General features: G+C 41.9%; 2 protein-coding genes across 2 annotated transcripts; both read left to right on the top strand.

The window, feature by feature from the left end:
* Nucleotides 1-21,149: 21,149 nt before the first annotated feature.
* LIPA (lipase A, lysosomal acid type) lies at nucleotides 21,150-58,627 on the top strand (the record flags this gene model as incomplete). Its single annotated transcript, XM_084245935.1, has 9 exons — nucleotides 21,150-21,254; nucleotides 22,622-22,739; nucleotides 41,122-41,320; nucleotides 42,410-42,519; nucleotides 44,099-44,235; nucleotides 47,829-47,975; nucleotides 56,353-56,424; nucleotides 57,478-57,549; nucleotides 58,394-58,627. 9 exons carry the CDS (start codon nucleotides 21,150-21,152, stop codon nucleotides 58,625-58,627), a joined length of 1,194 nt encoding a protein of 397 aa, XP_084102061.1.
* An 8,451-nt stretch (nucleotides 58,628-67,078) lies between these two features.
* CH25H (cholesterol 25-hydroxylase) lies at nucleotides 67,079-67,891 on the top strand (the record flags this gene model as incomplete). Its single annotated transcript, XM_084245209.1, has 1 exon — nucleotides 67,079-67,891. The coding sequence occupies one exon, from the start codon at nucleotides 67,079-67,081 to the stop codon at nucleotides 67,889-67,891; it is 813 nt and encodes a 270-aa protein (XP_084101335.1).
* Nucleotides 67,892-72,089: the final 4,198 nt, after the last annotated feature.

Below are 72,089 nucleotides of genomic sequence, written 5' to 3'. Positions count from 1 at the left end.
CTTTCTTAGTGGTAAGGGAGAAAATGCCATAATTTTCCTTTACACTAGAAGGTAAGGTAGAGTCAGCATGCCCCAGACACTGGCCTCTCAGGATGTCACAGAGGTAGCAGAACTCTGACTTTTAAGGGACTTATTTCCCACCCACTGGTGTCTTAGCAAAGTGTTCAGAATGGTTGCAACTGCCTGCTTACCATCTAAATCAGCATAACATTGACAAGACCATGGTGGGCCGGTATTGTGAAATAAAGAAATGACCAGTCCCTGTAGGAAAAATCATGACAGAGGACTGGAGAATTCTATATGCCTGAGATTGGACAGGGAAGGTGGATTTCTGGTCTTGCCAACTGGAAGCAAATTGCTTCTGTTGGTCTATTTTTTTTTTTTTTTAAACACAAGTAGATAACACAGTATTTACCAGATTCACAAATGCATACCAAGTGGCAGGACATGTGTTGATTTGTTCCAAATTTGAAAAGACATCTGGAACTGGAGTGGCCAGCTGGTGAAAATGCTAACAATCCACATTCACCAAGATCCACCAGCCTTTTGCGTGGGCATAACCGAGCAATGCCTTTGGGAGGGAGAAATTGGGGTTAAAATCACATATCCAATTAAAATCGGAACAGAATTCAAACCTTTCTGTCTGACTTCAAAATCTAAGCCCACATTCCCACACCATTAGACCTCTGTGGCTCTGTAATCACATCAAGTTGCCCCCACAAGTTTGAATCTGCAGATTGGATACCAGACGTAGTCTCACCTTTTGGTAAAGAATACATTTTAAAATTCAACCAAACATTAGACAGATGGCAAAGTAGGTACCAAAATAAGATCCAGTCCTTCTGCAATATTTGAACGCTTTCTGGTGGAAATCCAAATAGTGACTTGCTTTCTAGATGGCGGTTTGCTTAGGTACCAATATTCTAACCGCCGCGGGGGGAGCGAGCCCCAGGAGCGCAGGAGGACGGAGGAGCCCAGGGCGCCTCACCACCTCTTGATGTCTTCAGGCCACGATTTCCAGCCTCAGCTGGGAAGCAGCAAGAGTTTGAAGGAGCTGGGAAGCATTGAAGCCGCAGGGGAGGCTTTGCAAATGCGTTGTCTGTTTTGTCTCCTTCCTCTTCTAACAGAGTCCCTTCTTCGTAGGATATTCTTAGTCAAAATTGTTAGTTCGGATCCGATTACAATCGTGTTGTCTCTTATTCTGTATTTCCTTCTAGTCTTTTCCCACGTTTTTTCCCTCTCTTGGGTTTTGACAATATAGGTGTACGCATCACGTTGTTGGGGACTGCTGTGGGGAGGGCTTTGGACACAGGGGCTGGTTGAAGGATATGTCATTTTAAGATGGGATTCTACAACCCAGAGAATCAGATCTGTATTGTAAGGTGATTTAGTCCCAGTTGAATAAGGTAGAACTGAAAGATGCAAGAAGTCCATAGATAATCAAGGCAAATATGGTAAAAGAAATCAATAGAAAATTACTAGACCAAAACACGGAGAAAAAAATTAAATATTGGGGAGGGGGAAAGCATGACAAGAAAGAATCTGTTAAGGAGGTCATTACATGTTTAACTGGAGACCAAGAAGTAGAAGAGATCAGAGGAAGGTTGAAGCAATATTTGAAGATAATGGATGATTCCAAAACCAATAAAAGACATCAAGCCACAGACTGGAGAAACTCTATAAGCCATAAGCTGAATAAATATACAGACTAACTATTAGGTTTACCATCGGATGATTTTTCCTCCCCATGCACCATTTGATCTATATTTATCTGTCATAACATCTCTTATAATTTTATCTAAGGGCCAGACTTATAAAGTCCTCTGCTATAAGGACTAGAAATAGAAACTGCAGGGTTTATCTAGTTTTACCAGGCTCTTGCTTTCCCCTTCATTGCATTTTAAGAAATTCCTATGAATCCCTTTGACCTCATTGTACACACAGAAAAGGTGTGACCAGAATTTATTTGAAATCCAAGTATATTAATCTCAGGGGAATTACTCAATTGACCAAACATTACTGTACGTTCTATGGGTCAGGCTTTGAATAGTGGGACACAGACACATATGCTGTGCTGTGTAAGTACCCAATTTAACAAAATTTATTTGGGCACTGAATCCTGTGTCCTACTTTTTGACCATAAGCAGTTGGCTATCTCAGTGGAAGATCACTTCTTGAATTGGCAAATTTGCTTTGGCAAACATTTCTTTATTACAGTTACAGTCCCTTCCTAGACTTACCTAGATACATAGACAATGTTTTTTATGAGTTTCATAATGTTTAATACGACCCTAAACTTTCAATAGATATTGACTTGCAGGACACTTTTTTTTTAATGTAAAAGAAAAATAATTCAAGTTAAAGTCCTCAAGAGCAAAAGTATTCTTTCTCTAGCTCTTGCTTCATGTAGTTTAAGGCTACGTACATCCTATTATAAAATGTTTTTTTTTTCCACAAAAGGATGTGTTTACTAATTTCATATTTTGTTAGAAGTTATCAAACTAAATTTATGCTTCTCAAGCAACTTTTGTTTGGTCATAATTTTCTGTGCATTTTTATTTATTGCCTTTGCATGGTAGACTCAGCAGGGCTAGAGGACAAGAATAACTTCTACCATGGTACATAGGAAGAATCTTAGAGATCTAGTTGTTTTTCTGACCATAAAACCAACTGAAGAGCCAAGAAGGTTAAACTTAAATCTCTAGTTATTTATTTTTTTTAAAAGATTTATTTATTTATGCATACAAGAGCTGGGGTACATGCCAGAGGTTGGGGAGAGGGGTTTGAGAGGATTCACCAGAGACAGAATGGGAAACAGAACAGGTAGATTGACTGAAGTACACTGCTGAGGGGAGCAGTGGGCAAGTCAGGAGAGGTCTGCTGCCATGTGGGTTGCTCCCTGGCCAGCTGGGGATCGAACTTGTGCTACAGAGGCTGCCGACAACTTCATAGGTTGTGTCTTAACCCCTTGCACCACCAGGGAGGCCCTAATATCTGTAGTTATTTGGTAGCAATTCACCAAAGGATCTTTGGTACAGTTGCCCACAAAATGGAACATTTTATAAGTAGAGCTCAGTATGAGTAACACAACCTCCTACTGTTTTTATGGATTTTCTTTAGTTTAAAGTTGTTAGACTATTTTGGCACATCTCAAATCAAAGTCATCCTTCCTGGATATAAAAAACTTAATAAGCTTTTGTCATGGCTTAAGAGTTTAAAAGAAAAGAGCCAGGCCTATGATAAGTGATGGACAGGTGGGAGAAATGGAGAAAAAGGATGAGGAAGTGGAAATATCAGGCAGAATCTTTCCTAAACCAATGCTCCTTAAGCAACTCATAGGAAAAAGTGACCATGTCAATGAATTTAAGGAAGAAAGGTCACAGCTGGGCTCAATTTCAGTCCTCACACTGTTGCTAGAAGGGAGGACTCAATTCTGAACTTTCTACTCAGGTTCAGCTTCTTCTCCTTCATCAGTGATTTTCTCCACCTTTGGTTCCAGTAGATAAGTGTAATTGCATCTTGCTCTTCTATGTGTCTGCTCCCTGACCACCTACTAGGGAAATGCTCTTTTATATTTGACTACACAACCACATTGCCCGCCAGAGAAGGGCATATTAGTTGTTCCTTCCTTAAACTGTGTGAGGGAGGACCCCTGAAACAATTTTCAAGCTACAAGGTCACAGTTCTTTGAAGGCAGAAAATCAAAATAAGGTCACCAGCCCACAAGTGAGATTAACTGAGATTGGTCCCAGCCAGCAGGGGGCCCAGACTAGGACATCTCACATTCATGAATCACAGCCGGATCACAGACCTTTCTCGTCGCATGGGATAGTTCTCTGAGGGAGACTCAAAGGTGGTGGAAGACGGGCCTCCTCTGGTGGCGCAGTGGTTGAGTGCTGAGCTGCAAAGCTGCCCGCAGCCTCTGCAGCGCCAGTTTGATCCCTGGCCACCCGGCGAGGGTCCCACATGGCGTGCAGACCTCTCCTGCCACCCGCTGCTCCCCTCAGCAGTGTACTTCGGTCCTTCTGCCTGCTCTGCTCCCTGCTCTGGCTCTGGTGAATTCTCTCACCCTCCCGCACTTCTGACTGTACCCAGTGCTTGTAGAAATAGATAAATCTTAAAAAAAAAAAAAAAAAAAAAAAGGTGGTGGAAGACAATTAGGAGGAAGAGAAGGAAAAGTACAATCCAAATTGGTGCAGATACCCTGAGCTCTATCTCACAGGGATGAGGATTTCCAGGAAGAAAAGGGGGGGTGGGGAGAAATCCATGAAGACTGGCTGGAATCTCTTGTGGCCTCTTCCCTTTATTGTGCCTCAGCTGCCAACGGTCACTCAGTCACTTGTTAGTATCTTTTAATGTGACTTCAATAGCTGCAACTATTCTTCTTGGCCTGGTCAGCTTATACTGCCCATAAGTGAGAGTTAAAGAAGAAAGGACCCTGGACAAGGGTTCCTTAGGCTTTCTGTTAATATGAGCAGAATTGGGAATTGTGAATGCAGTTGGCTGCAATAATATGACTATCTTTAATGTATAAATGACAACCTGAATTGGGATCTTGTAAAACATGCTTCTCAAATGTCCTCATAAGAGTCACCTGAGACTCTCATTCACATAAAAATTGTGATTCAGTCTGGGGTGAGGCCTGAACATCTGCACTTCTTGCACGCTCCCTGGTGATGCCAAGAGTGCTCCATGGACAATGTCAAGATTATAAAAGCTGGGATGGTCTGATAATACCAGCAACATGGAGAAACGAAACTCTCAAAGTGCACTTGGAAAAGCTGAGATTGCACTGCCCTTTGCTCATGGCAGGGTCATTTGGAACCTGAGACGACGGGGACATAGACACCAGGAAAGAGAGTCTCCCACCGGCGCTGAATGGAGAAGAAAGGGGCAAAGAGAAGAGCTTGTGAACAGACTTCTGCGCTGGACTGAGATCTCTGGTGACCTGAGATCTCAAACCTGAAACCCTGTGCTGTGGAATGACTGCTTCCTCTCCCACAGGAGGGCTTGCGTGGGCCAGGTAGTGTGTCCTGAAGTTTCGTTTGGGAAAACTCCATCCGATGATGTGTAAGAAATGAGAGGAAGCAACTGCCTCCTTGCCCATGGAGATGCCAAGGGTATGTGAATCCTCAGCACCAGTTACATAAAACAAAAACAGCCTTTCCTTTGACCACATCTGATTCTAGTTGGAGAAGCCAGAGGCAGGATTGGGGCTTGGTGTGTAGGGAAAGAACAGAACCCCTCATCTTCCTTTCAGAGACTGGACTCCCTCTCAAGGCAGGTCTGAGATGGAGAAGCGGAACAAGCTTGAGTTGAGAATTGAAATTGGAATTGGACTGGTCAGGGCAAGGGATGAGCCCAAGGGATTTTAAGGGATTGGGAGGGATTTTAAAAAGTAGCGAATTGGAGCACAGAAACAGGAGAGAAAGAATGTTGTTTCCCATTGTACCCCAATAAATTCTGCCGATTCAGTGTGAACTAGCATGGGATGCACAGGTTTGAACAAGGAAGAATGAGAATAGATGGGAAAGGTAATAATGGGTGGGAAAAGTTTAGGTCTTGTCTGCTTTGAACTGAAGAAAAACATCAAGTGATTTTTCTCTCTCTGGTGGTCGAGAGCCAGCTTTCTCCCTGCCCTCATAGAACTAAGGGATTGCCTTTTCTTTCTGATAACTTAGGCTGATGTTTACACAGGAAAGGGAAAGTGTTGCAGGAGATTGTTGGATGGTAAGGAGAAATTCTAGGAAGTTGTCTAAATAAATGAGGAACAATCAGTAGGTACAAGCATAAAGATATAGAGCATCTCTGTAGCCCTTGCTGCACCTGCTAGTTAGTTCCATCTGTCATTGATTTCTTAATTATGTCTAAATCTGTGTCTTCTACAAACATGTAAATAAATTCTTCAGTACCTGGAAAAGCTAATCTTATTGAGAATAACTGGACTGGTCCGGGACTCTATAATTGGTTGGAATGTAGAACTAACATTGGCTTCCATAGTCCCAAGGTTTAAGGGGTAACCAGGCATCTGTGGGAAGCTCCAGCTCTGCTTGCTAATGAACCTATTGTGGACTTTGCCCAGGTCTTGGGTGGGTCCCTTCCCCTCTTTTATTCCTGAGGGCCCTAGGGATTTGGCCTAGACTCCTTTCCTGTACATGAATGGTACAGACAAAAAGCATAACTGCCCACTCTCTAATAACTCCCCCTGAAGGGTGTGTGTGTGTTTAAATCACTGATCACTTTTTGAATGATAATAAGTTGCAGAACTCCAACGGAAATTTGTGAATTATACTTCAACCAGGGAATAGAGAGAAGGCACTCTAGACAACTCATTTCAAGACATAAGCACAATTGAATTATTTTTCTCCCCAAATTATGTTTATTGAGGTAAAGTAGCTTTACATCTTTGTATCTGCTCTGGAAGTTATAGGTTCAAATCTCTATCAATGTATACTTTCATACCCTGCAATTATTTTAAAATAACATTGTAGTGTATTATAGGACAACCACAAATTCTTCAATAATAACCACACTAAAATAAGAACACAAGACATCCAGGAGGGGAGGGAGAGGGGCAGGGAGGAAATAACCCAGAAGGACAAAGATAAATACTGGATGGTGCCACTTATATGTGGAATATAGAGAAACCAAGCAGAGTCAAACAAAGGTAAATATTCAAACCAGTCCTTGAAAGCTGACTACAGATCTGAGGCCTGGGGGGTGGGGGGAGAGGAGGGAAGAGAGCACAATAGACTATGGTGGAGGATTATGGGTGCTTTGGTAGTGGGAGAGCTACAGTGAACATGCCTGAAGGGGGCATCCAGTAGTATCAAAAAATTAACAGGGAAGTGAAACAACGGTACTTCATTATAAACTAAAAGGTAAAATATAAAGAACACATGCATATTTAAATCAGTGAAAACCAAAGTTCTCAGAAGACTTATAGGATTCATGGCCATATAGGATACACTCCCCCCATCCCAGCCCAATCCTTGTCCCACCCGTTGGCTCCACGGCAGTGGCACACACCAGGGATGGGCTGGGACTGTGGACTTGCTGGGTTCCCACCTCCATCTCTACATGTCTGATTTGATCATTCCCTTCTATGTGATAAAGTGAAAAATGGTGTGATGACAGACTGTTAAGAGAGAGGGGAAAAGTGAAACAGAAATCATGACTTTAAAATATCCTACTCATAAAACTTATAAACTGCCAGACCACACCCTGATGCTCCTAAAGCTCAGATTCCCACATCAGAGATTGTCTCTTAAACAATTTTATTGAGTGATAATTAATATACTACACTTCACCCATTTCATGTGCCAATTTTGGTGGTTTTTAGCATATTCACTAAATAGTTTAGTGTACACCAACCCTGCTTTGCAATTTATTTAATTCCAGAACATTTACATGATCTCCAAGAGAAACCCTGTACCCATTTATACACACTGTTTACTTCTCCTGCCCATACTCTCTGCTAATCACTAGCCTACTTCCTGTTTCTCTGAATCGGCCTATTCTGGACATTTTATATAAATTATACATAATATATATAATCACAAATGACTTCTTTCTCTTTGCATGGCATTTTCAAGGTTCATCTATACTGTAGAATGGGTCGGTATGCGATTCCTTCTCATTGCCAAACAGCTATCTATTCATTAATGTGCACCTCATCCTTTCGGTCAATGATAAATATACGACAGTGACCACAGTAGGCGGTACCATATGGTCCAGGTGTGGGCTAGGCTATCTTATCTGGCTTTGTGTAAGGACACTCTTATATGTTTACACAAAGATCAAATCCCCTAATGATCTATTTCTCAGAATGTATCCCTGTCATTAAGTGACTCACGACTGCATGTGGATTTATTACATCTTATTTATCCATTCATCAGTCCATGGACATTAGGTTGTTTCTATTTTTTTATTTTTTTGTTACTGTGACTAAGGTCACTATGAAGGTGCATGAACAATTTTTTGTGTGAACATCAGTTTCCATTTCTCTTGGGTATGTAGCTAGGAGTGGAATTACTAGCTCATATAGTAACTCTTTGTTTAGTCTTTTGGGGAATTGCCAGGATGTTTTTTTTTTATTTTATTTTTTAATAGAGGCATGTTTTATTTATTTATTTGTTTGTTTGTTTTGTTTATACATGCACTGGGTACAGTCAGAAGTGCGGGAGGGTGAGAGAATTCACCAGAGCCAGAGTGGGGAGCAGAGCAGGCAGAAGGACCGATGTACACTGCTGAGGGGAGCAGCGGGAGGCAGGAGAGGTCTGCGCGCCATGTGGGACCCTCCTCAGGTGGCCGGGGAGCAGCCGGGGATCGAACCAGTGCCGCAGAGGCCGCGGGCAGCTTCGCAACCCAGCGCTCAACCGCTGCGCCACCGGGGAGGCCCTGCCAGGGTGTTTTCTAATGCAACATTTCTTTCTTTTTCCTCTTCCTCCTCTTCTTCCCCTTCCTTCTCTTTTTTTTCTTCTTGGAAGCGAGCTTTTGTTTTATATCATTTATTTATTTAGGAAGTACAAAATTCTTTTTAAAATGTTATATTACCATTTGTAAAAAAAAAGCAATCTGAAATAACTTTCATCATCCCATCATGAAATGACAGTATGAGTGTTCCAGAATACTTGTGTGTTTGAATTACCATATGCAAAGTATTTAGTTCTTCTTAATGCAACTTTTCTTAAAGTGAGATTACTTCATCATAATTAGAAGTAAACAGCGGTAGCTTTTACTGTGCAATTACAGACCATTATGTAATTTAGAAAACAGATAATAACGGTTAACAAATGAGTAATTAGTATTTGCCATTGCTTAAATACTTTCCACAGATAATTAAATATAATACATGAGAATAAATAACTCATTTAATATACTTAAGAGTCCTATTAGATGAGTGTTTGAATAATACTCATTTTACAGATGAGGAAACTGAGTCAAGAAAAGACGGCAGCCTTATTTCAAGGCTGCTGAAACATCTGAAAAGTGAACAACAATCGCTAAAAGACACAGTGAAAGTTATAGAAGGACCTGCATGGTAACTACCTGTGTACCATCCATCTTAAGGCCTAAAAAAATCAGTTACTGGAAAACACTGCTTTTGGATAACCTCTGGATTAGTCATCATGCCCAGCTACTCACAATCACATGGGTGCTAAAAGCTTTTACTTATTCATTTCTGTGACCTCTGTGTTGGTCTTTAGTAAGTGTCCATAGATATTGCTAGTGGGAATCAAAGGCAATAATGGGCAAGCAATAATGGCTTCTTATAGTTATTCCTAGAAATTCTTGTGTTGGGATGTGCCACTAGGGGGCACCATTTGCCTTTTGTGATGGAACTATCAATTAGCTGGGAAGGCCAGAATAGGAAAGGGAAGACTCAGCCCTTGTTGACCTTCTCTGTGTCAAAGCCTGGATTCCTGAACTCCATTGATTCTACCTGAGCATCCACAAGTCTGTTTCACCTGGCACTTTCAGCTGCATGCCGACATGTTAGCAGAGCCTCCAATGGAAGCCGAATCAAGATATATTTAAATTACCTTCTTTTGGGAGGTAAGGCAGTCACCAGCATTTACGAGTACACAGAGATAGATAGTGCCAGAATCTCGGCATTGAAGTGTGTGTGGGGTTATGGGGAGGGAAGGGTGGGATAGGAAAAACACGGCCAAAGGCCTGTGAGACACTGAGGCTCTTAGAATCTGAACGAGACAAGCTTTCTCTGGAGAGGTCCAAAGGTAGAACTATCAAGTTTCCTTGGGGGGAATTTCTGCCACCTACTGGCAATAAAGGGTAAGACAACATTTAATAGTCAAAGACTCAGTTGAGCGTCTTTCTCCGCACCTACCTAGCTTCTTGTCTCTAGATCGGGAAACCTAGGCTTTCCCGGCGGACAGTTCCCCAACTCCCTGCCTCCTGCACCACATTTTTAAAAAAGATTTATTTACGCATACAAGAACTGGGGTACAGGCCAGAGGTGTGTGTGTGTGTGGGGGGGCAGTGAGAGGATTCACCAGAGATAGTGAAAAACAGACTGATGGATTGACTGAAATACACTGCTGAGGGGAACAGTGGGCAAGTCAGGAGATGTCTGCTGCGCCATGTGGGTCACCTCCCTGGCCTTGAACTTGCGCTGCAGTGGCTGCAGATAGCTTCATAATGCTTTGGTTTACCCCTTGCGCCACTGGGGAGACTCCCCTCCTGCACCATATTTTAAAGGCAGGGCAGGTGTAGTTCATTTCTGAATTCCCAATTCCCAGGAGAATTCCTGGCACTCAAAAAAGAAGAGATGGGTGGAAGTAGGTTACAATTCTCATACTGTGAATAAAGACTGGGTCTTAGGTATCAGGCTATTTCAGTTTGAATGCTATCTTCATGAATTTAGTTACCATCTCTTCCTCTTCAGAAGTGGAATATGAAACTGTTGAGTGATTTATGATTCAACACAACAGTGATTGTAAACTGGGATTGTATTATGCATGATCAATGATAGGCCATTAGTATTCTTTAAATAGGTTTACTAAGGAATAATTAAAAAAATTTCTTTTAGGATTTATTTAATTATGCATACAAGAACTGGGGTACAGGCCAGAGGTACAGTGGGGTGAGAGGATTCACCAGAGACAGAGTGGGGAACAGATCAGGTGGATTGACGGAAATAAACTGCTGAGGGGAGCAGCAGGTGAGTCAGGAGAGGTCTGCTGCACCATGTGGGTCACCTCTCTGGCCGGGGATTGAACTCATGTTGCAGTGGCTGAGGATAGCTTCATAGTGCTGCATCTTAATCCCTTGCACCACCAGGGAGGCCCTAATTTTACATTTTGATAAGCTGTGACATATGAACATACCTATGAAATCATCACCACAATCAAGATAATAAATCCACCCCCTCCAAAATTTTCCTTATGCCTCTTTGGAATCCAACCTTTTCTCCCCTTTCTCCCCTAACCCCTCTCCCCCAAAACAACGATTTCCTTCCCAGGCAACTCTGTCAATGTAGGTTAATTTACATTTTCTAAAAGTGAAGTCATGCAGTATATGCTGTTTTTGTCTGTCTTAGGAGTCATAAATGTTGCTATGTTCATCAGTAGTTATTTTTATTGCTGAATAATACTCCACTGCATGGATATACCAAAATTTGTTTACCTTTCTTCTACTCTATTGATGGAGATATGTTTTGTTTCCAGTTCTTGCTCATTATAAATAGAATTTATAGTAGAATTTGTGGCCCATTTTGATGATATGAAGCAAGAGTCAAGGTTTATTGTTTTGTAGATGGTTATTCAACTGTTCTAGCACCATTTGTTAAAAAGAATGTTTTTCCCCCACAGAATTATCTTGCCACACTGGTGAAAATCATTTGGGGATCTAACACAGGATACATTTTTTCCTAGCTTGTAAGATTTTGTTATACTATCATTCCTTTAGATTGGGTGAATTACTCATTACTTTTCAATTTTTAAAAGCCCATGGCATATGATATCAAAATTCTAATTTTCTTACGATAAGGACCCAAAAATAAACCTAAAAAATCAGTAATTTTAGATAAAATGATCTGGATATTGGATGAATTCCCATTGTTAAACATAGTAAACCTTAATTTTTATGAGATTTGGGGAACTACTTAAATAATGATAACAGGAACATGTTCAAGGTAGAGTCACCAATTTCAGCTTTAGATTCTCCTTAGGACTAGAATTTTCATGCATGAAATAAACCTCTTGCCAGAGGCATATTTTAGGGTAATAGTTTTTCCTCCCACACAATTAAACTGGTAAGACCATTTTACCTAAAATAATTTCTTTTTACCTTAATCCATTATTTGACATGATTTTTTCAAAGTTAAAAATTACCACAAATCTCTGAGAGACTAGTTATTGCCAGAGATATCTATTTCAAGTCTTTAAAACTTCATTTTTAAGCAAATCCATGTATGTTGACATAGATCCGATCAGTTACTTTTCCTTCCTTCCTTGGATACCAAGCGCTAATTTTTAATTTAAACACTGTGGGTTCCTATGGGCTGGCTACTAGCTGGTGACTCATGGGCAACTGTGACCTATTTCCTATTTACAAATCACGGCAGAACATTCCTTGACTTCCTATGGAGTATTGTCTGTATCACAAGGCAGGCCTGGGGCACCTAGGCTGCTGTTGACCTGATTACGTGACTATCTCCATGGTGGTCTTGGATAACTCTGCCTGTGATAACATCATACTTTGCTGATGCAAATGTCTCTCGATGTATGGTCATGATGTCCCCTGCCCTGTCTCTTGTAAAACTTTGTCCCCCATTCCTGTCCCACCCTCTGGACCTTATTCCTCATATCATTGCCGCATGATCAGCTTTTACTAGCCTCTATGCTTTCAATAAATGGCACAAGAACTTCTGCTCAAGTAGCAGAGTCCTGCCTTGCAAACCTGCTCCACGACTGCTGTGTCCCTCATAGCGTTCCACCCACAAAGTGGCAAAAAAAGTTCCTGTAACAACAAAATACAGAATAAAAACATTAATACTCAACATTATAACTTTAAAGCCATGCTTCATTAAACCTTTAAATTTTGAACTGTTCTTATTTACCAAAAATTCTGGATTGTGATGTCAAACTTTGGGTTTTTTTTTTATCATATTAGAATTTATATAGGCACCATTTATAATTAGTTCTAACATAATAACTCTCCAGCGGTAGAAGCTACAAAGACAAACACAGACACAGAGATCTCTTAATTTTCATTTGAAATTTTGGTCATGTGGATTAGTTTTTAGAAACGGTTATTTTATTTTATTTATTTTTAAAAAAGATTTATTTATTTATTTACACAAGAACCAGGGTACAGGCCAGATGTGTGGGAGGGTGAGAGAATTCACCAGAGACAGAGCGGGGGAAACAGAACAGGCAGACTGACGAAATACGCTGCTGAGGGGAGCAGCGTGTGTGGCAGGAGAGGTCTGCAGAGCCATGTGGGACCCTCGCCTGTCTGCCGGGATTGAACTGGTGCTGTGAGACTGTGGACAGCTTCACAGCACAGCGCTTAACCGCCTGTGCCACCAGGGGAGGCCCTAAAAACAGTTCTTTTACTAGTATTTGTGAAGACACCAAGAACTTTCATTCATTCAATTTTTAAATAGTCCTTCTTTACTAACTGCTTCAGATAAGAAAACAGTCCTTAAATTTATATTAGGTTTGAAAAAAAGTGGGGCAGAAAATTTGTTATTAATTTCTCAAGGCCACATTTTTCTTTAAATTCTTAGAAGAGATTTTGGATGAACGGACATTTTTCAAAACAAGGATAGCATAATTCCCTAAACAACTTAGGTTTTTAAGTTAAGTTTGATACACTCCTTTAGTTAAGTTCTTTCCCGATATACTTTTATATGTCTCCAATATGAGATCGGAGTTAAAATCCTTACATGCTAGAATAAGTGTCCTATTTTAACCATTATCAAAAGCTCTAGGACTCAGGACTGGAACATTCTAAAGAAAAGCAGAGAAAAGTCAAATTGCTTCCCAAAGTCCTTGTTTCTGCCAGACCCCCCTGAGATGAAGCCTGTTTCCAAGAAAGACAAAAGAACACCTTATTCGTAGACCAGGAGGACAAGAGAGAGGATAGGTTAAGTAAGATATCTTATTTTGTATTCTGCCTTTTCATAGACCCTAATTAGATGCTTCATATATTACCAGGTTTTCCCACTCTGGCTGGGCCTTCTCAGTGAAGCTGGGGGATTTTCCCATTTGTTCCCGTCAGGTGGCTCTTTCCCTGGTCTAGAGCAGTTTCTTCACATGCAAGTTCCAGAGGTTTGGAATTTAGCTCGAAAAAGCCACATATATTTTGTTGCTGCATCAATGTTGGGCTATAGTTTTCTTTTGGGGAGATATCCTTGTTTGCTTTTGCTATCAGAGTAATGTTGGTCTCATAACATTTTTGCAAGGATTTCCTCTTCTTCATTTATTTTGAAGAGTTTTTGCAAGGATAGGTATTAGTCCATCAGTTGAGAAGGTTTGCTAGAAATCATTAGTGAAACCATCCAGTCAGGACCTTCTTTTATAAGCAGCCTTATTTGAGGGCTAATTTTGCTCCAATACTGAAGCAATATCATTAGGAATCTTCTACCTAGACTTTGTATATTACCAGGTTTTCCCACTCTGGCTGGGCATTCTCAGTGAACCTGGGGGATTTTCCCATTTGTTCCCTTCAGGTGGCTCTTTCCCTGGTCTAGAGCAATTTCTTCACATGCAAGTTCCAGTTAGTACTTAGCACAAGACTTGAGGGGAACCCTTTGTGGATCTCCAGAACTCTCTCTCTCTCTCTGCAGCTATCTCCACTCCACTACTCTGCGCTGTAAACTCTACTGCCTTAGACTTTCTGAATTCTTCTCATTTGTCTCTTCCATCCAGAGTAACTTCTGAATCTTGCCTAGGTCCCTCTCTTCCTGAACTGCAGCCCGGAGATTCTCTCCAGGCAGCTGTTTGTCCAGTTGTAGGGTTCACTTCATCTGCTTTCTTATTTTTTCAGGAATTATTCTGCTGTACTTACTATCTGTTGTCCAGTGTCTGAAACCAGTTTTATTCCAGTCTGGTTTATAAAGCTGCTCTCTCTCTCTCTCTCTCTCTCTCTGTGTGTAAATAAGTAGTGGTATGTGTTATAAAGAACATATAATAAACGAGTAGTGGTGTTAGGAAGAACAATAAAACAGTAAAGGGGTAATGGAGGGCACTGTGTCATTCGTAATCTGAAAATAACTCCGTTGAAGTGACGTCTGAACAAGGAGGATGGGAAGATGATTGAGAGCCGCATGCATACTGGAGAAAGTGCAGTGATATATACACCCATATATCCACATACCCCTATATCTCCTGTCTCCTTTAAAGCTTTCTCTTCCCTTTTATTTTTAAAGATTTATATATTTATGCATACAAAAGCTGGGGTACAGGCTAGAGGGGTGTGTGTGTGTGTGGGAGAGGATTCACCAGAGACAGAGTGGGGAACAGAACAGGCAGACTGACTGAAATACACTGCTGAGGGGAGCAGCAGGAGAGACAGGAGGGGTCTGCTGCCCCATGTGGGTTGCTCCCTGGTAGCCGGGGATTGAACTCATGCTGCAGAGGCTTCGGATTGCTTCATAGTGCAGTGCTTAACCCCCTGCACCACCAGGGAGGCCCTTTCTCTTCCCTTTCTTGAAGCCTTCTCTTTAAGGTCAAGTAATGGGTCAATCATTGTGAATTACAATGGCCCCAAGTAGGAAGGGCCAAAGCATCCCTTACCTGGTGAGGGACTTTGTTGATTGTATTTTCATTGATTCACTCATTGATAGATGACAACCTGGATTTAATTTGTTTGGGTGGCATTCTGGACCTCACTACTTTCTATGTTTGTGATTTGGGGCAATATATTTAACCTTTCTAAACCTCCATTTCCTTATCTGTAAATTGAGGCTATCGAGATTGAGATGGTTTTGAGGACTGAATGAGACATTCTAGGGAAAAGACTTAGCACATGCTAAAAGGCTGCTAAATCCAAAGTTGTTTTCTCAGTGCTGTGTTAGCACTTCCCCAGGCTGATCACTTCCTCTTTATTAAAATTGTTTTCTTTACTTGGTCAAGTACAATACTCTTAGCTCCCCTTCAATCTTCCTGCCTTCTCAGCTTTTATATCTTCTGATGTAAAAGGCCGAGGGGTCTGACTCTGCAGGTTTCAGTTCTTAGCCTCCTGTGTCCACCAGTTTCAGGCTGCATTTGACCCAAGGAAGGGGCTGGTGGAAAATTTGGAAGACAGAAGGACAGAAAACCACAACATTTCTTTTGGGCAGTGTCTCTGGCAGAGGTTGCTGCTGAGCACTACACTGAATCAGGTGACTCTGTCCAATAATACCTCAGGCCTTCCTGCTGTTGCTAATCTCAGTAGGACCTGCCTGATCCTTCTTTAGCTTCCCAGAAATAACCATTTCCTCTGTTTGGAATAAATACCTAGAGTGGGTCCTGTTTCCTGAACAGGACTTAGCTGATCAAGTTCTTTGACAGGAGTGGACACATCTTGAACAAACTTCAAGAATGGACACATCTTGAACAAACTTCCCCAGCTACTCTTCCTGCACGTTCTCCATCTGAATTCATTGCCATCCTTACATTGCATGCATCCGCTTCATACCCTTATCCAATTTCACCAGGAAATCCTTTTGGTTGGCCGTATCAACAGACCTACAGCTGCCGCGGACCAGCGCAGCGGTAGACTTGCAGGACTGTCTCAGGATTGAGAAACTGTGAGGATGCTCAAGGAATCGGCGCATAAATGACAGACAGACACATAAATGACAGACAGACACACTTCAAGAGTGAAGATCTGAATGTAATTTGCTCAAAATCATCATACACTTTTATACCTTTTTTAACAATGGATGATTTCATACAATTTAATTCTTTCTCAGCATAAAATACTTTGTAAGGCATAAGACATCTACTTCATTATTCATGTGCATGTGATCGCTGATCCATGACATGGCACAGTAAACGATCTCAAGGTACTGAATCTACACAGTCATTTTTGCTTACACCGAACAGCATTCTTTAAGCTAGCTTTTCTTGATTCGTATCCCAAAACCACAATGATCAAAAACATTGATATTTACCTACTGGCACCTTCTACTTTTAGTGATCACGAGCAATATATTCTCTACGTAAGCATTTTGATTTTTATGGTGTTGTCTCATGTGAGAAGTATTATGATTATTATAAAACTACTATTGCCACACACTATTTTCTTTATCATGCATTTCCTGAAACTGATTGTACACATATAAAGAAAAAGCAAAGTAAGTGAAAAAGTAGTATGATTATAGGCAGGTTGCTAAGTTGTTACTATTTCTGAAACAATGACTATCTGATTAAAGGTTAAACTGCTTTGAAGGTAATTCCATCAGGCTTGTTTGCAGGTGATGCTCTGAGCAGCCTTGTTTCCATCAAAGGAGGGGTTAATTACTGCGGGCTTGTTGCCTAAATTAGGCTTATAGGCATGTGTGCCTTGTTTGATCTGAACGCCAAAGTTTATCATGATGAAGCCCCTCGGGGACTGCGCCTGTCTTAGGTCGTCAGGAGTCACAGACATGAGGCTGGCCAGTGCCTTCTTTAGTCTGCCCCCGATCTTACCCGTCATTGACTGTCCAGTCCAGCGCACAGGGGAAGGGGGTCTTACTCACTCTGATGTGTCTGAGTGAAAGCCTCCCTCTTTCCAGTAAGTTCACTGGCGTTCAGCGGCAGAGGCTGCCGCATACAGCTGACTAATTTTCTCCATCTCCACTGTTCTCAGCACCCTGGTCCAGGGCATATTGCTGTCTGCAGTAGTTTTCTAAGCAGTCTTTCTGCTGCCACAGACGACCACAGTAACCAGAGTAATCTTTCTAAATTGTGAACTAGATTGTTACCTGTTTACTGAAAGCCTTCTAGTGATGTCTTTTCCACCTTGGTCACAAGAACAAAACAGTCTTTACACTTGGCTCCCCAAATACTCAGCTAGTTAAGACTTCTTGTTCTCCACTAAGCTCATCAAATTCCAGCCACATTCATCTCATTTTGCTGCCTAGACTCCAGCAGGAATATTCGTGCCTCAGGACATTTGTACTGACTATTGTCTCACCCTAGAATGCACTTTCTCCAGTATGCATGCAGCTCTCAATCATCTTCCCATCCTCCTTGTTCAGATGTCACTTCAACGGAGTTATTTTCAGATTACGAATAACACAGTGCCCTCCATTACCCCTTTACCATTATATTGTTCTTCCTAACACCACTACTTATTTATTATATGAGTGTATGTGTTCTTCATAACACATACCACTACTCATTTATTATCATGGTGTATCTTCCCATTAGAAAGAAATTCTGGGGCCTCCCTGGTGGTGCTGCCGGTTGAGCAAAGCGCTGTGAAGCTGTCTGCAGCTTCTGCAGCGCGGTCCCATCCCCAGCCGGCCAGGGAGCTATCCACATGGCGCTGCAGACCTCTCCTGCCTCACCCGCTGCTCCCCTCATTAGTATATTTCAGTCAGTCTGCCTGTTCTGTTCCCCGCCCTGTCTCTGGTGAATCCTTTCACTCTCCCGCGCCTCTGGCCTATACCCCAGCTCTTGTATAAAAATAAGTAAATCTTTAAAAAAAAAAAAAAGTAAGTCTGAGAACAGGAACTGCTGTACCTCTAGTGTCTTACTGATGCTTGTACATCACAGCACAAAATGTACAAGGTGTTTTTTGCATCAGGTACAATGTTAAGCGCATTATAAGAAGCATGACATTGTTTGCCTCAAGTGTCCAAGTACTCTGTGTGAGGAGCAGAGGGAGTCGGTGGTGCAAGAGCTACAGAGACAGAGCAGAGACAGTCGCCAAGCCACCTTGCCGGTCCCCAAACGCCCTGCCCAGCAAGCAGAGGCATCGCCGCCGCGCCTCGCCCGCCAGTCCACGGCGCATGCCCCGCTCGGCCGGGGCGGAGTCTCCAGGGCCAGCCCGGCGGCCTGAAACCCCGATTGGCGGCGCGAATAGCCGGAGCGGAGTGTGCGTGCCCGCCCTCCCGTCGGGCAGTCCGCACCCCTGCTCCCTCTCTCCCAGCGCGGGCCTGGGGGGCCAATGAGGCCCTGGACGGCGGCTGGGCACGGGCGCTGCAGGTGAGTGCGGCCCCTGCAGCTCTGCTCGGTGAGGCTGCGGCAGCTCCGCCGGCCTGCGCGGCTGCCGAGGGTCGGGCCGCGCGCGGGTGCTCGGTTCTCTGTCTTAGCGCCCCGGCGCATCTGCAGACCCGCAGCACCATCTGCGCTTGGCCCCTGGCGCGTCTTGCCTGGAGAACCAGCGAGAACTTCTGCAGGTGGTGACCGGAGGCATCTGCAGACGACCAGGGAGTCGGGGGCTCCCCGAAGTAGCCCGTACCTCCCTGGATGCCCCTGAATTCCTGGCAGAGCCCTCGGACTTGGCGACTTCCAGAATCCTGATTACCAGCTCCCCTCGGTTTTTGTCTCCTGTTTCCATTAGCTCTCAGAGGCAGCCTGCTGCATCCTTTAAACTCTTTAGCCAATGGCGCGGCCTTGAGCCAACTCTGGCATGGTCCTGGTGAAAATCCCTGAGATTCTTTTTAACCAGTTGGCACTTTGTTTCCAGTGCTTAGCCTACAAGAACGGCAGTTTCCTGGAAAACAAAAAAGGACTTTAAGGGCACTGCAAAGAACCGGTGTAGTAATTAACGTAGTATGTGGAAGCTCTGCCTGGGATGTCTGGAGTAAAGGCGGAGCTTAGATGGGAGCTGAAATTATTGTTTTTGTTAGAAAACTAAGTGACAAGTTGTTGTGGGGCTTTATTTTCTTCAGTCACTGAACTTTTGTTCCGCTCTATCCCATTGCTCAAACTCTGTATTGTGTATCTACTAGGGGTTCAAAGTTGAATAACACTTTGGTTCTTCCCTTTGGCTCGGATGAAACAAGGCAAGACAAGCACTTAACAGAACTGTTACGATGTAGAAAAAACTGAGCCAAAGTCGCTAAGAGAGCCCAGAAAAGCAGATTTAGTGTTTAACTTCTTATGGGAATCATTTGACTAGTATGTTGAGAAATTTTCTTGGTGTTGTGTTAGGAGGAACGATGAACTCTGGGACATTTTCAATTGTGTGTCTGCAGCTGTTACCCTCATGGATATTCCCCTGTGTGCAGCTGCTCCAGGCTCTCGCCTAGGCGTCTAATGAAAAGTCACATGGTTTTAAATTGAGCCTATAACCTTTTATTTTTTTCTTTTAAATCTACTTCTGACTCCCTAGCAATAATGGGCTTTGGGGATGTTTATTTATGATAAATGGTAGCCCAGGTCTGCACATAAAGAAATATAAGCACCATAAAGAAATACAAATTTGTAAGTAAAAGTAGCCAGTGCAGACTCAAGATAACATCCCTCTTGTCTAGAAGTTTAAGGTTCACCACTGCTTGGAGAGGAAGCTTCAGCACCATCAAGAATCACACCAAACAGAAGAGTCAGTTATTTTGTAGTCTCCTAGGAACCAAATTCTTGTGGAATACTCAATTTAACAACAAGCATCTTAAGAACAGCTGTATTGTATAGTTGACATAATAGAGCAGGTTTTAGTGTTTATATGGGTGTATTCAATGTAATAAACCTATTCATCACCTCCAAAATATTCCTTGTGTAAAGCACCCCTTCTGTAATGCTTAACTCCCGCCTCATTACTCTCCAGGCAGCCATTGATCTGCTTTTTGTCAATAGAGATTTGCTTGCATTTTCTAGTGCTTTATATAATGGAATCATGTCCTATTTAATCTTTTTTTTTGGTCTGGCAGCGTTCACTTAATGATAATGATTTGCAGATGCACCCATGTTGTTATGTGTTCATGTCTTTACTGCTGAGTGGTATGTTTATATAATTATATTATCTAGTCACCCTTTGGGGGCATTTGAATTTTTTATACATGTCTTTGTATGAGCATACATGATGTGTCTTTGAAAGTGTTTATATTTATTTACAAAAGTTTAGGAAGCCTGGCTGTTGTCCCAGCTTTGCCTCTAACTGTCTGGATGTCAAAGTCGCATTACTTTGACTTTAAGGTCTTTGCTACACTGTGAATTTTGTGCCATTATTTCCAGAAGCTAGATGGCCCTTGTTGATGGTTGGAAGGTCTCAGAAGGACAATGGGGTGGTCTTCTTCCCCTTTGTTTCTCTTGAAGGCTTCTTTTCATTTATTCCTTGGGTGATCATGTAATATGTGCCAGAGCAGAAGTGAACAGATGTGGAGCCAGTGAGCACCAGTACTGGCCAAACCTAAAAATGTTTAAATTGAAAATAGGAGGCAAAAGTTGGGAGGCTAACAGTGACCAGAATTCTGAAGATCTTCCTTTTTTTCTCAACTGATTTTCTGCTAAACCCTCCCTTCACTTATTCCCAGGAGCAATTTGTTTAACCTCATGGTGAGAACAGGCGAGTGGATTTTACTGGGCTCTATAGGTTCATAAATGGGGGGTGGTCAGTGAGAAGATTTCCAAAAAAGAGACTCTTTTCTTGTAGTCTTTTCTTTCATATTTGTCCATCATCTATCTTTTACTTGCCCTAAACTGGCTTCATAACTTTCTTTTTAAAAGTAAAATTTGGCCAACTAACAGTGGACTATTTTATGCAGAATGAAAATGCAGCTGTTGGGGCTCGTGGTCTGTTTGGTCCTTGGGACCCTGCCTGTCCAGGCAGCTGGAAAGACACCTGTGGATCCTGAAACATATATGAATGTGGTAAGTTTTTCAAAGCCATCTTCTTTTAAATTGCATCTGTCCCAAATGTTAACTATTTTCTTAACTCCCATTATGTGGCCACATGAAATCACAAATTAATTGCTTATATCTCATTATGCTTTCTTTTCATGTTCTCAGAATCTTAAATTCATTTTGTAAGACTTTTCCACCTGGTAATACATATTTTACAAGCCTCATTTTACTATTAATACTATTTCTTAAAAAGATAAATGATATTTATATCTCTATTGTGTTAAGTCTCCCAGAATTTGTATAAGGAAAATAAAACTTTGTAAGAATGTTACTACTGGGTACAGCTTTGTTGAACAAAGACTGTTATTAACTGTGTCCAGGGAGCATAGTTCAATACAAAAATGAAAGTATCTGAGACAATTTCTGTTAGAACAAATAAGTAAAAATAATCCCTTGAGTAATTATAACATTTTGAAGTTATTAATCTTAAGTAGATGATAAAATATGAGAACACTTCCTGTAGGCATAAATTGCTGGGAAAATATAGATTATTAAAGAAAGCAACCATAAAGCAGACAATGCAGTGCCCCAAGTACAGATTTAGGCAATTTTAGAGCCTGGGATAGATTTATAGTGAGACGTGAAATTGTGGCCTGATGCCAGGGATTTTATTGACTAATATTTCTTGCCACATAGTTTTTCTTTTATGCTCTTCCCCTTTAAATTTTTGCCTTTAAGAATGACTAAGTTCTCTCAGGTATTTATGGCAGAAGAGATAATGAACACTTATTTCCATGAAATCTGGATCACTGTGTTACCTTTATTCTACTAAACTCCTGATTAATAGTTGTCCCACAGATCTTTCCTTATGGAGAAGAGAATTTGATCATAATTCCTTTTTTTTTTTTTCCTTTTCTTGTTCTCTAACTCCATCTTGACATTCTAAGTAATTTTATTATTCTATTGATAAAATGGATTAATGCTTCTTATGTTTTGTTTCCAGGACGGGACCTCATAACAAGTGAAGTGATAGGTTATAGTATTAGCTGGTATGTTTAGGAAAAAAATAAAGAAATAAGAATGTTTATTTGTGTCTGCAGTGGACACAAAAGATGGGAACAGGTCCAAAGCTTGGTAAAACTAGACATACTTGGTGTAGAACATGATAGAATGATGAAACTGAGATCTCACCAAAACACCTCTGAGTAGAACTCATGGGTAAAAAACAAAGAAGGATTTGCTCTTGTGATGCAACATTGGCAACTAGGATAAGCAGACTGAAGTTTCAGTCACTACTGATTTCTTCAAAAATGTCTGTCATTGAAATGTCTTTTACTTGCTTGTTAGTGTGGGGGGTCTGCTTATAGAATTTCCACTGTTCTTTTTTCTCATAGAGTGAAATTATCACTTACTGGGGATTTCCTTGTGAGGACCACTTAGTTGAGACGCAAGACGGATATATTCTTACCCTTCACAGAATCCCTCATGGGAGGAAGAACCATGCTGTCAAAGGTATGGATGTTTTCTGTGGCTAGATAGGAAAGCTCCTGAAAAGTAGCTGCTTTGCTGGAATCTGTCTTTTTTTTTTTTTTTAAGATTTATTTATTTATGCATACAAGAACTGGGGTACAGGCCAGTTAGTGAGGAGGGTGAGAGGATTCACCAGAGACAGAATGGGGAACAGAACGGGCAGGCAGACTGAAATACACTGCTGAGGGGAGCAGCGGGCGAGACAGGAAAGGTCTGCTGCACCATGTGGGTGGCTCCCTGGCCGGCTCGGGATCGAACTCGTGCTGCAGAGGCTGCAGACAGCTTCATAGTGTTGTGCTTAATCCCTTGTGCCACTAGGGAGGCACTTTTTTTTTTTTTTTTTAATGGGTAACCATGTTCAGGTTTAACTTGAAAACACCAAGAAAGGATTATTTTTAGACAAAAGCGCTATCTGCCAATAGTGCTATCAAGCAATTGGCAACCACTGCAGCAGGAGTTCGATTCCCCCGGGCGGCCAGGGAGCTAACCCACATGGTACAGCAGACCTCTCCTATCTCGCTGCTCCCGTCAGCAGTGTATTTCAGTAGATCCACCTGTTCTGCTCCCCACACTCTCTGGTGAATCCTCTCCCTGCCACACCTCTGGCCAGTATCCCAGTTCTTGTATGCATAAATAAATAAAACTTAAAAAAAAAAGAGTAAGGGTTAGAATTATCTAATTTCATTTTTTGCTTAAAGGTTCAAAGGTCAAATTTGTTTAAATTTATGCTAAAAATCTGCTTTCTTTGCTAAAGGAAGTATATTATTTAATGAAATATTTTGAATCTTAGTGTATTTGAAAATTATTTAATTTTTTGAATGGGTAGTGTATTCACATAATTCTAATATAAAAGAGAATAGAAAGATATGTTGTGAAGTTCCTTCTCTCCCATCCTATTATCCACTTCCATAATCTCTTTAATTTCTTTATCTCTAGAAAATCTGTGGAAATAAATACAACCGTAGATAATTAATTTCCCCTTGCTTCCCTATTTATAACACTTTGAGCACTTCAACATTCATTTCTGTAGACAGTGTCTCCTGTATAGCTGTATCATGATTTCTTAAATAAGTGTCCTGTTAATGAGAATTTGGAGCATTTCCAGTCTTCTGCCAGGAAATATTGCTGCTATAAATAACCTTGTGTGTGTTCAAGTTTGTTTATATAAAACATTTTCTGAAATAGAATTTTGGATCAGAGGGAGGACTAGTCATTTGACAATATTGTTAAATTGTTAAGTTGCTTTCCACATGGTCTTGTTCTGGCAGTTACTCTCGTTAGGAATATATAAAAGTACTTATAGCTTTGGCTTAAAATATTATATATATTTATGTTTAAAAATTATTTTTTTTATCTTTCTCTTTCTCTGTCATAATTCAAACAAAGCTGTGGTTTCCACTGCACATTAGGGAATTTCTGGATAGGCTACTTAAAAGTGTTAAACAGATATCTGAATAAGAATCTGATCCTTACTCAATCTTCTTTCCAGATTTTGCTTATTCTATAATATTTTCTGTTTCTAGAAACTTTACTTGGGAAATTGAGATTGTGTAACTATTTCTTCTTCAGGTAGAATTTTATATGAGCAGAAGGGCCTTCCTTGACGCAGTACCTTCCCATATTATTATTTAAGGCACACTTAAAAGCCTTCTGTGTTAATGTGAACTTTGTATCAATACCTACTTTTTCTTTAATATAATCTGATTTGTCATTTTTTTCTCCCATAAATTCTAACTACAATAAAGGTCTTTAACATGCTTAAGTGGCCTTTATGTGGTCTTTAACATGCTTAAGATAGCTTATGTGGTCTTTAACATGCTTAAGATAGCCAATGTAATTTTTGAAATTTAATTTACAACTTAAGATTGTTATGATTTATAGATAAATGCTATCAAGCTTCCTTCTTGTGATCATGTTACAAAACGAGTAGTGAGTTAGAGTGAAGGGCTTCTATTTTTTCTTCTCAAAATATGCAAAACATACTTAATTCCAGAGTGATCATATGGTCTTGGTTTCCTTCCTTTTATTTTTTTTTTAACACTGTACACTGATTTCAGATCCCCTATGACAGAAACTTTGTTGGTGTTATTTCTTTGTAAAGTGTTTAGTTGATTAATACAATTAGTGATGTGAATTCTTGTTCAAAGATGCAGGGGTCCCCAGTAAAAACATACTTGAAGGGAGAATAATCCTCCTCTCACCACCTCCAGGCTTCTCTTTCCATTGAGCAAGGAAAGCAAATGGTGACTAGCAGTGAGGTGAAGTGGGAGATGGGGTGGGGGGCTGTGCTGGGGAATCAGAGCAAAGGGAGCATGGCTCTTGATTTGCTCCCAGGTGGTAGGAAGAAGTGTCGGGAGACCTTAGTTCTCGATCTGCCCCTAAGGACTTGTGTGCTTTATACCTTGTGGACTTCAGATTCTTCACCTGTGTACATAGTTGACTAACTGGGCTGAACACAAATTTCTCCTTTTTAGTCCCTATTACATTCCGGTGTTAGGTGCTATATTCTCTCTCCCTCCACTCCACCTTCCCTCACATGCTCATTCTCTCTCCCCACCCCGCCTTCCCTCCCTCTCGGCAGGGGTGTGTGGGGTGGGACAGAAGCTACCGTTGGTCTTCAGATGTGTGATCAAAACAGGGGAGAGAAGAGCACAAGGGACTATGGTGATGGTTCACGGGTGAATTGGTAGTGGGAATTTTATGGGGACTACACCCAAAAGGAGAAAGCATACAAGCATACATTGTACAATAATGAACAATGATGTAATATATATATTATGTAAAAGAATATATATGTATAAATGTATATATGTGTATATATGTATGTATGTGTGTATGTGTGTGTGTATATATATATAAATAAAAGAAGTGGGAACCAGACTGAGGGTGCTCCAAGGTAAATCTGGTTCTAGTACGACCTGAGGTCCCCACCTTCCTCCTCTTTTCTGCAGATGCCTTCCTGTTGGGCATCAGTGACTGCTGTGAGCTAAGCTCAGAGAGCCATTTCAAAGGCAATCTGTGAGAAAAGACTCAGTTATCTAAAGGGATTTGTGGTTTTCCTGAGAGCTGCATTCTCTGACCTGTGAATTTCCATGCTCCAGAGCCCAGCCTGGAGCTGAGCTTCTTCAGTGCCCTTCACTGCAGTTCAGGAGCAGTTATCAGTGGGGTTTCTTTGGTCCATAGAAGCTAAGTAGATAGAAAGACTATTAAGTAGATATAAAGAATATATAAATTCACATCTGAAAGAACATATCTTCTTCTCTCTAAGACCATTTCTCTCCTGACTTCCTCCTCTATTAATAACACCATTGTCCTCCAAATGACCAGGACTGGAAACTGCAGAATCATTCTAGACTCCCATTCTTCAGTAGCTGCCAAGTTGTCCCTGGGCTCCTGTGTTTTCTGGCTGTAGTTCTCCCTTGCTTTGCTTTGCCAGGACACCATCAGCTGAATGCCTGAAATAAACTCAGAACCCAAGAAACATGAGCCACTTCATTTAAAAAGTTTGTGTTTTTTTTTTTTTTTTTTTTTGTTGAAGTAACATTGGCTTATGACATTAGATATATAGCATTTCATTTCCATTTTTGGAGGCTTCCCATATATTGAAAAAAGAATTTCACAACAGGATATGCATATTCTGTCTGCTTGTCATTTAAGAAATTAATGCTTTGAATACACACAGTACTGCCATATCTGTACTATTTGCAAGTCATCTTAAGATCATTAGAACATTCATTTATAGGCATAAAGTGAAACTGTTGCTCTTACCTCTTTTTAGTGTGGCTCTTCTCCTCAGTTTTTGTGCTCCACTGGAGTGCTTCCACCTTTGCTTCTGGGTTCAGTGACTGTAACAAAGGATAGTAGTTAAATTGGTGTTTCTGTTGGCCATCTTGTTGGCCTCATCTCCATTGTTCATTTATCAGTAGTATACTTCCTGAGGAACGCGAATTTTAAGCTGTATGGTGAGCGACCTCCCCAGTGGCACAGCTAGTTGAGCACAGCGCTGTAAAGCTATCTGCAGCCTCTGTAGCACAGGTTCGATTCCCGGCCAGCCAGGGAGATACCCATATGGCGTGGCAGACCTCTTCTGTTTCGCCCACTGCTTCCCTCAGCAGTGTTCTTGGTCTGTCTGCCTGTTCTGCTCCCTGCCCTGTCTCTGGTGAATTCTCTCACCCTCCCTCGCCGCTAGCCTATACCCCAGTGCTTGTATAAATAAATAAAATCTTTTTTTTTTTAAAAAAAAGCTATATGGTGAGCAATTTTTAGTCCTTCTGCTTGTGTAGAGCTCACTTGGAGGCCACTGGAGTATTTTCTGATCTCAGGCTTTAGCCACAGGACACATTACCCAGCCAACTGCTTTCCTTTCTGGCACCCTCCCTGTTCTTGTCCGTTTTATGTAGTTTTTCAGGAGAAGCTTCTTATGTCACCCAGCAATTTCCAGGCACCAGTAAATGAAGATGTTCCCCTGGAACAGTGGGAAACCTGGAAATAATGTGAAGAGAGGAGCTGCTTTCCTTACACGTTTCCAACACCTGCTGACTTACTGTGAGGACTTACTTAACTTTCTTTACTGTCTTAACTTTCTTAGTTGTTGTTTCCTAGTTGTTGTTTCCTACTGTTCACCCCTATCCCATCTAGTGAACTCTGAAGTTCACCATGGATATGTGCAAAGAACGTCCTGATTCCCCAAGTTAGTGATTACAGTTTATAGGTTCTGGGGTTTGTGCTGTGTTCCTCTGTAGGACGGGTGACCTACTTGACTTTGTGATCCTCTGTCCTTGGCCAGCATTCTTATTTTACTGGGTGAGACAGCCAGGTTCAAAGAGGGAGAAAGATATGTGTTAGGTCAAAGGATAGTGGGCCAGCTAGTCTGATTCCAGATTGTGTTCTTGGAATGAGAGAATATGGCCTTATCTTACATGAGATTATGGAGAACTGTTGATTGCCAGCTGTGCTTACCCATTACCTAAGAAACAGTTATTATTTATTAACTGCACAGCCACATTATGAATGATATAATTGAAATTGTGTCTTTTATTTTAATAAGTATCAAAGAACTACTTTCTTTATACCATTTATGCTAAATGCTTTCTGGAATTGAGCTAGTGAACACAACCTCTGCAATGCTGCTCATCCTCCCCACCATCTTCATTTTTACATATATATATATATATTTAAAGATTTATTTATTTATACAAGCACTGGGGTACAGGCCAGAGGCATGGGAGGGTGAGAGAATTCACCAGCGACAGAGAAGGGAGAAGAACAGGCAGCAGGACCGAAATACACTGCTGAGAGGAGCAGCAGGCGAGACAGGAGAGGTCTGTCATGCCATGTAGGAATCTCCCCAGGCTGGGCAGGAATTGAACTGGTGCCGCGGAGGCTGAGGACAGCTTTACAGTGCTGCGCTCAACCCGCTGCGCCACTGGGGAGGCCCTTCTGTGTGTGTATATATATATATTTTTTTTTTTTTAAAGATTTATTTATTTATTTATACAAGCACTGGGTACAGTCAGAAGTGCGGGAGGGTGAGCGAATTCACCAGAGCCAGAGGCAGGTAGCAGAACAGATAGACTGATGAAATACACTGCTGAGGGGAGCAGTGGGCATGGCAGGAGAGGTCTGTGCACCATGTGGGACCCTCGCTGGCAGCCAGGGATCGAACCAGCGCTGCAGAGGCTGTGGGCAGCTTCGCAGCCCAGTGCTCAACCGCTGTGCCACCGGGGAGGCCCCCTTCTATATATTTTTTAAAAATAGTTCTTTCCGTACTTCCAGGCCCAGCATAACTGCCAGCTTCCTCTGAGCAGGAAGGAGACACACACTTAAAACTCCTAAATTCTTGCCAGCACCCCTTGTAAAGTGTTTTTCTGTTTCTGCCTTGTGGTTGATTAATTTGTGTATTTCCCCTGTTCAACCCATTCCTTATGGCCACCTGTGTGAGAGTTTCATCAGAGCAACCTTCAGAATTGAAGTTCTTAACCAAATGAAGGCAATGGACCTTCTCTCCATTAAAATAAAACTAACACCTCTCTACACACAAATTTCACATATATTTGTAGAGAGTTTATGGGCCCAGTAAAGAATCCCTTGATTTAGAAAATCATTTGCCTGTCTGGTTAAACCTCTACTAACTAGGCAGCTTGGAACATATATTTCAAGCTCTTGGCTCTTTTGTGCTCTCTTGATCCTATGTGTGCTGTTTCCCAATGCTGAGCAAACTTCTCTATCAAGTGTTGAGCTGCCCATACTTCACACTAACTCCATAAGGGAATTGAAATTCAGAAACCAGTCACTTATAGGGAAGTTGTTCTATTTTTATCTAATCAGCCTTATTTCAGAAAGTCATGGGTTGTTAGCACTGGAAGGACCTTAGGGTCCTGCCTGGTCAGGGATTTGGAGAGCTGGCATTTTTAAAATTTATTTTTTACATCATTGTTCATTTTAAAACAATATTTGCTTCCCCCCACTCCCTCAGGTCTAGTCCTCAAAGAACTCTTTCACCAGTGCACCTGTGCACCTGCTAGACAGCAGTGCACAGTCCCCTGTGCTCCTCCCTCTTTCCCTCTAATCCCTCTCCCTCCTCCTCCCCTGAAGGATGTCTCTGATTTATAATCATTTGTTTTTACCTTGTTGTGTTTTGTATTGTTATTATTTTTTTACACTGATGTCTTGTTTGGTTCCCCTGTATTCCTCCTGTAAGTGAAACCATCTGATATTTTTTTTTTTCCTTTTGATTTATTTCACTGAATACAATTCCTTCTAGCTCCATCCACATTGCTGTGAATGGCATGAGTTTATCTTTTTTTGATATCTGAATAGTATTCCATTGTGTATATATACCACATCTTCGACCTGACCATAAAATATATAGAAGAAAATATAGGTAAAACACTACAAGACATACATCTCAGTAACATCTTTCAAGACACATTCCCCAAAGCAAAGAAAGTCAAGGAAAAGATAAAAACCTGGGATTATATTAAACTGAAAAGCTTCTGTACAGCAAAAGAGACATTAACCAAAACAAAGAGACACCCCACTGATAGGGAAAAAAATTTTGCATTCCATACAACTGATAAGGGACTGATCACAAAGATAATACAAACAACTGACATGACTCAACAAAAACAAAGAGCTGGTATTTTTAACATATTTCCTGGTGGATTCCACAGTATCCTCCTTAGCTCTGGGATCTCATATTCTAGATCAACACTCATATTACTGGGTGAGACAGCCGGGTTCAAAGAGGGAAAAAGAACTGCTTTGGGTCAAGAGATAGTGGCCTGCCATTCTGACCCCAGACTCATTCCTCTTCCACTGGACTAGAGGATGCAGCCTTAGTTAGTAAGTATTGACCAAGTAGATTCCAGTCAAAATATTTTATTTTATTTGGCTAAAATAAGGGAATATATAAAAGCTTTACCAAAAATACGTAAAACAGCAACAGCAACTAAGTAGGCTCACTTCTTGCCTAACTGGGGATTAAATCCTCAAGTAAAGCACTGATAATGGAAACTTTATATGCGTTATATCTGACATTATATATGTGATGGCTGCAAGGGTGAAGTGGCGTTCTGTGATGTGAGTAGCAGCCTTTGATCTGCAGAAACAGGCTTTTGAACTGTAGCCTTGGCAGAGACTCCCATGGGGCTGCCTTTTGAACTTTTGCGTCATAGTTGAAAATTCATAACTGGGCTGAGTGAAGTCTTTGGAGGGAAAGGTCACGGGCCTGTGTTTCCCTTTGATTGTTTCAGGAAACAGCACTGGTTTTCCTTTTTTTTTTGGCGGGGGGAGAGGGGGATTATTTTTATTTTCACTTATATAGCAAAATTCTTTATGAATTGAAGTCTGAAGAATAAGTAAATCAAAGCCCTAGGATAAAATACAAGGAAGCCCTTCAGAGGCCATCTTCAGCACATCACCAGATATGAAAACATTAAGAAAATAACAGATTTACTAATATAAAGGTTCATAAAGCAGCTTATATTTATTAAAAAATTATTATTTTAAATTCTTGACAAGAATTAGCTCATTCAATCCTCACAGTCCCCCTCATAGACTAAAAATCCTAATTAATCTCATTAAGTAGCTGAGGCCAAGAAAGAAAATAAAATTAAGTTGCTGAATGACACAAGGCTCCTGTCTAGCCAAAAACTCCTGCAACATGTGGTTATCCTCGGGATTGAGCAAATCATTGACACCTTATGGAGTTCCTTGCTTGAGGACACTTTAGGTTAAGAGTTTCCTACTCCTGAGCTCACAGGCAGTGGTAGACACAACTCAAGGGCTTCCTGTGGTGGGTAAAATTAGAGTCTTTCACTTAGCAGTGAAGTGTGAACGTGTTAACAGCTCTGGCCTTGGGTTTAAGTTCTGCTGCTACCACTTGAACTGGGCGTGAGACCTTGGCAGCTTACTTCTCGAGGTTTTTTATTTCTTCATCTACAAAATGGATAGAATAATACTTGCCACTTGATAGGTTGTTGTTAGAGTTAGATGAACCTAAACTTATAAACATCTTACTCAGAGTCAATTCAGTGATAATTTCTGTATTTTATTTTTAAATATCATAGTGAATTTAATGGCAGTTTTTTATTCTGCTTCCTCTGTGTCCAGTTCTCTCCAACAAGCAATGTGCTGTAGACTAAATGTTGGTACCTCCCCTGCCCCTGTCATTCATATGTTGAAATCAAATGCCCAATGTCATGTTCTTTGGGGGGGGGGGATCTTGGGGACATGGTGGGGGTGACAGAGCCTTCACGAATGGAGTCAGTGTCCTTTTAAAGGGCCCTCAGAGTGTTCCCTCTTCCTGTCTGCCATGCAAAGACACAGTGAAATGAGGCTATCTGTGAAGCAGGAAACAGTTAGCCAGTCACTGATTCTTGATCTTGGACTTCTCAGCCTCCAGAACTGTGAGAAATACATTTCTGTTGTTTAGAAGCTACCCAGTCTATGGTGTGCTGTTACAGCAGCCCAAGAGGACGAAGGTATTAAAGAATCACATAGTCATGATTCAGAACTTCATCTGCAAGTAAAACCAAGACTTTTATTTGAGGTCTTTAGGGGATTACAATTGGGCAACACCACTGACAAGGCCATGCAAGTGTGTTATGGAAGGAAAAAGACAGAGTTTCTATAGGCAGACCTGCCTTCCTATAGAATACTACCAACACCGATTCAAAGGGATATCTACTCTCCTATGTTCATAATAGCCAGGTTATGCAAACAGCCTCAGTTCCCCCAAACAGATGAGTGGATTAAGAAGATATGGTATATATACACAATACTACTCACATCTAAAAATGATGAAATCTTGCCATTTGTGACATGGATGGAATGGGAGGAAATTATGCTAAGTAAAGTAAGTCAGAAGGAGAAAGACAAATACTGGATAGATACTCATGTGGAATGTAACGAAACAAAGCACAGGAACAGACAAAGCCCAAACGGACCATTCAACCTTGACTGCAGAGCTGAGGTTCCAAGAAAGGAAGGGTAGAGGGAAGGGAGTAAAGTGGGGAGGGGACCCAGTGGGCTCTGGTGGGGCATGATGGGTGCCTGGGTTCTGGGAATGATGTGATAGCATACACCTGAGAAGACGTGACCCTGCACCCGTAAATCACAGTATTGTGATCCAACGTTACCTCAGTAAAGGAGAATTTAATTAAAAAACAATTTTAAAATGAGGGAAAGACCTACATACAAAAGGGAGTGATAGATTGTCCTCTCTGAAGTCAAGATTCAGTAGTGTTTATCAAGCTTTTTTAAAGATTTATTTATTTATGCATACAAGAGCTGGGGAATAAGCCAGAGGTGCGGGGGTGGGCGGGTGTGAGAGGATTAACCAGAGAGAGTGGGGAGCAGAACAGGTGGATCTACTGAAACACGCTGCTGAGGGGAGCAGCAGGCAAGGCAGGAGAGGTCTGCAGTGCCATGTGGGTCAGCTCCCTGGCTGGCCGGGATCGAATTTGTGCTTGTGCTACAGTGGCTGCAGATAGCTTGATAGCTTGCTACAGTGGCTGCAGATAGCGGTTGTTTTTAATCCCTGCACCACCAGGGAGGCCTTTTTATCAGACTTTGGGTTGATGTGGAGATGACTTTCCAAAGTCTCCAATTCCAGGTGTTAGAATGCTTATGTATTGAGGGTGATTCATGCATAAATTCCAGTTACCAAGCAGTCAGACACAGTGTACACACATAAGTTCTGTACTCCAAATGGCCTCTTGCTCTATTTTGGATCTTTCCTTCATTAATTTTAATTTCATGACTTCTTAGTCACCTCCATGATGGAAGAAGATATTTATGCCAAGATTTGATTATTATGGGCAAAAGATGTGAAAGTAAGAATGTGAGAGAATCATGTCACATCACGATTCCATTTGTAAGCAGCCATTTCATTGCAAGGCAAGAATTTCTCCTCCAAACCGGCTAACTATCAGAATCATCTGGGGAATTAAGAAGACATATGCACTCTGTCTCTGGCCCTAATTTAGGGAATTGGGAAGCGCAAGGGCAGAGCTTTATTTATTTTATTTTTTTTTAAAGATTTATTTATTTATTTATAGAAGCATTGGGTACAGTCAGAGCGCGGGAGGGTGAGCGAATTCACCAGAGCCAGAGCTGGGAGCAGAACAGGCAGACTGACGATACACTGCTAAGGGGAGCAGCGGGCGGCAGGAGAGGTCTGCGCACCACGTGGGACCCTTGCTCGGTGGCCGGGGATTGAACTGGTGCTGCAGAGGCTGCGGGCAGTTTAGCAATCCAGTGCTCAACCACTGCGCCACTGGGGAGGCCCTGACGGAGCTTTATTTTTGACGTGCTCCTTCCACTCTTCTGATGCAGCCCACCAACAGCTGTGTCCACATTGGATTCACCTATAGTATAAAGGAGCGTGTCCAGCCCCTGTTCCTCCAGGTCAATCCAGAGACATGGTCAAGTGGTCATGGAAATCCCTATTTGGCATCAAATAGACCTCTGAAGGTGGTTCTAGCACCACCTGCTCAAGGTTTATTAAGAGTAGGCTTTCATTTGTCCAAACATGAAGGCCATTGAGTGAATCTTCATATCTAATTCTAGATTGAAGAGTTGGCCTCAAAAAACAGTCCAAAACACTACAAACAAATAACACTGGTATGTGACTGTGGCCATAGCACCTTATGGCCACTGGAAGGAAAAGGGTAGTGTCAACAGCATTCATCTCCAGGAACTTACACAGAAGCTGTTTACAGATGATCAACATCAAATACTTTCCAGGGCCATGGCTGCATTCTAAGAATCAAGTGGGTGGAGAGCCGATTCATAAAACCTGTAATTCCTGGTATTACCACCCACCAGCTGCTTTTCCTGGGCAAATTAATTAACCCCTTCAGTTTGTTTCTCACCTATAATTAGGGTTCTTTTATGTCCAGGATTTGCCCTAGAATTGATTTGATGGTCTGCAGAGAGCACAGCATTTGATCAGGGCATGGTGAGTGCTCAGAAGAAAAGGGAAGAGAACTGCCCACCTCTCAGAGTGCACTCTTCTCCCCCAGCTCTACAGCCCTTTGGTCATCGCACAGCATGGAGGGAGAGCTCTGTCTGGTCTTTCTCTTTCAATGAGTGCCTGTGAAACCCAGGTCTGAGTGTGGCCCCTGGTGCTCACCCCACACAAACCCCATGAATAGATGCCATAGTGAATAGAAAGAAGAAAGAAAATCATTGCAGATTCACCCTCCCAGACACTCACCCCACAGACACCATAAGCACACTCCAAGATGCAGCCTTAATAGAGCCTCTTGTGCACGCAAGTTGGGGTAAGCTCTTCGCCACATTCTTCCACTTTACAGAGAGGAGCTCTGAGGCTTAGAGGGAAGAGTTTGAGCCAGGACATGCAATTAGTATCTGGGATCAGACCCAGGGCATGTGACAACACAGTGCCCTCACCTCCCCTGTAAGCTGCCTTTCTGCTTCTTTGTGTTTCTCTGCCACCACAGCTCACCTCCAAACTGCTTCATATTGAGGCATCTTGAGTTCACAGAGCTTTGTGGTTGGCTGAATATTGGGAAATGATCTAGCTCCTGTCCAGACTGCTCACTGGACAGAAGGATCAGAAGGTCCAGAGAGGGGGAGGTGCGGCAGGCACCCGGCCGCTATGGCAAGGCTGCCCTCTGGACATGTGCTCTCATATTGAATATTGCAGGCGAAGCCAGTGTGGACGCAGCTGTTGGTGGGCTGCATCAGAAAAGTGGAGGGAGCTTGTCAAAAATAAGGCCCAGTCCTTGGGCTTCCCAATTCCCAAAATTAGGACCAGACACAGAAGTGTATGTTTTCTTAATGACCCAGGTGATTTTGATAGTTAGCTGGCTTGTGGGAGAAATGCTTGCCTTGCAATGAAATAACTGTTTACAAATGGAATACTTAATAAGCACATCTGACCCCCACCACTTTATTTTTCAATGCCTTTTTCTTTAGATAATTGGTTAAGAACAAGCACTTTTGAGTTTTGATCTGCTTCACTGAGAGGTGAATGTTTTAGGGCAGGTTACTTAAGCTCTCTCCCCAAGCTCCAGTTACCTCATTTTTATTTTATTATTTTTTGAAGATTTATTTTTATTTATTTTTGCATGCAAGAAACTGGGATATAGGCCAGAGGTGCAGGGGGTGAAAGGATTCACCAGAGACAGAGTGGGAAGTAGAACAGGCAGATCTACTGAAATATACTGCTGAGGGGAGTAGTGGGCAAGACAGATGTCTGCTGTGTCATGTGGGTTAGCTCCCTGGCCAGGGATGGAACTCAGGCCATAGTGGCTGGTGATAGCTTGATAGCGCTGAGCCTTTAACCCCTGCCCCACCCGGGAAGTCCCAGCTACCTCATTTTTAGCTGGTGGATGGTTCTAAACATGTCTCCTGTAACAGCATAGTCACGTAAAACACAATGCCTGCACATGATTGGTAGTGTTATAGCAAATACTGGTAATAACTGCGAATCATCTAGATGCCAGGATGTTGCTAGGGTGTATCTTAAGCAGTTGGGGCAAGTTCAGGAAACTCCTGAGCCTCAGCTTTTGGTAGGTAAAGACTTGAGCTGGTTGAAATAGCCCTTGGATGCGGATCTTGTGCAGAGATGAGTCTCCTTTCCTGGCTCTCAAACTTCCCTGACTTGTACAGTCCCAGTGGTCTAAATTGAGGTGTGGCTCTGACTGCATCGCTTAATAAGCAGTGGTGGGAATGCACAAGGGAGTACTTATTGCTCATTTTTTCTGGGACCTTTGCAGAAGGGGACAGGGCACTTATGGGACGTACAGCATATCTTCTAAGCTATTCTGGAAGATTTTAAGTTATTCAGTTGCCTCGTAAATCAAAAAGGACCAGCCTGCTCCTGTGGCATGGGAGAGCCAATGGGCCTGTGCTGACAGGCAGAGAGAGGCCAATCCTGGGCAAGGATCCCAGCTGAAGAATTAGCTCTGAAATGCAGAATTCTGGGTCCTACCAGAGAGTCCCAGGCAAGTCTGATGAGCAGCCAGGCTTAGAAGCCACTGGCTAGACTCTTGAACAAATACTCATACACACAAAATGTAGCAAACAGTTGCTTAAAGGGGTTTGTGGACCCCTGAAGCCCATATGTGGGATGTCAGAACTTTAACTCCCTGAGATAGATAGAAGCAAGGCTGAGGTGGGGCCTGCAGGGACCTGATCTACTCTAGAAACAGGTCATTCCCCGGCCTCTCTTCTTTAGGGGCCCCAGAACTGCGTGGTTAAAGCTGGGTCCAGGAGACACGCTGCCTGCCCCTGAGGCCTGTTTAGGACTAGTGACTCTCTGATTGTGCACCGATTCTCAGCCACACTGGGCCTTAAATCCAACCAAGTTTCATATCTAATAAGAACCAAGATGTGTCTGTGCCAACACCCCAATCTCTGTGACTTCCTCCTTGTTCTTTTGTTCTTCCTTGGACGTCAGCTGATCTCTCACAAGCATTTTAGAGCATCGTGGGGGCTGTGCAGATGTTGACCCGGTAGAGAAGGCTGGTGCCTGGGGAGTCAGGGGACACGTCCCCTGCACCCATGCTTGCTCCTCTTGTGCCACTGGGCTCAGCAGTTTCATTTTTGGAGCCTGAATAATCTCCTCGCCTCCACCCACGTCTGGGCCTAATTGCACAGTGGCACTGTGGTGGGCTGTCACAGGCCACTTCATTTTGCTGATTTGGTGCTAGCTTCTTAGTTCCCCTTAATGAAGCCCTTTGCGCTCTAGGGGCAAACTTGCTTTTAGGCTTTTCCCTGAGCCCGTTTGGGAGAAACTCACCAGAGGTAGGAAACAGCTGGGGAAGGCAGCCCTTGTCCTGTTGCATTTGTTGCTCTGGTTTGCTACTCGGGCAGAGCAGGCCTTGGGCGCTGGAGGTCAAGGACTAGATGAGAACAGCCGAGCTGGTAGGGTGGAACCTGTGACACTCCTCCCATTCTTTGTTCCTCTATCTGGGTCAGCTTCCTCCAAAACGACTCCCCACTTCTGCATTTGTTCTCCAAGAGCCTTTTGTGTGCTCGAGAATGACTTCTCTCGTTAACTTTCTTCCCCATTGGAAAAGCAGACCCTGGCATCAGACATACTTGAGTTCAAATCCCGCCTCCCCCACTTACTAGCTCTCCTTCAGTCTTGGGCAAATTACTTGACTTCTGTTAGCCACAATTCCTTGTTCTGGGAAATGGAAATAGTACCAGCTTCATAGGATATTACCTTAGAGTGTGGAAGTGCATGATAATAGCTTGCTATCAATTCAATCAGCTTCTCTCTGCCTAGTGAAAAGAAATCCAAGAGATGAATGGCAGAAAGTTTACCCACCCAGTGAGAAGCTTTTTTGGCCAGCCAACCTTTAAATCATCTATTGGTAGTAGCGTTGGAAAGAACAATAGAGTATCTTCCTTTCTTCCCCCAGCGGGAACAGGTGAAGGAAGTTGGTGGATGGATGGGTAGGCCTGTTTCCAGTGCCTTGACGCACCTGCTTTCACTGAATAACAGAGGGAAGGGACACACAGGTTAGCAGCCACTCCACAGCCCCAGCCAAAGTTTGTTAATACATTCTCTGTGGGTGACCCATTGTATCTCATAGAACCATTGGTGCTGGGAGGCCAGTGGGTTATGTCCAGCTCCTTCCTCACAGGATCCTTTAGTTATTGGAGGGAGAATGTGGCCCAGCCTGGAAGGATGTGCATCCCATGGAGTCTTTTATTTCTCCCACTGTCCCCAGTCAGTAAGTCACTGAACTTGGTTCAGTGATTCCCCAATCTGCTCGTGAGCTAGACTCTTGCAGGGAGCATGCCCTCTGGGGTTCCATACCCGAGGCCTGGGGTATGGTGTCAGTTTTCTCTGTATCAGCTTCTGTTGCTTCACCGAAACCCTTTGTGAGGCAATCTGTCTCTTACTTAAGCTCCTGCTCAGATATCTCACCCCCACGCTGAGTAACTCTCTTTCCTCTGGACTATCCTGCCCCGTGTTCTGGGCTTTTCACTCTTAGCTAGAAGGTGATCATGTGTATCTTCAACTGGAATGGAGCCTCTTGCAGGAGGGAAATAGTCTGCCCTGTGTGTCCCCCATATCTATCACCATGGATAATCCATAGTAAGCACCAGTAAAGGTTTACAGAAGATGTAATGTGTATTTGTAATCACTTCTTGATTTTTAGATTTCTATACAAATACAGCAGATTCTCAGTAAAAAATAAGTCTTCAAATGAATGAATAGGGCATAGCAGAGTGTCCCAAGGCTGCAGGAAGGGTAAACCACTTATCAGTCATTTGCCCTCCTGTCTTACCTTTACTCATCTGCTGGCATTTTGGGGTGTGCAGTACCTGTCTCAATTTTTGGCTCAGATCCTCCACATTTGAAAACAGCTAGTTTTAAAAGAACAAATCTAACATTTCCTTCCTAGCTGGCACCATCTTTTGTACCTGTTGGTTGTTGAGCAATTGTATTGAGCTTGAAGTAAGAGATGGAGGAGTCCCCTCTCTGCGCCCCACTCCCCCCAAAAAAGAAGACTTAGGAAAAAAGTGGCTTCAGTTCACTTCCTTTCTCTATTACGGGTGTCCACAGCGCCCCCACCTCCTTCATACACTAAGTGGTTTTGTTGCCATTCTGGAGTCTACACATGTGTGTGTGTAGCTGTGTTCTCTTTATCTCTGTATAGTCACTTTCATTTGGTGGGTACCCAACTTCTTCCCCAAAGTACCAAGATGGGGGGGAAACATCTTAATGTGCTGAAGGAAAATATTAGCAGCTCCTGGCACCTTCCCAGGTCATGTCAGGGCACGCTGCCTCCTGTCATCTAGTGCGGTAGCCCCGCTCTGGGGGAACCATCATTTAAAACACATCTCATCAACTACAATTCAGTGATGTATTAATGTCAGTAATTATCATTGCCACTTACTGGAGTTTATAGTTTTGAACTTTTTGTGATTTTTCTTATTTCCCTACCTGGATTAGTGTCTGCATAGGAGACATGGAGCCCTGCTCCTTATAAAATGCTCTGTCTTCCCCTGTGCCTTGTACGTAGAACTTTCACAGTAAATTTAGTCTTATTAAGGAAACACTAAAATGAACATTTGCAGCTAAAGAAATACATATAAAGCTGCCCCTATTTTGGTTTGTTTCTATCCCCCTCCTGCGAGTATAAGAGAGGCTCTAGCAGGGCAAAGCCTGCTCTGTTCTGTGATTATAAAGCGTGGGAGTAGGGACCTCCCTGGTGGCACAAGGAGTTAAGCACAGCACTATGAAGCTATGGCAGCCACTGTAGCATGAGTTCGATCCCCGGTCAGGGAGGTGACCCATGGCGCAGCAGACCTCTGCTGACTTGCCTACTGTACCTCTAAGCAGTGTACTTCAGTCTGTCTGCCTCTTCTGTTTCCTACTCTGTCTCTGGTGAATCCTTTCACCCCTGCACTTTTGGCCTGTACCCCAGTACTTGTATGCATAAATAAATAAATCTTTAAAAAAAAAAAAAGAAAAGCATGGGAGTGACTTTGAGCCTTTGCTTGTGGGTCTCGCTATTTTAACAACCTGACAGCAGCAGCGCCTTATATTGCCTAGCTCCAGGGGTTCCAATCATGTTTCCAGTGCTCCCTGGGGTCATCAAGGGAGGAACAGTCTTGTACAAAATAATTTATTATTTACCAAATCCACTGAAGGACATTAACAGAAATAAAACTTGTTCAGTTCACTTCCCATCTGACTAGTCCTGGCAAAGCTTTTTTTGATGTTTTATATTCCCACTTGCATGCTTTTCTTTTGCATGGCTGTAACAAGAGTAGTCTATGACTTTGTACTTCGCTTTTTTCTCTTCCTTCAAAGCCAGGTTATACCTCTTTGTGTGCTGCCCCCATCCTTGACATATTGATTGCTCAACTATTCCATCAAGTGATGCAAGGATTATTTGACCCCGCAATACCATGCTTATGTCCAGGGTTTCGCTATTATACAAATTGGGCAGCAGGCAAAAGAAGTGCTAATTGTTCATTAGCTCAATGCCAGGCAGCTAGTTATCTCACTTACTCCTTTTTTAACACTTATTTATGGACACGAGACAGACTGCTCAAGCCACTTAACGTGGACTACTTTTTGAACTCTTCCTGTGCACTGGACACTTTGCCAAGAACTTTTCATATAATAACCCATTGTTATTACTCCCTGTAAGGTACATATTACATACCAAGCTTCAGAGGATGCAATAAATTCTGGGAGATGTTGAAATACCTGGCCCAAGGTAGCACATTAGCACTTGGAGAAGACAGATTTGAACCCAGGTTTCTCTGCCTCTGAAACTCATGGTCTGTGTAGTGTCTGCTCCAGGAGTTTTTTCCCTTCTGCTTTTTTTCTCTTATGAAGAAAGCTTTGCCCATAGTTGGCAAGCAGTAAATGTTTAATGACCGAAGGAGTGATCTGCATGCAAGGTAACAACGTGGTTAGCAGCCTAAGGTCATAGTTCTTCAGCTCCCAACTCTGTTTTCTCTACTACCTCAGTGCCACAGGTGAGTAGGAAATAAATCTCTGCGTGTACAGAAATACGTATGTGTTTATGAATTTGTGTGATTGTATTTCTTTTGGTTTGTCTTGTTAGGATACATTGTGAGAAGTATAAATACAATTACTGAAGCAAAGTCTAGAAACATTTCATAAGTTTTTAAGAATATAGTAAGAATTTTTTTGATGGTTCAGTCAGTGTGTCTTATTACCAGTTCAGTCTTCCTGTTACCTTACCAGCTCTGTTTTAAAAAGCTCCTGCTATTTAGGAATACATTGCATCCTTAATGTTCTGATATGCTTTAGTGTCTTTTATTACATTTGTAGTAGGTTATATTTTGAAGCTAGGCGCTGCTAACTCCTAAAAATGAATGTTTTTTTCAGGTCCCAAACCAGTGGTTTTCCTGCAGCATGGCTTGCTGGCAGATTCTAGCAACTGGATCACCAACCTGCCCAACAACAGCCTGGGCTTCATTCTGGCAGATGCTGGCTTTGATGTGTGGATGGGGAACAGCAGGGGAAACACCTGGTCTCGGAAACACAAGACTCTTTCAGTTTCTCAGGAGGAGTTCTGGGCCTTCAGGTATATCAGAACGAAATATGACAGGGTCCTCTTTCCTTAGTGGCTTAATGTAGACAAATTGGGAGGCAGAAAGATGAGTAACGGGACATCTGTGAGGGGAAACTGATGACTCATGAAAGATTTGGAACCTTGTTAGGAATTTAATACAAAGCAGTTAAGGTAAAGGATAAGTAAATGATTACATTTAAGATAGGCTTGAGTAGGAATACTTAGTTATTTTGGCATTCCTGGTAGTGTGAATGCTGCTGGGTAAATTGGGTCACAATCTTGTTCCATAAACATGGACACCTTTCTGTTACAGAAATTCCAGAAATTTTCTTCCTTCTCTTAGATCTGGCTCTACCAGTTAATCACCCTGTGACATTGGACATGCTACTTAGCCCTCCATGTCTGTTTCCTTTTTTTTAAAGTGAGGAAAATAAGTACATATGTCATAGGGTGATTGAGGGGTGAGAAGAGAGGTTACAGGGAGAGAACCTGGCCCCTGGTCAGTGGTGGAAACAGTTGCTCCACTGCTTGCTGACGACACATGTGCACACGCATGGCTTCAGGGCTGGGTCTTGGCACAGGGTGCCGACATGTGCTGTGGCTCTTACAGGGTTACTTCCCGTTTGTCAAGCTGGAGCCAAACTAACGACCCGAAACACATGAGTGAGACCTTTTACCAAAAGGCACATACAAGAATATTTTTATTGTCACACTGTTTGTAGTAGCGAAAAGTTGGAAACCGCCAAATGTCCATTAGCAGTGAATGGACATCTTAAGGTGGATAAATCAACATTATAAACAGCCTAAGACTGTATGTGACAGCCTGGATGAAGCCAGGTACAGGAGAATAGTGTTTAGTCCCAGAAATAGAAAAGTTCAAAATGGGTAAAACTAATTTAAGGTGTAAAAATGAGAACAATGGTTCCCTTGGGGAGGCGTGGTGAGAAGGGAGGCCGAAGAGGCATTTGAGATCCTGTGCTCTGTGCTACCTCACCCAGTTGTGGTTGGTTTGTGATAGATCCTCGAACTGTGCATATTATATATTTGTGGGCTCTTGTGTTTGTGCACAGTGTCTCATGCATTTCTTTTTTTGGACTATAGTTTCGATGAGATGGCAGAATATGACCTATCAGCTTCAGTTAACTTTGTTCTCAATAAAACTGGTCAAAAACAGTTATTTTATGTGGGCCACTCTCAAGGCACCTCAATAGGTATGTATGCAGTAAGTACTGGAAGTTGAGAGAATGTTTTTTTGCAAGTTATTCTTTTTTTAAAGATTTATTTACTTTTATACAAGAGCTTATACAGTCCAGAGGTGCGGGAAGGTGAGAAGATTCACCAGAGACAGAGCAGAGAGCCAAATAGGCAGACCGACCGAAATACACTGCTGAGGGGAAGAGCAGGCAAGACAGGAGAGGTCTGCCACGCCATGTGGGAATCTTCCCGTCTGGCCGGAAATCGAACCTGCGCTGCAGAGGCTGTGGACAGCTTCACAGCACTGCACTCAACCCGCTGAGCCACTGGGGAGGCCCCTGTTACAAGTTCTTAAGAGTGAAAATGTTCGAATAGTTTTTGATCTTTAATGTTCCGCATTCATGAATAGGAAAAGCAATTTCAGTGATATTTCATCTTCTCTCAAAATTCTGACCTAACGTATGGCATGTGTTACCTCGACTTTGAAGGGATTAGTGTAAGCCACAGCCTAGCATATATTTTCCTCCTTAAGCAATAGGGGATAAGAAAGGGTAGAAGCCAAGAAGTTTTATAATTGCAGAGATTTAAAAAGAGAACAAGAATGTTTACTGACTTTAAAAGTCCTGTGCATTCTTAAATTTATGCTGGTTATAAAAGTCATGTGTATTCATTGTAAACAAAAATTGAAAGTTTACTAGTTTAAAAAAAATAAAATTTGCCTATGATTATAGGAAGCAGGAGTTCCTAGATTATGGGAGGGGATTTGTATTTAATGCTCCCCTTTGGTGTTTACTGTGACTAACACCTTTGTATTCATCACACATGACCTTAGAATGTATTCCTAGAAGAATTGCTACAAGTATGAATGCTTTTAAGTGTCTTGATATATGTGGTTCAGTTGCTTTACTATCAGGACCACCAAACTCCCTTGTAGCTTGAAGGTTGCAGATCAAAAAGTAACATGACTGCATTTGTCTTCCTTATTAATGGAGTTAAGCATTTTCTCTTTTATTGTTGTTTTATATCACCCCCTCTTCCATGCCTTGTCCACGTGGGCCTTGGCCTCCCAGCTTTCTAAAGTGACACTCTGGCACCAAGTTTAAGATGAGAAGTGATTTGGGAGGAAGTGATTAGATATTTTAAAGCTAGGGCAGTCTAAACATGTAAGTTTCCTTTGAGGCATCAGTGATGGATTTAAATGCTTCTGTAAATTGTTATTAGGGCTGGAGGGATGAACACTGAAGCTGGGAAGAGCTGGGTATAGAGCCATTAGAAATATAGCTTTTCCTTTGTTCAGCGTGCATTATTAAAGGCAGTGAGGATCTGCTGGTTCTAGCAAGCTGAATTTTTATCACTGTATATCTATGTTGAAATCAGAAACAAGCACTTAACAAATACTTGACTTGCTGGTTTAATAAAACTGTGCGCACACAGTCCTTCAAAGGGCTCCGGTTGGAGTATTTGGCCTCCTGGTGGTGGCCTTGCTGGCACTGCTCATAGGTGCCACTAGAGGGCGGCATGCAGGTCCACCCTTGCTTTTTCAGAGAAAGTGTTCCTGAAGATGGAATTCCAGTTATCTTCTTTTTATTCCCACAGGTTTCATAGCATTTTCACGGATACCTGAGCTGGCCAAAAAGATTAAAGTGTTTTTTGCCCTGGCCCCTGTGGCTTCAGCCAACCACACTACTGGCCTTCTAACTGTATTTGGACAAATTCCAGAATTTATCCTTAAGGTACATTGACCACCCCATCCCCTCCCCACCCCACAAATTTCCTTTTCTTTTCAGGTCTGAAGGCTTGGCCATTAGAGGGAGAATCGGTGCCTCACTTCTGTGTTTTTCTATCAGTGGGGCAGTAGGATTTCTTCTCTCCCTGAGTTTTCTTCCCCCTGTACCTCTACTTCTATATAGATCCTAGGACATCCTGGAAGGTGTATCAGTAACTTTGCACTGGAACCCCATGTTCTTTGGTTAATGTACCACCTACCGTACAATGAGAGCATTGGGAGAGTCTAGGAGAAGATAGTTTTAACCTTCCTGGGTGTTACCCTTTATTCAGTGGTGAGCTGGGGCGGGGATGGGGGGTAGCTTGTAGGCAGAAAGTAGGAGACAGGAAATGCTCTGTTCCCAATTGCCTGTGCCTGGCCATAGCCGGGATCATGGTGTGATGGAAAGACACTGTTGCTGTTATATTTATGATATGTGGCCCCTAAACACAAGCCAATCAGTGCCTGTAGCTCGGCTCTAGAGCTACGTGACATCCAAACTCTGTTTAAAAAACAGCTTTTATAAGTTCAGAGCCAACTGAGGCCCAATGGTCCATTATGCATGTGCTACATTCTGTGTATGGTACATTTGTATATATAATTCCATACAGGAACATGTATTAAAGTCAGATATAATGTAGATCACATGCCATTTAAGAGACTTTCATGGAAATAAGATTATTCTCTGATCTCAGGATCTGGTTCTCATATAAGATGGGATTCTCTGCACAGTGACCAGACACACGGATAAGATCCAACCACTCTAACCAAACTTACCAAACTTGGGTTGGGTAATAAAAGCATGGATTGTCTTAAAAAACAAGCAAGTTATGAATAAAGCACGCTTCAACTTCCAAGGTTTCTCTTTGTGCTTTCCTCAGAATTTAGCACAGTGCTCAGTTTGCCTTTTCCTAGAGACCTCGTGTATGAATACACTTGTAGATTTGGAGAGAAATGTTTTGCTTAAATGTAGAGGGTACCCAACTATATATATTTTTGCCCATTGCATTTTTCATTCTTGACAAATTATCATATTAATAGATAAACTCTATCATATCCCTTTTAACTGCTGCACACTCAATTTTTCTTTGTAAGGAACTACTCCTGTGGTTGACAGATTGTTGCTAATTTGGTGTTGCTTTTTTTGTGACCTTTTTTGGTATACCTGCCCAGTGTCCAAGTGAAATTGCCACTCCATAGGGATAATATTGCTTTAATCCTTGGAGATTGTGATTTAGTAGCTTTATATAAACATAAACCCCCCTTCTTTAGCTCCTGCTTTGGAGATGGTGTTGAGTTAATTTTTTTTTTTTTTTTGCGGAGGAGGGGGTTCTAATGGTTCTAATGTTGACTGAACAGACTATTATTTGGGGATCACTGTTCCAGACCATGGTGTTTTATTGTGTTTTATTATATCCTGGGAGTGAAAGAAGGACTACACATAAAATGTTTTGAAACAGCTGCCCTGGGAAGTATATTTTACTTCCATGAACATTAATTATCCTCTCTAATTCTCAAAATTCAAAAGTATGGGTTTTAAAGACATCAAACTTTGTTTGAGCAGGCCTATAAATGTGTAAGATGAATTTTTCTTTTTCTGTATATACTGTCCTACTCTGACACATTTTTAGTGAAATTTGCCAATTAGGAGTTTGGGTAACAGTTGTCAAGTTAAAGGTCAACCTCACAGCATTTTGATTTAAGTCAATGATGCATCATCCTGTTAGCTGGTTTTTAGTGGAAAACCTAAGAAATATATATGTATTTATTACATGTCCATTATATAAACTCAAAGCCAAGAGTTTTTTATCTGATAGCTTTTCATGTCACATGACCTGTTCTGCAGGTGGTGTTTGCTTTCTGGTTCTCCCCTGCTAATCTTAGCATAATTATTCTGGAGAGGGGCTTTCAAGGAGACTGGCTGGTATCTGTCCTAGGATATTGATTAGGATTTGACAGAGATCACAGGCTCTCTATTAGTGGACCAGGCTAGATTAGGCTGAAGGAATGTTGAATATATCTCATACAATGTTATACACTTTAAAAACTGGGATATTTAACTTTGACATCTTGAAGATTGGTAATTTAGGGTGCAGGATAGGGAGATTGAGTACCATAGGGCAGTTGCATACGTTATGCCAAACATAAGCTTTCAGTTCACCACAGTTCTCAGCTCTCCCTAGTTCTCATTTTCACTTTGCTGTCTCACTCATTTATATTCACATGCCTGCCATGTGTGTTTATGGGAAGACTCTGTTCCGTGACTCTTCCCTAGCTTCTGGTGGTTTTCTTGGCTTCCCTTTGCTTGTAGAGGCATCGCCCCAGTTTCTGCCATCTTCCTTATACGACATTCTCCATGTGTGTATGTGTGACTACTCAGACTCCCCTGTTCTATAAGCACCCCAGTCATACTGCACGAGGGCCGACCTTAATGACCTCATTTTAGCTTGATTGCTGTCTCCAGGGTCTTTACAGATGCAGAGGGCTCAGGCTTCAACTTTTCTCTTTTTGCAGGGGTGGTGGGAGAGGAGAGTGCACCGTTCAACCCATAAAACTGCTTTTGTAGTCCTTTGAATATTTCACTCTCACTTGTCCCTCTAGGCATCAGCGAAAGGGTAAATTTTAAGGGGACAGATTTGGGTGTAATGTAAGGCAGGTCTTTTGTGAGCCTGTTGCACGAGTACATAAAATCTGCCTTGAGGGGTAGAGTCATTGCCTCATTAATGCTTGTACGCAGTTTCAGTGGCTGTGCTCAGGGCTGGTGGAGGCCAAGATCTACTCACTTTTTTTTTTTTTCCCCCCAGGATCCAGATAGTAAATTTTTTACTTTGTGGGCCTCATAGTCTCTGCTGCAACTGCTCCCCTCTGTCATTGTAGCACCAGAAACAGCCAGAGACAACGTGTGTAGAATGAGCATGACTATGTTCCAGTACAATTTTGTGTATGGAAAGCAGACAGTGCAGGGACATGAAGGGGGGAGTTATTATTTCATGTTTACAGATTTCCATTTGAGCTGAAAAGTTTCTGGAGATGGATGATAGTGATGGTTGTATTTAATACCACTTAACTGAACACTTAAAATTGGTTAAAATAGTAAATTTTGTGTTATGTGTGCTCTGCCACAATAAGTATTGAAAAACCAGCAGGCAGTGAGTTGGGTTTAGGGTTAGATGTATGTGCCCTCGGCAGACGCACTGCTGCTCAATCCCACTTTCCACTTTTTTTGGGGGGCCGCTCCGGTCCTCCAGTCAGATGAAGCTCTTTGTGCATGACCCTGGGATGAGTGAGGCCTTCCCACTAAAAGTCTGCTCTAAGCTCATCTGATTTTCTGCTTCCTTTTCTTCATTTGGAGACTTTAACCTGTGTGAAGCATGCTTTTGCCTTAGTGAGCGTATTGTGTGGATTGCCTAGTTTAAACATCCACCAGTTGCCATTTCTCTACCGTAGCTGTCTCTGGGGACCCTTGGGATATGTCTCTACTGTCCTCTGCAAGGGGACCCTGGAGTCTTGTGCACCTGAATGAAATGCTGACATAGCTGCCTGTTTCTCTTTATTTTGTAGGACATACTTGGGAACAAAGAGTTTCTTCCCCAGTCTGAGTTTTTGAGGTGGCTGAGCACACACCTTTGTACTCATGTCATTTTGAAGGAGCTTTGTGGAAATATGTTTTTTCTTCTGTGTGGATTTAATGAAAGGAATTTAAATATGGTATGTATGCTATAATAACATGCACTTTAAACTTACAATGATTTAATTTTATCTGTGAATTCCTTACTTGTGTTGGAAGATGTGGGAGACCTTCGAAAGACCTCATTAGAACATTGAAAGACATTTCATTTAAGAGGTATAGGAATCAATGCCAGCAAGTGCCTGGAATAGCATCTGTGCCTGGAACATCACCTACTGCTATTGCCAGGCTGCCCATTGTCAGCCTCCTGCATTGTACTTGTGTGGAAACTATTTTATTTATTTATTTATGTATTTTGATTATTTATTTATTTTTATATTCCCCATTGAATTGCACCCCCCTTATTTTGACCCCAAACCCTCCTTTCCCTGCCTCCACCCCCATAGTGTGTCTCTGGTTTGTAGTTGTTGATTTTGATTTTTTCTTTCTTATAGTTATTCTTGGAAGACCATCCGGTATTTTTCTTTTCCTTCTGGCTTATTTCGCTGAGCATGATCCCTTCTAGCTCCATCCATGTTGCTGCAAATTGCATGTGCTTATCTTTTTTGATTCCTGAGTAATATTCCATTGCGTATATGTGCCACATCTTCTTGATCCAGTCATCTATTTTTGGGCATTTGGATTGTTTCCAAAGCTTAGCTATTGTAAACAGTGCTGCTATAAACATAGGAGTGTAGGTGCCCTTTGGAATTAATGTTTCTGTGTGATTTGGGTAAATACCTAGGAGTGGAATTGCTGGATCATATGGAAGCTCTATCTTTAGTAGGTTGAGGAATCTCCACACAGCTTTCCATAGTGGTTGGACCAGTTTGCACTCCCACCAACAGTGCAGGAGAGTTCCTTTTTCTCCACATCCTCGCCAACATTTGTTGTTGCTAGTTTTTTTAATATGTGCCATTCTCACTGGTGTAAGATGGTCTCATTGTAGTTTTGATGTGCATTTCCCTGATTACAAGTGATGTTGAACATTTTTTCATATGTCTGTTGGCCATTTGCATTTCTTCTTTGGAGAAGTTTCTTTTTAGCTCTTCTGCCCATTTTTTGACTGGGTTATTTTCTTTGTTTTTGTTGAGTCTCATCAACTCTTTGTAGATTTTTGTGATCAGTCCTTTATCACTAGTGTTGTGTGCAAAAATTTTCTACCAGTCGGTGGGATTTCTATTTGTTTTTGTTATTGTCTCTTTTGCTGTGCAGAAGCTCTTTAATTTGATGTAGTCCCAGCTGTTTATCTTTGCCTTCACTATCACTGCTTTGGGTGATGTGTCTGTAAAGATGTCTTTGATGTGCATATCACATAGTGTTTCGCCTGTATTTCCTTCTATATATTTTATGGTTTCAGCTCTTATGTCTAGTTTTTTCATCCATTTTGAGTTGGTTTGTGTGTATGGTGTGAGGTAGTAGTCAAGTTTCATTCTTTTGCATGTAGTGACCCAGTTTTTCCAGCACCATTTATTGAGCAAACTTTCTTTGCTCCAGTGCATATTCTTTGCTCCTTTGTTCTAAGATTAGGTGACGATAAATCTGTGGGTTTATTTCTGGGTTTTCTGTTCGGTTCCATTGGTTCGTGTGTCTGTTCTTGTTCCAATACCATGCAGTTTTGATTATTATGGCTTTGTAGTATAGTTTGAAATCTGGGAGAGTGATGCCTCCATTCCCTTCTTTTTTTTTCAGGATGGTTTTGGCTATTCGGTTTTTTGGTGGCTCCATATGAGTTTCATCAATATTTTTTCTATTTCCTTGAAGAATAACATTGAAATTTTAATTGCAATAGCATTGAATCTGTAGATTGCTTTTGGTAGGATGGCCATTTTGATAATGTTAATTCTTCCAATCCATGAGCAGGGGATGTCTTTCCATTTCTTTGTGTCCACTTCTATTTCTTTTAACAGTGTTTTATAGTTTTCTTTGTATAGGTCCTTTACTTCCTTTGTTAGGTTTATTCCCAAGTATTAGAATTTTTTGGTTTCAATAATAAAAGGAATGGTTTTCTTGATTTCTTCTTCAGATTTATTGTTTGTGTATAGGAAGGCTACTGATTTTTGTGTGTTGACTTTGTATCCTGCCACTTTACTAAACTGATTGATTAATTTAGTTTTTCTGTGGAGTTTTTGGGGTTCTCTATGTATATTATATCATCTGTGAATAGTGATAGTTTGACTTCTTCCTTGCCTATTTGGATTCCTTGTATGTCTTTCTCTTGTCTTATTGCTCTGGCTAGGACTTCCAGTATTATGTTGAAAAGCAGTGGTGAGAGTGGACATCCTTGTCTTGTTCCAGGTCTTAATGGGAATGCTTTCAGTTTTTTCACCATTGAGAATGATACTGGCTGTGTGCTTGTCATATATGGCCTTTATGATGTTGAGGTATGTTCCTTATATCCCAAGAATTTCAAGGGTCTTTATCATAAATGGGTGTTTTATCATAAATGGCCTTTATCATAAATGGGTTGTACTTTGTCGAATGCTTTCTCAGCATCTATGGATATTATCATAATGGTTTTTATATTTCTTTTTGTTGATGTGTTGGATTACATTGATTGATTTCCTGATGGTGAACCATCCTGTGTCCCTGGAATAAATCCTACTTGGTCGTGGTGAATTATCTTATGGATGCATTGTTGGATTCTGTTGGCAAGGATTTTGTTGAGGATTTTTGCATCAGTGTTCCTTAGGGAGATTGGCTTGTTATTTTCTTTTTTTGTGCCGTCTTTGTTGGGTTTTCGTAGTAGTGTAATGTTGGCTTCGTAGAACGTATTTGGTAGTGTTCCTTCTTTTTCAATTTTTTGAAAAAGTTTGTGTAGGATAGGCACTAATTCACTGCTGAACATTTGGTGGAATTCATTTGTGAACCCGTATGGGCCTGGGCTTTTGTTTTTGGGAAGTGCTTTGATTACTGCCTCAATTTCACTGCTTGTAATTGGTTTGTTTAGTTGTTCTATATCTTCTTTGTCCAGCTTTGGATGATTATATTATTCTAGGAATTTGTCCATCTCTTCTAGGTTGTTGAATTTGTTTGCATATAGGTGTTCATAGTAATCTCTGATTATTCCTTTGATTTCTGCTGAGTCTGTTGTGTTTTTTCCTCTTTCATTTATAATCCTATTTATATGTGTTTACTCCCATTTTTTCTTTGTGAGCCTTGCTAGAGGTTTGTCTATTTTGTTTATTTTTTTCAAAGAACCAACTTTTGGTTTCATTGATCTTTGGATTTTTTTTTTAATTTCCGATTCATTTATTTCTGCTTTGATTTTTATTATTTCCTTTCTTATACTGGCTTTAGGGGTTTTTTTGTTGTTCTTTTTCTAGCTCTTTGAGTTGTGAGATTAGGTTGTTTCTTTGAGTTCTTTCTTGTTTGTTGATGTGAGCCTGTATTGCTATTTATTTTTCTCTTATTACTGCTTTTGCTGCATCCCATACATTCTGGAAGGTGGTGTCCTCCTTGTCGTTCAACTCAAAGTATTTTTTAATTTCTTCTTTGATCTCCTCATTAGTCCAATGGTCTTCCAGTAGTGTGGATTTCAGTCTCCATGAAGTGGGAGGGTTCCTTGTTTTCTTTTCATGATTTATTTCTAGCATGATGCCTTTATGATTGGAGAAGATAGTTGGAATGATTTTGATTTTCATGTATCTGTTGATGTTTGTCTTGTGGCCCAATATGTGATCGATTCTGGAGAATGATCCATGCACACTTGAGAAAAATGTGTACTCGGATTTTTTTGGGTGCAGTGTCCTATAGATGTCTGTTAAGTCCATGAGTTCTATGTCTTTATTTAGGGCTCTAGTGCTTTTGTTTATTTTTTGTCTCGTTGATCTGTCCATTGGTGAGAGTGGGGTGTTGAAGACTCCCACTGTATATGTATTTTCTTTAATATCTGTTTTCAGAGCTGATAGTAATTGTCTAATATATTTTGGTGCCCCTTCATTTGGTGAGTATATGTTGATGAGTTTTAGATCTTCCTGGTGTATTGTCCCCTTGATCATAATGTAGTTTCCATCTATGTCTCTTTTTACCTTTTTTAATTTGAAGTCTATTTCATCTGATATAAGTATGGCTATTCCTGCCTTCCTTTTTGGTCCATTTGCTTGTAGTGTTGTTTTCCAACCTTTTACTTTCAGTCTGTGTTTGTCTTTTGTGGTTTAATGTGTTTCCTGGAGACATTAGACAGTTGGATTTTGTTTTGTTTTTTAATCCAGCCTGCTACTCTGTGTCTTTTTATTAATAAGTTTAATCCATTTACATTTAGCATTAATATTGATATGTTGGCATCTGTGTTTGCCATTTTGTTTGTCTTTTTCGTGATTTAATTCCTTGCTTTATTCTGTTCTTCTTGTTCATTCCTCTGTCAGTTTTGGCTTTAGAACTTCTTATAGAATTTTTTGGAGTGGGGGTTTAGTTGTAATGAATTTCTGGAGTTTCTCTTTGTCTGAGAAGGTCTATATTTTTTCTTCATAGAGGAAGGAGAGCTTTGCAGGATAAAATATTCTTGGTTGGCATTTGCTGTCTTGAAGTTTGCTGAATATGTTACTCCATTCTCTTCTTGCCCATAATGTTTCTTCGGAGAAGTCTGAAGTTAACCTGATTGGTTTTCCCTTATAAGTTATCTGTTTCTTCCCCCTTGCCAGTTTCATTATTTTTCCCTTGTCTTGGACTCTTGCAAGCTTTACTATTAGGTGTCTTGCTGCAGTTTTCTTTTCATTATGGTAATTGGGAGTTCTTTTCACTTCTTGTATGTCTATATTCATCTCCTTTTTCATGCTTGGGAAGTTTTCTTCAATTATCTCCTTGAATAACTTCTCAGTTCCTTTGTCTCTCTCCTTTTCTTCTGGAATGCCTATAACTCTTACATTTCCTCTCTTCATGAGTCTGATAATTGTCTAAGAGTCTCCTCATACTGCTTCATTTGCACTTCTCTCTCCTTTTTTCTTTTGGCTCTTTTTATTTCTGTATCTTTGATAGTACTGATCCGTTCTTCCATTTCATCCATTCTGTTTTCATTGCTTTCCCCAGAGTTCTTTATCTCTCCTAGTAATCTTTTTATCTCCTGCGTTTCTTTTCTTTCCTTTCTTAAGGTCTCAATTTCATTCTTCAGTTCAGTGATTATTTGTCTCAAATCATTTTTTTCTTTTCGTTTTCTTTCTAGTTTTTAATCATGATGGTTATTAATTCTCTATCTGATAGGCCAAGAAGTTCTTCCATGTCATTGTTGAGCTCTGGTGACTGTATTTCTTTTTGTGGTGTGTCCTCCTGTAGGCTTGCTTGGTTATTTATATTTTTTCTTTTCCCTGTTGTTTGCTTTCTAATTAGTTCTATGCGTTGGAACATTGTGCCATTGGTGTTGGTGGGCATCTCTTTGGAGTGCTCCTTTAGGGGTGTTGGAAACTGTTTACCAGACTGAGACCAGCACTGGTAGGCCAAAACTCCACCAGGGTGTTAATGCTGGGCACTGTCCCTTACAGTTCCCTCCCTCTGTATTTAGTCAGTTCCAACAGGGAATCAGCTAGTTGGTGATTTAGTTCTGGTCACGAGGTGGCACCAGAGACCCATACTTGCTGACCTATGCTTTTTCCCAGTGGTTCTCTGAATAACGGAGTGGGGGCAGAGGGGAGCACCTCAACACAGGGGCTCTTATTCAAGCTGGGTGCTGGGTCTGCCCTGTGTTCACCTGGTGCTGTGCCCGCAGCTGTATGGATCCCGCACCCTGAATTCTGCACTATAGGTCTCAGTTCCAGGGCTATCAGATCCAAAATGCTGGCTGTCACCCTGTGCAGTGCCCTCTGCTATGATGCGTTCCACGCCCAGGATCCTGTGCCTGGCAATCATTTCCAGAATGGGGTCTTGCTTCATAACTTATTTCCCTCCTTACCTCTGCTGGGGGGCTCACCCTCTCTCAGAGCCTGAGGGTGTTTTGGGGACCCCTGATTTCCAACTATAGGATGTTGGTGATTTTTTTCTGGTCGCTAGGTGGTGCCAGAGATCTTTCCTGGTGTCCTTCCAGAACTGTCCCGTCCCCCCCCCCCCATCGGGGGAACAGAGTGGGAGTGGCATGGAGCGCCTCAATGGCGTGGGGGTGCTGTGTCTGCCCTGTGCCCCACCGTTGTGGGGATCCCACGCCCTGAATTTCGTGCCCCGGGTATCAGTTCCAAAGCCCTCAGATCCAGGATTTGGGCTGTAGCCCAGTTCAGTGTCTGCAGAAATGGTGCCTTTTGCACCGGGCTCCTGTGTCCGGGTGCCTGGTTTCTGATTACTCAGTGAGGGACATTCACTTCAATGAGGGCTCCTGCAAGTCTCCTGGCAAGCCTAGGTCACAGGCACGGGGAACCTGGGCAGCCGTGATCTGCTTATGCTTATGGAGTGCACAGCTTTTCCACACAAGCTTACCAGCTGGCCTTGGGCTATTTTTTTTTAAAAGATTTATTTATTTATTTATTTATACAAGCACTGGGTGCAGTCAGAAGCGGGGGAGGGTGAGAGAATTTACCAGTGTCAGAGTGGGGAAAAGAACAGTCAGACTGATGAAATACACTGCTGAGGGGAGTGGCAGGCGCTGCAGGAGAGGTCTGGGCGCCATGTGGGACCCTTGCTGGTGGCCGGGGATTGAACTGGTGCTGCAGAGGCTGCTGGCAGTTTCACAGCTCAGTGCTCAACCTCTGAGCCACAGGGGGCGGGGGGGGGGGTGGGGGGGGTGGGCGGGGAGAGGCCCTGGCCTTGGGTTATTTGTAGGTCTCTTTGGAGTCGTTTTTTTTCTCTAATGGCGCCTGGAGCCATTTGCTCACCTCCAAAGCGACTCCTGCACAGTTCTCCACAGTTTCAGTTCACAGGGTGCTGTGCCTGAAATGGTTCCTTTCCACTCTCAGTCCCGCTTGATGCATAGTTTGTTCTTGTTGGTTGTTTTAGTTTTTTTTTTTTTCTCCTTTCTGTTGGTCGGAGAGTGCCGACTTTTGGGGTGGGGGAGGGTAGCAAGGTTCTGAGCTTTCCTCCCTTCTAGTCCTCTTTTATGGTAGCTTTCTTCTTCAGGCAGTTTGCCAGAGTCACCCTTTTATCTTCCATGTCCCAGTTCTCACAGGGACCTGAAGCTTTTCCTCCCTATTAACTTTTTATTAGGGGAGGTCTTACTCGCAGCATTTCCTCGCCGCCATGTTGATTTGCTCTTTTGGAAACTGTTTTATGAGGAGATCTGTCACAATTTAAATCATCGTATTTATATCTATTTAGTGGCTTGGTTTTTTTTTTTTTTTTTAAAGATTTTATTTATTTATTTATTTATACAAGCACTGGGTACAGTCAGAAGCACGGGAGGGTGAGCCAGAGTGGGGAGCAGAACCGGCAGAAGGACCAAAGTACACTGCTGAGGGGAGCAGCGGGCGGCAGGAGAGGTCTGCGTGCCATGTGGGTCCCTTCTCAGGTGGCCGGGGAGCAGCTGGGGAGCAGCTGGGGATCGAACCAGCGCTGCAGAGGCTGCAGGCAGCTTCGCAACCCAGCGCTCAACCGTTGCACCACCAGGGAGGCCCTTTAGTGGCTTGTTTTCCTTGAAAAAATTCCTGTGTAAGTTCGGGGAGGGGGGGCATTTATAGTTGGTAAATAAGTAAATAAACAAACAAGCATATGTATGTGTGTATATACACACGTGTCACTTAATAATTTTATAAAATGTGACCCCCTTGACCAGCAATATTCAGGTGCATCTGAGTATATTTGAAATTTATAATCTTGCATTTGAAGGCAGGTTTTAAAATTCTAGAGTGAAGACTCCAAGGAATTTTTTAAAGGGACATTAATTTTTCTCACTGCTATTATCTTGATGATAAAAGTGAGGTGTGATGGTTATATGGAATTTTAGAAATTCAGAAAATTATGAAGAACATAAGAATGATCAGTAGTCTTAACCCATATAGCCTCATAGATATCACACCTTCATATGTGTCCATGTGTGGTTGTGCATATATTTCTTTTTTTTTTTTAAAGATTTATTTATTTATGCATACAAGCACTCGGATACAGGCAAGCCAGAAGTGCAGGGGATGAGAGGATTCACCAGAGACAGAGTGGAGAACAGAACAGGCAGACTGACTGAAATACACTGCTGAGGGGAGCAGCGAGTGAAACAGGAGAGGTCTGCTGCACCATGTGGGTAGCTCCCTGGCCGGCCGGGGATCGAACTCATGCTGCAGTGGCTGAGGACAGCTTCACAGTGCTGTGCTTAAACCCTTGTGCCACCAGGGAGGCCAAGTTGTACGTATATTTCTTTGACATACTTGGAGTTAAACATTTTTTTCCTGCTCATAATTTCATATATTTGAGATTGCACCTCTGGGAGTGAGATTGCTTTAAAGTGAAAAATATGTTTATTATCCAAACCTTCCTGACACTATTTTCACTCTATTCCAATGTATTTTGCAGTCTAGAGTAGCTGTGTATGCTGCACATGATCCTGCTGGGACGTCCGTGCAGAATGTCTTGCACTGGCGCCAGGTAGGTTTTCAGGGTTCAGGCGGGGTGCATGAAAATCCTGTGCCTCCTTGCCAGCTCCTACTCTGGGCTATTGCTGGAAGCTGCCACCCTGCCTGTCCAGGCCACAGGGGTGCTGGCAGGTTGAGGCTTAAGTTCAGTTGTGACATTTGGAGATTCCTGGGATAGGAGCTCGAGGGTGCCTTTAAAATCCATTTTTATTCATAGTACATTCACAAATTTAATTTTAAGTAAATAATTTAACAATTCCAAAACCGAATTCTTTACTGGGTTTTAAATTTAGTTTACAAATCTTCTTACTCTCTTTAAAAACCTGGCAAATTTCAGAGATCCTCAGAGCTGAGACCCTTGTAATTGATTCTCTTTCCTCCTCACTTGCCATGCCCAGAGCCTGGGTCCTCCTTCCTGTTCAAAAAAAAAAAAAAACAAAAACAAAAAACTGGCCCTAGTGTCCCTTTAGTGTTCAGAATTATTTAGGGTGCTATCAGAAATATGGTTTTTGGACCTATCCGTAACTTAGTCGAGATACCTGGGAGTAAGTTCCTGGGATCTACATTTTACAGTTGAGTTCTCTATTGTTTGAAACCTACTGCTTAAAACAAACAAATTGTTCATTAGGTAGGCTCTTAACAACATTGCAGGAGACATTTCTTTTCTTTTTTTTATTTATGCATACAAGAACTGGGGTACAGGCCAGAGGTGTGGGGGGTGAGAGAATTCACCAGAGGCAGAGTGGGGAGCAGAACAGGCAGAGTGACTGAAATACACTGCTGAGGGGAGCAGCAGGCTAGACAGGAGAGGTCTGCTGCGCCATGTGGGTAGCTCCCTGGCCGGGGATGGAACTCAGGCCCTAGTGGTAATAGTGCTGAGCCTTAACCCCTAGGCCACCAGGGAGGCCCAGATGCCTTCTGTTTTAAAGTACAGTTTGGAAATGAAGTATAAATCTGGGTATCAGTATAAATTGATATCTGAGGATATGACTAACGCTAGCAACCTGTGATACTGTCTCAGACTTCTGTGTCAGACAACTTTTATCCAAATTATCTTCTTTTTTAGATTTATACACTACGCAAATTCCAAGCCTTTGACTGGGGAAGCCGTGCCAAGAACTTTTTTCATTATAACCAGGTAAAGTCTCCAAAATCTTTAGAATTTTGATGGCCCCCTGAACACTCATAAAGGAAGCCTGACTTATCAGGATTCTGGCCTGGCTGTGCTGGTGTGGGAAATGCTTGGGAGACTTGACAAGATGTGTTTGTTTTTTCTCAGTCTATTCCAGAACAACCCAAACTTTGTGGTTGGTGTTGTAGGCTGGGTCTCCCCTATCCTTCCCTGGCTCTGCTGACGACGCAGGCATCATTCACAGTGATCAGGAACAGACTTGACAGTCAGTGGGAATAGCCTGTTACTAGTAACCTAACTAATCTGTTACCTGGTAACCTTTGGGGCCGAGAAGCCTCTTCGAGTATGTACAAATAAATTGACCATTTTTGGGGTGTTAAAGGGCTCTTAAGAGTGAGGCCCTTTGCCCTTGTTATTCTTATTTAATTCTTACAAGAGGTCTGTGATGCAGATGTGGTTATTTTGATTTAGGAAACAGGATTAGAGAATTTCTATAACTTACGTTACACCGCAGAGTGGGGGAGGCAGGACTGAAGGCCACTCAGTTCTGCTGCTTTGAGTCACTGCCTGGGAGACCAAGGTACCCTCTTAGGGACTCAGCACTTGTCTTCATATCAGGCCCGGGCTGACGGCTTGACAACTGGTGGTTATTCCAGTTAATGCTCTCTCACTGTGGGTTAAATTTCCTTTTGTTCTGGTAGTGGACATTTGAAAAGTAAATTGAGCTTTTTTCAAATTTAGTCTTTTATACTCAGATCAAATATATCAATCTGTGTTGAATGCAAATTGTGCTGCTTGTGATTTTAATTACAACAACAACAACAAAGCTTTTTATGGGTTTTTATTGTAGAGTCATCCCCCAAGTTACAATGTGAGGGACATGCAAGTGCCCACTGCCGTCTGGAGTGGAGGCCATGACACGCTTGCAGACACCAAGGACGTCAGCTGGCTGCTGTCTGAGATCCCCAACCTGGTGTACAAGAAGTTCATTCCCAAGTGGGAGCACCTTGACTTTATCTGGGGCTTAGATGCCCCTTGGCAGGTCTATAGTGAAATTGTGAATCTAATGAGGAAATATCAGTGAAAGAAAGACTGAAGTAATTTACCACCAAGTCTGGGGTCAAGTCTTGTTAAAATTTGTTTGCTTTATTTCTTGAAAACACCTGCTTTTCTTTTCTTGGGCTCTTGTATTTTGATGTTCTAGAAAATGATGACATTGAAGATGTCCAATTCTCTGCAGTTAGGATTAGAAATGCAGTAGCCTAGTTTTTGTTTGTTCAATCACCACTGAATTTCAAGGAAGTGTCTCAATCATGGTGTAATCCCCAAGGTTTTGAGAAACACCACTGATGTGTGAATAGGTCGTGACCACTCTGCTTAGCCTTACAATTTAAAATATTCTAGATTGTCATTTTAACCCCACGCAGGGTATGTTAATTCCTGTTGAAATTTTTCAACTGTATTGTCCACTGTTGAGTAGAGGGACGCTGAGTTGAAGGCAGTTCAGTGTCTAACACCAGGTTCTCATCTCCTTGCCTTAAGGCTCTCCAGTCGAGTAGCCTTGTATTCGGTGTCTAGCTGGCACTCTCTCTTGTTCTCAGGCAGTAGGTGCCGAGTCAATTTCATTGAGCTGTAAAGATCCCTTAATAAATTTTATCAAATTGAACTGTGGTAGCTTTTTCTTAACAAATGTTTTAATTGCTCAGACCAAGCAAAGCTATTTCCTGACATCTTCAAAACACTAACTACACTCATTTAAAAAACAGCTATCTCTAAATAACTTGAAGACTGATACACAGGACCATTTATATTCATGAACTTTAAACAGTGCAGCAGGTCGCAACTCCACAGGTTTAAGGAGAAAAGTGCTGTGGAGAGACCGTTGTGCCATTTTTCTTGAAATTAATGTCTTCTGCCCACCAGCTGCTGTAAGTCATCAATAACATGTTGGTCACAGGCCCTAAGGCTGCCTGTGAGAACTAGTATCCTCGTTCATTTTCACATGTGAAAAATATAGTTGTGAATGTTTCAAGATTAAAGCTCAGGGATTTGTCTTGTTTATTAGTTTTGTGTGTGTCCGTGTTATTAATGCTCCTGACTTGGCCCCTGTATCAGGATGTTCACTTTCCCCTGCCTTTTTTTTTTTTTTAACAGCCTTCTTTCCTTAAAGAACTGTCAGTGTACAGAATGATAATTGATCTGTTCTTCTGATATAGCTGCTTTATCTGCTGTAGCCACTTTAGCTGCTGTGATCAACAATATTGGTTGATATATATCAGCTTATATGAGTGAACAGAGCAGTACTACTTTGTAGCATTTAAAATGTCTTATTTAAACTTTTCAATAAACTTCAGTGAGCTTCATAGGCCTGAAAGATCATGCGTGTGTGTTCTCCTTTATTTAATAGCCATCCTATACTTCCCTTTTTCTTTCCCAGGTACTTAACACTTTCCTTTCTAATCTTTTCTCCTTCTTCCTACTCCTTGTAAATCCTGCTGATGCTGCCCATGAACATTTGATCCTCTCCTGAGGGAAGAGGAGTGTGGCCTCAAGGTGCAGAGGCTGGGGGATGGTTTGGAAACACTGGCCTTCAAGTTGTCCTGCAGGATCCATTGAGCAAAGCTGAGAGGAGGCAGCAGGGGTTACGTCCTTCTGCAGGTAGTGGTCTCTGCAGGCAGGGCCATGGATTCAAGGACTCTTTTCCAACTCCCTCACTAGACAATTGAAGCAACAGTAGTTGGAAGAGAAAAGTCATTCCATAATAACCTCCCAAACATAGATTTGGGGTCCAGTGCAACCTCTCCCACTACTCTGAGCTGGAGGGTAGACATTATATATTACTCATCTCTGTATACCCAGAATCCATCACAAAGGCTGGAATACAGTGAGTCAGTAAATATGTGAGAACTGACATGTGACAAATGATGAACATCACCATTTACCTAAATGAAATTAGCTGCACAATAACATCTGAGAGGGGCTAAGGGCTGACATGGAAACTTTTCACGCACCCATCAAAAAGATAAAATTGTGCTATTCCTTGAGGGCTTCTGCTTTCCTCACTGGTCTCAGATCCCCCAAAGATCTTTCTCCTTCGACCAAGGCAAACCTGTTTGGCCAATCAGGGAAGATTCTTGGGCAGGACCAGAAAGAAACAGTGTGTGGATGTATTTGTTGTTTTCCCTCAGTGGTGGGAGAGAGCTCGCCAGAGGATGGCTTCGGTGCATGGAGGACTTGGGTCTGTGGCTTTGCTTGCTGCCACAGGAGCTCTGGTAGATGCCCTTGAGTACCGGTGGTCAGTAAATCTCCCCAACGTCAAGCATAAGAATGAGCAGGGGCTGCCTTCCATAGAATCCACTTTTTCTTGTCATGTTTTCTAATTGTCCCCTTCACAACATTTCTCTGGGGATTTTTCTGTAGTATGTGGGTCAAACTCGATGTGGAGTCGTTGAATTACAGACCTTGCTGCAGTCTGGTCACCTCTCATGTCTACCTTTGTGGTGAGCTCTTGGTCCTCATGTAGCTGGGAGTCACTCTGTATCCTTGCAATACCGGCTACACTCACATAGCTTTGCTTCTTCATTGAGAGTAAGGTTGGAGCCTGTGCTTTAAGAAACCCTGTAACAAGTTGGTAGGTGTCTAACTCTGTTATTTTATGGTTTATATAAAACCATAAACATATATGTACACACACACAGCTGTTCTATTCTTTTCAATGGAGTTTTTATATTTATATTCAATGGAGTTATGTATATATTCAATGGAGTTTTATATTTATGTCGTGTAATAAATCATATATGTATATATAATAAACTAATAAATTGTATATAAATATAGAATAAGCTTACATACATACAAATATATACAATGTAATATATAACTCCATTGAAAAGAACAGAATATCTATATATACGTTTATGGTATTTATTTACCTGTATCTATAGAGAGATACCTAGATATCTATAGAGATACATCTCAATCTCTCTCTCTCAGAACACAAAGATCTCCACAGACCTCTAAGGCAAAAAGAAGACTTGACAAATATTCTGCCAACTTGGAACTCTAGAGAGGTTTGCACTCAAATTGGGAAGCCACCAGGATGAAGTCACAATTCAGAATGAAGACATTCTCTCCTTCACCACAAGGGGGCATTCTTTGCTGCTTAAACTCAGAGCTTTTGGCTTTCTCTTTTATTCACTACTTCATTCCTCTGAGCAAGGCAGAGAATTTGGTTGCTTTATGAGCCAGTTGGCAAGTTCAGGACTGGTAAGACCAACCATGTCTATGGTCACTGCTATACAAGATTATGACTAATTCTTGCCTAAAGAATCATATCAAAAAAAAAAAAATGTTCTCAAAGAATAGCTGTGCCCTAGATGTGACATGAAAATAAAAATAGGTGCCCAATAGGTAAAAGAGTTGTCTGAGCCTTGGACCTGGGGGAGGGAGTGGAGAAGGCTTTAATCTAGCTCACACACTTATTAGGACCAAAATTCAGATTTATAGATATTTACTGATATTATCTCCCAAATAATGAGGATTATTTTTATTTATGAGTTTCAACGGTATTAATTTGTTAAATGTGTAATATGGAGAGATTTTCAAAATGTGATCCCTGAAAGACAGTATCAGGTTGTAATAATTCTGATTTTAAGAAGTTTGTCAATAATTCTTTCAGAAATATTTACTGAAAATTTAACTTACTGTGCTGGGTGCAGAGTTCAAATTCAATTCCAAACTAAATATACTTTCTCTACCAACTTGTTTTAAGAATACTTTCCATTTAACATTGTGCCTTCTCAAAAGGCTTTGCTCTTTCCAACAACTCTTTCACCAGCACTTTCTCTGCTCTCCAGGCAATGATATGCCTTTTAATAAGGACGATTTTATATGCTTTAATTATTTTAAGAGGTTGACAAGCATTCCAACAATAGTAGTTGAAACACCCACCATTTCTGGCTAAACAGAAAGTCCATGTGGATAAGAAATATAAAGAGTGTATTTAAAACCAAATACACCTCAGTGTCTGTGTCAAATAAGGGTATCAGATGTCTCTTGTGGGGAACAAACATGCTAATTCATTATCAGCATCCCCATTGTTTTTGGAATGGATAATGTTTTCTGGGTCTTTTGTAAACTGCCCTATAAATGCAATTCTGAGGGCCTATTTCAACACAAAACTTTCCTGCAGAGCAGAGGTACCTACCTAGAAATTGATGCTGACCCACTCAGCTGTCCATGTGGCTATATCTTGCTATTTAACCCAGCTAGCTGTCTGGATTTTTCTGGTACTGAGACACTGAGTCTTCATCTTTCTAATGAGGGATTCAATTTGATCTACTCTACCCTCTATGAGTCTTATAAGTTATAGCTTTAAGATGTTACAACACTTCTCATTTCTGAGATCCAGGAATAATCATTTCAGTTACATGCCAAGACAGTCATTTATTTCTGGAAAGGAAGAAGCAATCTTAAATTTCACAGAAACAAGAGATTATGTCATTGGTAATGGATTTGCCAATGACATGTTCTATTTGTAGAATAGGGAGGAAGCAATATATAAAGTCTTTTGGTAAGTTGCTACCAAATAACTTTGAGATTGTGTTAAAAATGTACAAATGTGATTGCTCTACCTTCAGATAAGTGAATTGATCCATGTGATCTCTACAGAAGAACGATTTCTGTCTTCCAAAGATCATACCAAGATAAAAACCATACATAGAAAGTCTTGATCAAGTGGAGAAGCACAAGAAATAGCTTGGCCAAATCAGTAAATACCCCCTTCTGTGGAAAATCATTCGAGGAGGTATATAGACTTAAAGTTCATCAACTAGAGCTCTAGAAAACAACCAAACAAATCATGATTCTACATTTTAGCTTTGGTTTAGAGCTAGTATCTTTTAAAATGAGAATTGAGTTACAAATACCTTTTGAAGTCTCATTATGTACAAAGTATAATGCTTGACTCTATGGATATGCAAATATATAAAAATACTCTATTCCCTTAGCAAGCCACTAAATAAGTTTAGTGGAATGAAAAATGTTTAAAGGTGCATGTTTGCCAGTTCAAGAAATGACACCTCTTTAGTCAAGACTAAACAGGGTTCCACTTTATTTTGATTTACTGAGTGATGCTGTTTTGGCTCACACAACATATTGGGTCTTTTTTTCCAGCATCCCCCATGTCAGAGTGGGCAACTGTGAGATTTTAACTTACCACTTTCCTGTGATTGTTGCATTTGTAGAAATTTCTATATGGGTGGTGACATGGACTGGTGAGAAGGAAAGTGGTGGCTGTTCTTTATAGTGCTGAGAGCAATGGGGAAAGTCTGAACAAAGCTGTGTCTTCCAGCGCTGGCTGCAATGTCTTTGTTCCACAGAGACTGTTCTAACAGACTTAGTGATAGTTGGTAGAGCCAAGGAAAGAAAAGAATAGGTTGGTTGGAGGACTGGGGACTCAAAAGTCCTGATAGACTCAAAGTCTTGACAGAAAATCTAATAGCTAAGTATAAATCAAGCAAATCTGCCAGTGCCACCCACTGAAAACACTTTGAGATCATCCAGGTCATCCAAGCATGATGAAATGCTAAGAACAGGACAGCATGTTCTAGAAGAAAATCCAAAGGTTGATTTCCTTAATTCTGTTGAGGGAAAAATATGATTGATATTTACCTCTGAGAAGACTCTGAGAAATTGAGCTTTGATGGTCCCTTTAGAGCACAGGTGTGTCCAGAATGAAGGAGAGAAAGCCCTTTCTCTTCTCTCTGAGAAGCTCCTTGAGCAGGGCCATGGAACAGGAAATAGGAAAGGGCTTCCTTTAAAGTGCACTGCTGGAAGGGGACGATTGAAGAAGAGCCTGGAAAGAACAGATTGTCTAAGTAGAAGAAACCAGCAGAGAGGTCAAGAGGCTGCACTGTACCTTTCTACGATATCATAGAGATATCCATGCAACACTGGAAAACCTCACCCTCTTTCCCTTTTTGCATTGGTCATCCAGAAGCTCAGAGGTGCTTTTGAACCTTTATCTTATCAAGATACAAGCAGAATATCAAGATACAAGCAGAATATCATAATATTAGTTCCACAGTGAACTTTGGAAAAATAAACCTTGGTAGGACCTAAGGGCTCCAAAGAACAGGCATCTAAGAATATTCCATTAGTGGCAGTTCAGATGTACTATTGGGAGGTTCTGAATAATAAATTGGCCCACTATGGATATGTGTGTGAGAGAGACATACTATATATCTCATCTATGTCCTCTATATTCTATATTATCATATCATTATTATAAGTTATGAATTGGCTTATATATTACAGCTACATTATTTAGGATCTATATATAGACTAGTGTAGGATGGCATAAGAGGCATATGTATTATTGTATTTCTAGATCTACATGTTGGCCTATCATTTTGGTGCATTTATTTTTCCCTCATAATATAGGGCTTATATTTTTTCTCTTTACATAATTTGATTTGATTTATGTCATAAACTTCTTCCATTATTCTTTTGGTAGAAGGTGGATTGCACGCTTAAAATAATGTTTTGTCTATTTTCTGTGTGCCAGAAACTTTGTACTTCTATAAATCACAACAACAACAACAATAATGCCTATTTCTTGGCAGCTTGGGGAAACCCAGGATTTCTAAGGATTGAATAAAAGTGCTTTAAGTAAAACACTCAGTAATGGCTGGCACCTCAGTGAGATAGAGGTCAGGTGGTATTATCATTATTGTTGTTTTGTTATTATGAGATGACCACTATTATTATTTCCTTTTGGGAGGGATAAGAAAATACAAAACTTAGGGCTTCCCCTGGTGGCGCAGCGGTTGAGCGCTGTGTTGCGAGGCTGCCCACAGCCTCTGTAGCGCCGGTTCGATCCCCAGCCACCGGTAAGGTCCCCCCCCCCCAAAAAAAAAAAAACCCTCACAACAACAAAACTTAGAGGAGCGAAGCGCTGACCCCAAACTCACAGACCAAGGGAGTGGTCCCTGGCTTCCAAGTTTTTGTCCAAAACTTGTATCCATCCCTTGTGCCGCGCGTTTCAAACGAGCCAGTTGGTTTTCATCCTCGTCATGGCTTCTCTCCAGAGCTGCCGCCCTACACACCAGGGCTCAGTCCCCAGCCAGAAACCCCAGTCTGACGGCGGCGAGAAATACCGAGAGGGGGCCCGCGGCGGCGCAATGGATGCTCTGGGCTAGTGAGGTGTTACTGGGGCAGGATCGAGATGGGTGAGGGGCAAGCCGGCGCCGCGAAGCCGGCCAGGGGAGTGCATCTGCTGGGATCACCATCCTCCAGCGAGGCCTCGGGACGCACAGATTCCCTTGAGAAACAAAGTGGGTGGATTACTGATTTCATTGCGTCCACACCAAATGGAGATCTGGGCAGGCACTGGATGTTAAACCAGCATTCAGAAACCTTTTTTTTTTTTTTTTTTTTTGGTGCAATGCGAAGCCTAGCAATCGCGCCCTCCTATGTTCATGCCCTCTCTTTCCGGGCGGCCAGGGCTCCCCGCCTGGGCTTGCGGGCTCCTCCGCTCAAGTGTGCGTGCGGTGCGCCCTGGAGCTTGTGGCCAGCGGGGACAGCTCTCCTCCGAGACGCTGACCTGGCTCGGTCCCGGCCCGTCTCCGGTCGCGTCTGACTTTCTCCGCTGATTGCTGCCGCGCGGGGCGAGTGATTGTCGGTTCGCTCCGCTAAAGGTGAGTTTGCAACTCGTTGTTGGTTACATTGATACAAGCGTGCGCAGACAGAAAAGATGCGAAATACAGAAATTTTTTTAAAAGTTCTTGCGCTAAGAAGTTTTTTAAAAAGGCGGTTAAGCTTGTGTCCTTAGGAAAACAGAAACACAACTCTATGTAAGCATTTAAATACAGGTAATTCTGCACTGATTACAAAAGAGCTCTTTCTGATAGTGATGGAAATATTCTCTTGTTTTGGGGGTGATGATGACCCCGGGGAACCGAGCTGTCAAAATTCAGAAACCACACTGAAGATTTGTTCATTGTATCGTGTGTAAGTTGCATGTCAATTAAAAATCAGAACATAGCAGGAATTTAGAAAACCTAAGTAAGGGACCAGGAAAAAGACTAATTATAATAAAGTAAAACTCAAAATCAACAAGTAACTATAAACCAGAGACACACGGGGTGGGGGGTGGGGAGGAGGGAGTAGGATCAAACAAGGGGGGTGGGAATTGTATGGGGACTATAACCAAGACGAAAATGCGTACATTGTGCAAAAATGAAAAATGATGTAAAAATATGTAAAATAAATGAAAAAAATCAGAACATGATCTTTCTATAGGCATAGACAAGTTATTAAGTGTCGTTGCATATTGCATGCATAAAGACGAGTAAATGCTATTGTATAGGTGTATTTATAGCAGCTAAGCGCAACTTTGTGGGTTTATTTATTCAGGCAACCTTGTGCAGCCAGAGTGAGCGGCTGAGAGGCGCTGACATCACGGGGCGGGGCCGCAACGCCAAAGAAAAGCCAGCGCTGCTCCAGCGGCCGCAGCTGCAGGCACTGTCTCACCATGAGCGGCCAAAACCGCACTGAACTCCAGGTCGTCTGCAGCTCCGGGCAGCTGTTCCTGCAGCCCCTCTGGGACCGTCTGAGAGCCCCGGATGCTCTCACCCAGTCTCCCTTCTTCCCGATCATCTTCGCCTTCACCACCTACGTGGGCTTCTGCCTGCCCTTTGTGGTGCTGGACGCCCTGTGCCCCTGGGTGCCCGCACTTCGACGCTACAAGATCCACCCTGACTTCTCGCCAACGCCGCGGCAGCTGTTGCTCTGCCTGAGGCAGACGCTCTACCAGCACGTGGTGTTCGTGTTCCCCTGGACCATGCTGCACTGGGCCTGCCGCCCATCTCTGCTGCCCACCCAAGCCCCCGAGCTGCTCCAGCTGGTGCGCGATGTCGTGTTCTGCTTGCTGCTCTTCGACGCCGAGTTCTTCGTGTGGCACGTGCTGCACCACAAGGTCCCCTGGCTGTATCGCACCTTCCACAAGATGCACCACCAGAACACGTCCTCTTTCGCCCTGGCCACCCAGTATGTGAGCCTCTGGGAGCTGTTTTCCTTGGGCTTCTTTGACATGGTGAATGTGACTCTGTTGGAGTGCCACCCGCTCACTGTCCTCATCTTCCACGTGGTCAACATCTGGCTGTCGGTGGAGGACCACTCGGGCTACGATTTCCCCTGGTCCACGCACAGGCTGCTTCCTTTTGGGTGGTACGGGGGCGTGGCACACCACGACCTGCATCATTCTCGGTTTAACTGCAACTTCGCTCCTTACTTCACACACTGGGACAAAATACTGGGAACTCTGCAATCTGCTCAAGCCAAGTGACAGGCGCCCCTTGCACGTGGGGGTGTGACTGCTGTGGGGCCCTAAGTGCCGGGAATGCTGTGCATTTCACCCTTGAATCAGGAGAAGCACACCTCAGCTTTTATTTTTGTTTTTGTAAGTAACTTATTACTTGATATAAATGTATATACAAAATATGATGTATTTTTGCAATTTGATAATTTATATATTTGTGTATCAACTATTGTATCCTTGGTGTTGAATTCTAGCTCACTTCAATCACTTTGATTCTCAGATATGTTAGACATTCATCACTGGCATATTTAAATTATCTTTACAGAGGTCCTTGTAAAACAAGGAATTCCTGATGTTTAAAAGTGTCCTAGAAATAAAGAATGTATTTTTATGGAGAAACTGATCTATAGGCAATGGAACATGATCCTGTTGGACAGTAACCAAGATTATTGTATTTTTTTTCTAGGCACTATACATTTGTATTGAAGGAAATGATACTTGTGCTTAAAAAAAGAAAAATAAAACCAGGGCACAAAACAAGTACTGCCTCCTGTTTCATTGGCATTTTGATTGATCAAAGTAAAAGTGGGAAGAGGGAGGGAGAGATAGAGGGAGTTCTTCAGTCTCCATTGACCCTGTTTTGAAAAGAGGAAAGAGAGGAAACTAGTTCTCTGTGCTTGTGAATACAGGTGTGGGGGGTGGTGGCAGGGTTCTGTTGGTTTTGGTCCAGAGAGGTCAGAGAGGAAAAACTCTGTAATTCTGAATGCCTTTTAGCTGATTTCTGCATTAATAGCAACTGAGAGAGCAGTGTCATTCGGGCAACCATGTGATTATTTGGGGTTGGGAGGATGGTGGTTTTGGGGATGCTCTGCAAAACTGGTCAGTTATATGTGTGCATCAGAGGAGCTGATAGATACAGAAATGAATTCTGAATAAAGCCCCTTTTCATGAAGCACCTAATGTGAATACCATCCATATTGCCTCTGCAACTGTAGATTTTTGTATATTCACTTTTCTTAATCATACATGCAAAATGCATATCCCTTTCTCAAAGAAAGAAAAAGGGAAAATTAACCCTAGAGAACTTCCTGGTCTTCATCTGGAAAAGGAGATTGTGTCCCAGATATCCTACAAATTACTTTGATAGTAAATGTCCCTATTACTGACCACATACCTGCTATCCATCATCACCCTATGTAACTGCTGGTAGATTGTTTTAATTTTGTCTCTGGAACATAGATAGCTTGGGTAAAGCTAAAAAATCAAGACAATTTGAACAGAAAAATAGAAGGAATGGTAATTTTCATGTCATTCTAGCTACTATCTTGTTTAAAGGTGAAAATCCATTTAAAGACCAAGCTCCACAGACCACCAAAGAGGTTCCTGAGAAATTTGTTCAGACCCTCTAATTACCTGGCAAAATGCAGTTGAAATGCCTGGCTGCTGGGGTGATTTTCTCATGCTCCATCCCCACGTGTGTAGGCTCCTGGTGTCTGCACTAAAACTGCCTGCTGTCTGTCATGTTAGGACTTAAATATTACTTTTTTTTTTTTTAAAGATTTGTCTATGTATGCATACAAGAACTGGGGCACAAGCCAGAGGCACAGGGGGTGAGAGGATTCACCAGAGACAGAGTGGGGAGCAGAACAGGTGGATCTACTGAAATACACTTTTGAGAGTAGCAGCGGGTGAGACAGGAGAGGTCTGCTGCGCCATGTGGGTATCTCCCTGGCTGGGGATCGAACTCGTGCTGCAGTGGCTGCAGATAGCTTCATAGGTTGCTCTTAATCCAGGGAGGCCCCTTAAATATTACTTTGATGTATAAATCCACCTAAACAGGTAGTGAGATGAATGGGACAGACGCTGCACTGGAGGTAGTATATCAGCAGCGTAACCACATGCTGCGTGGGAAAAGAAGTGAAGGATGAGCAGGCAGCTGTGGAATATTTGGTGCAATTATGACTTTTCTTTGAAGAAACTCCATGCACCCCAAAGCTGCCCTCTAAATCTTGGAGAATGACAACTTGTCACAGGTCATCTCACTTAATTTTTAGAGTGTCAAGTTGCCTCACTGTAAAAGGCAATTTTGCTTAAGGGGTGAATTATACATTGGAAAGTTATTTGGGTCTAGAAACACTGTCAGAATCAGTGCTTTATATTTTTTCTGAGAATAGTTTCCATTCTTTATTTTTTATTTTTTACTTTTTTATAATTTATTAATGTCATTTACGTCATTGTGTATCCCCTGTAAAATTCCCACCACCAGTTCACCCATGAACCATCACCATAGTCCCTTGTGCTCGTCTCTCCCCTGTTTTAATCCCTTTTCCTCCCTCTCTCTTGCAGAAATGTCTCTTATTTATGGTTGCCTGCTAGTTGTTTATTATTATTATTATTATTATTGTTAATTTTTTTTTTCCTGATCCCTTACTTGGTTCCCTTATATTCCTCCTATAAGTGAAATCATACGATATTTTTCCTTTTCCTTCTGGCTTATTTCACTGAGCATGATCCCTTCTAGCTCCATCCATGTTGCTGCAAATGGCATGAGTTTATCTTTTTTGATTGCAGGATAGTATTCCATTGTGTATATGTACCACATCTTCTTGATCCAGTCATCTGTTTTTTGGGCATTTGGGTTGTTTCCATAGCTTACCTGTTGTGAATAGTGCTACAATGTGTGCCATTCTCAATGGTGTAAGGTGGTATCTCATTGTGGTTATGATTTGCATTTCCCTGATTATAAATGATGTTGAACATTTTTTCATATACCTGTTGGCCATTTGCATTTCTTCTCAGAATCAGTGTTTTGCTTGAGAGGTGTACGTGGGAGAGTGGAGAGGATGGAAAGTTTTTCAGACAGTCTGAGAGACTAGTGACCATAATTGTCATAAAATAGCTGACATTTGCCTGTGCACACACATTATTTCACTGGCTCCTTACAACACCACCAAGGGCTGCAGGATAATTCTCATCATTGTTATTATTTTAAATGTTTGTTACCATCATCAGACTGTATTATAATGGAGAACTGGTATACCTGCACATGTTAAGTGACTTGCTCCCGAATACAAAATACTGGAAGTTGGAGCCAGGTCTTATGCACACTGTACCCCTCCTCCGATGATGCTTATGATAATTTTTATAACTGCCAGAGAGATGCAAACCTTGCAACATCACAAATGCTCTCCCTACTGCTCCTCTTCAGCCACTGTTCCTCAGACACAGTATCCATTTGCCCACTGCTTTGACCTGAATATCTCTAGATTTTAACTCTGCCTGGGAAAGACGATCTAAGCCAGTGGATGCAGGACCTGGGAAAGTCTGGGGCAGGTCAAGGGCTCTGTTTTCTGTACCCTTATTACATGTTGGCTACGAGCACTCACACTGCAGCCAGATTATTAGTGGTGGTGGAGGGGGTGGGGTGGGCAATATTGACTTTGGGACTTATGAGCTGAGTGACTCTGGACAAGTTTATTAACCTCTCTCTGCGTTGGCTTCCTCATTCCTATAAAATATAGGTTATCACAGAATTTACCTAAGCCGGTTGTAGTGAGAGGTTCAGAGCTACGGTACTTGAAGCACTGGGTTGCAGGTCTAGGCTGTGTTGTTTTTGCTGTGATAGATGCTTTACAGCCGGGCAACAGGACTACATTTCAGAAGTAACCTTTCGTTGGCAAACATGTTTGAGCTCCCCTGTCTTAAAGAGAAACAAATCAAGTAGATTTTGGGTTCTTGCATCACCAAAGCTACTTCTCTCTTTGTGAGCCTCTCAAGGCCAAAGATTTGGAAAGAGACAGAAGTTTGTCTGATTTTATTTCCGCTGAGTAATCCCATCCCCACCTTTTCTGGAAACTTTCACTCCTTTATGGCTTTCTTCTTAATTAGAAAATCCATTGATATCCAGCTTCCCGCTGTTTTTCTCTCTCTAAACATCCCCCTCCCCCATGCTATTCATTTTTGCTAACCAGTCTCATTTACTTAGAATATGGCTCTTTCTTGTTTTAGTGGGAAAGTTAGTCTGGGGAAGAATGTATTTTACCTAATAGAGTCAGAGCTAGGATGATGGGTCACATGAACCATAGAAATCATGCAGGATTTATATGCATTTACCAGGCAGGGTGAAGGGCATGCAGGCAAAAGAAAGATTGATGTATGCAAAACAGGGATGAAACATTTTGATAGGCTGAAAAATGGTAAGAAGCTAAGAGCACTGAGTGAACAA

The sequence above is a fragment of the Talpa europaea genome (genome assembly GCF_964194135.1).
Source record: "Talpa europaea genome assembly, chromosome: 10".
Classification (NCBI taxonomy): Eukaryota; Metazoa; Chordata; class Mammalia; order Eulipotyphla; family Talpidae; genus Talpa; species Talpa europaea.
Note: the sequence above shows the minus strand (reverse complement) of the source record. Positions and strands in the feature narration are given on the sequence as shown.